At 35.6% G+C, this 72,089-nt stretch overlaps 1 protein-coding gene and 2 pseudogenes across 2 annotated transcripts; all 3 read left to right on the top strand.

The window, feature by feature from the left end:
- Window positions 1-15,946: 15,946 nt before the first annotated feature.
- On the top strand, window positions 15,947-21,669 carry LOC145635004 (protein SRG1-like; annotated as a pseudogene). Its single transcript, XR_014113732.1, has 4 exons — window positions 15,947-16,327; window positions 17,088-17,336; window positions 20,026-20,350; window positions 21,287-21,669. The product of XR_014113732.1 is annotated as a protein SRG1-like (transcript).
- A 19,269-nt stretch (window positions 21,670-40,938) lies between these two features.
- LOC145635003 (protopine O-dealkylase-like) lies at window positions 40,939-50,727 on the top strand (annotated as a pseudogene).
- A 1,354-nt stretch (window positions 50,728-52,081) lies between these two features.
- On the top strand, window positions 52,082-53,554 carry LOC145637039 (uncharacterized). The gene has a single exon (XM_081688554.1). The coding sequence runs from the start codon at window positions 52,082-52,084 to the stop codon at window positions 53,552-53,554; it is 1,473 nt and encodes a 490-aa protein (XP_081544680.1).
- Window positions 53,555-72,089: the final 18,535 nt, after the last annotated feature.

Raw genomic sequence — 72,089 nt, 5'->3', positions numbered from 1 at the left:
TATTCGAGAAATCTACACTCAATGGACGCATATCAAGATGGATAGTTAATCTAGCCGAATTTAATGTAAGGTTTATGCCACAAAAGGCCATCAAAGGATCCGTGGTGTCAGACTTCCTAGCGGATTTTCCAATAGAAGACTCGACGCCAATACAAGACAATGAATTTCCAGATGAAGACTTAATGGTCACTGAACATGATACTTGGACCTTATACTTCGACGGAGCCTCAAACCAAAAGGGATGTGTCGTTGGAGTACTGCTAGTATCACCTAAAGAAGAGCATGTTCCAATCTCCATAAAGCACGATTTCGACGTTACCAACAATGCTGCTGAATATGAAGCATGCGTGGTAGGCCTGGAAACTGCTTTGGCATTGGGAGTGAAAAAGTTAAGGATATTCGGAGACTCTTCTTTGATTATCAATCAGACATCTAAAAGGTGGAAAGTAAGTCTATCCCCTTACCAAACCTATCTGGAAACTCTTACCGATCAATTAGACAAGGTAGAATATACATATCTACCTAAAGAGGAAAATCAATTTGCTGATGCCTTGGCAAGAGTAGCCTCAATGGTTAGGAATTCGAGCAAATGCCTCTAACTATAGAAAAAAGGCACAAACCAGCATACGTCCAGGCTATAGAAGACGACGAAGTAGTCCAAGGCGAAGAAGAAGAAGAAGAAGAAGAAGAAGAAGAAGAAGAAGAAGAACTGCGGTACACGGACATACTCAATTATGTCACCAATGGAGAACACCCTCCTCATGTTGAAAAAAGAGCAAAACGAGCATTGAGGCTTTTGGCTTCCCAATATGTACTCATAGACAACGAGCTACATAAAGTGTACCCAAAGGTCGAGCTCTCCTATGTGTAGGAAAGAAGGATGCATAAAGAGCAATGAGAATAGTCCACGAAGGAATCCGTGGCACTCATATAAATGGCAAAATGTTAGTCCAAAAGGTAATGCGAGAAGGATATTATTGGACTACAATGAATAGGGATTGCCATCAATACGTAAAAAGATGCCCTAAGTGCCAAATTTATGCCAATTTACAACATGTCCCTCCATCCTTGCTTTACACCTACACATCGCCGTGGCCATTCTCTACATGGGGAATTGACATCATTGGCAAAATCACCCCCCAGGAACAGGAGGCCACGAATATATCTTAGTAGCAATCGATTACTTCACAAAGTGGGTCGAAGCGCAATCATACGCTAAACTCACTGCAAAACATGTAGCACTCTTTATCGAGAGAAATATTATTTGTCAATACGGAGTCCCACATGAAATGATAAGTGACAATGGAACTCACTTTCAAGCCGAATGTGAAGAATTGCTACAAAAATACGGCATTCAACATCATCATTCTTCCCCTTATAGACCTCAAGCAAATGGAGCAGTCGAGGCAACTAATAAAAATTTTAAAAACTATCATCGAGAAAATGACGGAAAATTATAAGGATTGGCCTGACAAACTTCACTTCGCATTGTGGGGTTACCGCACGTCAATCCGTACATCAACAGGAAATACGCCATTTTCCTTGGTATATGGAATGGATGCCGTACAACCTGTCGAACTAGAAATACCATCTCTACGCATTGCGTTAGAGAGTAAACTCAATGAATTTAATGGACTAGGGCAAGATATGAAGAATTGATTCTACTTGACGAGAAACGACTAGAAGCTCTACATCACACTCAGTGTTACCAGACTCGTATGGCTAAGCATTTTAATAAGAAGGTCAAGACAAGAAATATCAAAGTAGGAGACTTGGTGTTAAAAGCACTAAGGAAAAATGTTTTAGATCCAAGGGGTAAATTTAGACCTAATTGGTCTGGACCCTACATTGTCAAAACAATCCTGCCAGGAGGTGCAGCAAAACTAACTTATATGGATGGCAATGAATTCTCAAACATGACAAATCTTGACCAACTTAAGAAATACTACCCATAATTACTTGAGTAGGATACTCAAGAGAGCTACGTTCGGCCTGATTCCTTAAGAAAGGATACGTAGGCAACCCTTTACGGGTGCGGCCACTTTACTCTTCGACATCTCTGCGTTCCAGAAATAATTAAAAATTCAACAGAAGATTGGTGAATTATCGGCGTCACAGAGAATAACCTGGCGCCAGCCAGCAATCATCAGTGCCAGCCGATGAAATTGGCGCCTGGCGCCAGACTTCAATGATAGGCGCCAATTGCAAATACGTGGCGCCAATTTGAAAATATATTCTGGGCGAATTTCGGTGTTTTTTTGGGAAAATTTTCGACTTCCGTACTCGAAGAATTTCTGGTAAATTAATTTTTTTCGGTTTTCATTGCTTTAATAAAATAAATTTAAAGTAAATAATTTAATTAAAAGCTGAAACTTCATTAATAAAATAAAATTACATTATTGATGGAATTTAAATAAAGATGAAATAAATTAACTTTAAATGAATAATAAACTAAGTCTGATAATTTGAAGCTAAGCAATGCTCCTAATCTTTCTTCTCTTTCCTAGCCCTTTTCCAATTCTTGTCTGCTTCCTCCTCTTAATTTATAACTTTAGCTAGTAGGCATCCTTTAGAGGACCTACATTCAATTTTAGAGTAGATAGTTTCCCCTTCAGCTAACACTCCATGCTTCTTTTCCTCCCAAGCCTTTTTATTTGTGGTGTCAACTTTCCTTTTCTCTTTATCTTTGGTAGCATTTTTCTTCCTAGGCATTTCAGGTGTTTTGAATTCAATTCTTGCACCTAGACGTTCCTTGGCAGGAATCACCCTGTCACCCAGACGACTCTTCACATCAGTTTTACCCTGATCTTTCTTCGAATCCTTCGACGGCTTCTTCAGCAACCACTTCTTCACATCATTGGGCAAAGAAGGAGGAACCTTTTGGGTAATCACTTCCCATAAAGGTCTAGCACTCCAGTAAGCATCAAATCTGTCTACTTCTTGGGAAACAGGGTACTCATAGGGAGGACGAAGATACCCGGAAGGAATATTCTGAAGCAAGCCGTATTGTCTTTTTACCCTGCACGGATAATAATAAGTCACACGAGACAAGCTTGGAAGACGGCAGAAAGGTTGCTTGTTGACACCAACCATCCTTTCTATTTTCCACCATGGGACGACCCACTTGATAGCAAAATCACGTGATTCGAAGACTTTTCTCCACCCATGGCACCAAATCTTAGGGAAACGTTTCTTCCTTCTCACGAAGCAATTGGGAGTATACTTCTCAATATCGTCCGAAGGGCTAATTAATCCTAGCCTTTCCATTAGCCACATCTTTAAAAAATATTGCAATGCAAATAAATTATTATTACAATACAAAAATATATTTTTGATTTCTGTAATTAAAATTTTTATTTTTCTACCTGTAATAAAATTGGAGAGCCGCGAAAAGGTGCTTTTGGGTCCCTTTTCAGTTCATCAAGACTAATCATAGTCTCTCCAACTATCAATGGCATTGGATTTCTCCCTTATTCCATTTGTTCTAAAACAGTGGTTATAATTGATTGGCCCTCATTATTTTTACCACTACTAAGAAAAATGTGGTTTAGCATGCAAAATAAGAACGCCCTTCTTCTATATATATGAAAAGATTCAGAAAGGGGCTTATCAAAATAATGGCGTGCAAATTCTTTCAAATTAACTATGTTGCCATCTACTATTTTTGATAAATCCCTTTCTTTTAAATTAAAGAAGCGCTCAAAATCCTTATAATAGTATGCATCTACTCTAGGGATTACTATAAGGTCTATTGCAGGGAAGCCTAAAATAGCACCAAATTCCTCTGGCAAAGGGCTAATCTCATCATACCCTATTCTAAAGCAATGAGTATCAACATTCCAAAATTCTAGAGCAGTATGTATGAAATCTAAGTCAAGATCTACCCCTTTGATGCCATAAATTCCCCCCAAGTGAAATAAATCTAATTCTTTTCTCTCCCTAGCATTAAGAGATCGACACCATTCATGAGTATATTGGGTGAAGGTTTTGGTGACTAAAGACATGGTTATTATTTTTTCTAAAACAAGAATTATTTTATTCACTGGAATTATGAGAAGAATCGGCTGGGCAGGGGGCTATTTATACACAAATTGCGAGAAGTTTTAATCAGAATGAAATACGGCATCAGCGTCAATTGGAGTCAAATCCCGTAATTAGCGCCAGTCGCCAGCACTTGGCGCCACACGCTAAGTGTAGCGTCTGGCGCCAAGCGCCATATTGTGGCGCCAGCTGGCGCCAAGTTGTCACATCGGACGCGCTCCCTTAACTTGCGTTTTTAATATTAAACTCGAGTCGGCTAATGACTTTATGGCTCCGTTTATTTTTCCTAAACATCTTTTTTATCCTTTTTCTTAATTAATTAAAATAGTTATTATTTTTAATTATATTATTCTTTTTTGGACTTTATTTAAATTAAATTCCAAACACCCGACATTTGTTTGACTTTCCCTTTTTATTTTTTCTTTTTTGGGGGAGAGAGTCGGATACCCTCCATCAATAATAAAAATGACGGAATTTTTGCGCAAAATTGTTTGTCACACTTCTCTGTCACACACTAACATACACATAATAATAACAAACAATATAAACTCAAAATAGCATAAATATACAAAATGTGTCTATAAATAATTATTCTAAGGCAAAGTTCTATGAAAAGTCAAAATAAAATATACACAGGAACAAACTACGGCGCTGGAGGACGTAGGCCCATCATATCGTAAATTGTGTCGTACGGGGAGTCACCTCTCCACCAGCTCCAGCTCCAGCTCCAGTCTCCGCAGGAGGAGGAAGACTCAATGTAGGACCACTCCACCCAGGATCAACCTCAGGCTGAGGCTGCGGAGGCTGCTGCGATAACCTCGTACATCCCACCACCTCTGAAAGCCGAGATAACCTCTCCTACCGGTGCGGCATGAGCACCCTCAGAAGAAGATCCCAAGCCTTCTGCAACGTCAGCACGAGCAGCCTCAGAGCGACCACCTCTACCCCCTGACGCTGTACAACGACGTCTCGAGCTAGACCTCGCCGGATCCCTCCGCCCCTCAGGTCTAATGCGGGTGTGAGAAGCAATAGGCTGGTCCTGCAAAAAGACTTAAATCAGAAACAAGGTAAAACTGAAGCAGCAATGCATAAAAATATAAAGAAAGGCTACCTCTCGGATGACGTCATCCCGACGGCAAGTGGCCGCATTCCTCATCCGGACGAGCTGGCTCTGGAAGGCATCTATACATCGTGCCATCGCCGAAACCACCTCGCGCGAAAACTGTCAGAGAAATAAGTCAGTAAATATGCATGATATATGAACACAAAATTCTGAAAAACTAGGTTTACTCGGGTTTGGTGGCGAGGAATCGACCGCTCTACTAACCGCTCGCCCTCGGGAGCCGGAGGAATCATCTCCTCGATCAACCCATACATCCCCTAGTAGTGGATGGACATACGAGGTGGCACGAACTCGGCAGCATCGTCCTGATAAAGCAAAAAAGGTCAGTAAAACATTACTTGGGGGCAACTTAATGGAAAGTTAAAGCTGAAAAATCTTACCCTCACATCCTCAGCCGGTACGGGGGCTGGAGCTAACAAAGGAAGTAGCTCCTCAGCATAGCACCGCCCGAGGATCACATAGGACCGCCAAGGGGTACCATCTCCCTCAGACATGCTCGACAACCGTGCATCATCGAACATATGACGTGGTGGAGGAGTAGGAACGACGAAGACATCAGAGGAATGCTGTCTGGCAACCCTCTCTCCTAAATACGCGATCGCCTCGTAAGTCCCCAGGAAATAACAACGCTCAGCAGAATACTGCGCGGCTAACCCAGGGACTGTCCAACCGCCCCACGGCCGGTACACCGCCTCAGGCCCCTACAAAGAACATCAATCAGGCGAGAGTATACCTAAAGCATCGTAAAAAAGCAAATAAACAATAAAAGTCGTACCGCGATGATCCAGTTTCGGACATGTGTAGTAGACATATCCACATGGTGGCCGCCCCAAGAGGCGCTCACTGGAAATCCCCGCGGCGATGGTCTCGCCGGCGCAGCAGAAGGGAAGTGCTCGTAGAACCAGATCTACAAAGAGTTAAAATTGTGAGTAAATGCTAGCTAAAGTGTAGAGCTAAACTTTACAGGAAATAATGTTTACCTCTACGACCTTCCAAAAGGCAGACAAAGCGACGTTCGTCCCAAAGGACCGGTGTCGACACGAGTCCCTCAGCGCACGAACAAAGTCAGCATAGGCCAAGCTAGCCCAGTCATAAGTCCCGATCCGGTGAAGATCAAGGACAGCAGGAACATAGTAGAGCAACGCCCTACTACCTTTGTCAGGGGAGAATGTCCCTGACAACAACATCAGCGCAAAGATGCGCACCCGCTGCTCTCGGGTGGTCGCATCGTCATCAAAAGCCGCTGCCAGCGTCGAGCGGCGAATTCCCCTAGCACTAAACTGAGTCGTCTCGACCTCAGCGCGGGCCCGAATAGCGACCGACCCCAATAGCTCCTCGACCTCCGAAGAAAAGACGTCGATCCCACTGTCGAACGGCAGTGGCACAGAGTTGAACTCTAGTCCTGTAATGAGACTGAAGTCCGTAGGGGTGACCATCATCTCGCCCCAAAGGAAATGGAAAGTGTTGGTGGTGTCCCAGAAGAACTCCACCAAAGCGCGCACTACATGGTGACCCCCGCTGGAGGCAACCATAGCCTCGGAGGTCTCGAACAGAGTAGTCAGGCCACAAAACTCCTATAGGAGTCTCGTCTCAAGTTCCCTGGCGATGTACATCTTGTACAAATCGCCCAAACCATCACAGCCGAAACCGTGATACCGCGTCCTCCCGATCGTGATGCCCCATCTCACCCTCTCAGAAATGTGGTGGACGGGGGCGAAGAACAGGGTCCGCTCATCCCACTCAAAGAGCCGACCAAGCGAAGTGGAAGGTGTGACGTCATCCTCTACGGGCTCATGCTCCCGTCTGGTGTTTCGGGACCTTGAACCCGAACCTTGCTGTCTAGCCATGCTACATTGTGCAAAATAATCATAAATTAAGGTTCTATAGTATCTAAGGTTCGCCTAGCCGCATGATACTATGTTCGCAAAAAACAGAGTACGTAGTACTAAAACAGATCACAAACTCAAATTGAGTATATACGACATTTTTCAAGCAATCAAACAATTTCTTACAACTCTAGAGTAATTATTGTGACAAATTGGACAAGAATTGCTAGCAAAAACATTAAGAACAAGTCACATTGTTCTTCACGACCTTAGGAGGTCCAACATTGGCAAATTGCTCATTTCTTCACCAAATTGAGTCAAACAAGTCTCAAATTACTCCCAAGGCAATAGACAAACATAATCAAGCAATTTCATGACATAAAACTTGACAAACAAAGCAAATTGAGTATTATAAGTTTTGAATTTTCATGAAATTCGTAAATAAACATGCCAAAAATTCATAAAAACCGATGTGAGTTTGAAGGAAACTTACATAGATCGGGAAAATGGATAGAAAGAGCTTTGATTTGCAACAAATTTGAGTGAATTCGGTTGAGAAACGAGCAAGAACCGAGCAATTGAAGTTTTCGGATTTTTTCGAGCAATTTCGCGACGAGCAGCCAGCAAAATGAAGAGGAAAGGGGTATTTAAGGAAATCCCCGTGCTGGCGCCAAACCCTATGCATTGGCGTCAAAAATTAGGCTTGGCGCCTGTCGCCAATATCAGCGCCTGGCACTAACGCTAGCTGTGTGGCGCTGATGGCTTTTCAGTGGCGCCAGAGCACCCAGCCACTTGGTGAGGTTGTTCTACCTTTCTGCAACATATTTTTGGGTTCCTTGGTACGCCAGTTAGCCCCTCTGAGCAATTTGACATGATTTAGTAATTGGCCTAATTACCTAAAGTGATCGGTTTGATGAAAGATCGTCTCACTTAGCTTAAAGCGCCTAAGCATTGGCTCACTAACAAAAAGCACCGACATATAGGTTCAAAATCAAAAGAGCACCGACGTACAGTTTCAAAGCAACAGAAGCGCCGACATACAGGCATAGCGGGAGCAAAGTTCAGGCGAACTTTTAAAGATCGACAGGCGTGGGTCTTCGGTAATTTCCTTTGGAAAATTATCGCATCAAATGAGGATGACTTCAAGTGAGGATATCTTCGACGGCATTCCCTAGCTTGCGGAGAGTTGTGACAAACAACTGGAGGTAATTTCGGGCGAAGTTGTCTTCGATCATATTCCCTTAGGCATGGAAGATGGTCATAATGTGAATGGAGATTGTTTCGAGAGAAATAATCTTCGATAGTATTCCCTTGGATGTGGAATATTATCAATGCGGATGGAGATTGTTTCGAGAGAAATAATCTTCGATATTATTCCCTTGGACGTGGAATATTATCAATGCGGATGAGGATTGTTTTAAGAGAAATAATCTTCGATGATATTCCCTTGGACGTGGAATATTGTCAATGCGGAGTAGGATCGTTTCAGGCGAAGCAATCTTCTAATTTGGAAGCAGTTATAGGCGTAGCAGTTTTCAAGCGGGATGGCATTCTCTAGCTTGCAGGAGGTCATCAAAACAACAAAGCGGCAGCAAATCGGTTACTTTCAGAGACGTGTGCTCGACGGTGCAAGATACGCGTTTCTTAACTCTTTTACCTGTTTAACTAACGTTAGTTTGCACGTATCGGCATTACAAGATTGGTTTAGGATCGCAGAACGTTTTGAATCATTCTCCGTCCCTATCGCTACTTTGACTTTTGTTTTCGAAACTTGCGTTTCTCCAAACTCAGTCAAAGTGGGGGCTTCTGTAGACACCCATTTGTGTCTCCCCATAACCAAACCCAGTGATGAGTACCTTTCACATCGAATCATAATCGAATGAAGTGAAAGTGTGGAAAGTCTAGTGTTGCGGAAAGTTTTAATTTCTTTTCTCTTCTCTTTGTTTTTGAAAACTTATTTTAAGAAAACAGCCAATCCAGTTTGGTTGGTCCATGATATGGGTCCAATAATAGTGTAGTTGGATGGGGCTTGACAAGAGTTTTCCAACAATATATTATAAGCCCAATTCCGATGAATATTGAGGAAGTTATGGCCAATTTACTAAAATGGGCCCGGTTTGAGCCTTATATGCGGCCCAATGATCTAGGGGAGGGCCTAATGTGATTTATCATTCCTTATGCAATTAGGAATGGTTTTAGTCTTTTAGAATCTTCTAGAAGGTTCTTTTCATTCCTAATTCAATTGGCATTGATAAATTGACTTTTTGACTTTTCAGAGTTTTAATTAAAATCAAATAGCATTTTCGAGGAAATTATATGATTTTATCCACCAGTACGGAAAACTTATCTGATTTTCGAAAACGCGTTAAAACCAGGCTTGGCGCCTGGTGCCAGTGTTGGTGCCTAGCGCAAGTTAGCCAGGGTTTGCGTTCTCTAATTCTCTTAATCATTCAATTCTTTCTTTATTTTTCTAAACTATTTTTGTTTTCATATACAAAATTCCGCATTCACAAGATCTAGAAATACCTAGCCATATTCGAAGTTGCCTTCGCCATAGACGTGAAAGGTTTGATTTCTGAGGGTTGATTTAATTGTTTTGATTATTATTTTCCTTGAAGTTACTAACGTGTGTATTTTGTTATTAGAAAGAGATACGAGGCATCAAAGTAAGTACTTTATTGGTTTTGATTGATATTATGATGTAGAAATCATGTTTACAATGTTATTATGATATTCTTAGTATCATGTCTAGGGTAATTTTAATATTAAATATGATTGTTACGATGCCTTTTATGTTCTTCCTAATATTTATGATTGTTAGTATCATGTTAGGGTTAAAGATTTGATTTTTAATGCTTAGTGACATGCTAGGGTTTGTTATTAATCTTGTTAGTATCATGCCTAGGATCTTGCTATTATTATTATGCTTTAATATTAACATGAACATGATTATAATTATAATTTTTATAATTTATGATGATTATGAATATTATTATTATTATTATTATTATTATTATTATTATTATTATTATTATTATTTTGATGATGATTATTTTATTTATGATTATTATTATTATTATGATTATTATTGTTGCTTGATATTTATTTTTATTGCTTAGTCACACCTTTATTGCATGTTTAAAGGGAATTTTTACTTGTAATCATGCTTAATAAGATAATTAATAATCTTGTTAGGGTTAATTATGATTATAATTTCAAGTGATCGCCAATAATAGTTTATTTGTGCATTAAATTCAACCAACATAGATTAAACAGGTTTAGGGTTAACCTATTGATTGCATGTTAATTAAAAAACGCACATGAATACGATCAGAATAAAGTAGAGGCCTATTATTAGGGCAGGTTCAATCTCTTTTAGGTTGGATTTGTACCTTCATCCCCGAACCCTTATTTGGTTCTAGACCTTATGGAGTTGACGATCTCTTGGATCGTTAAGGGGTGTAACCTTCATCCTATGAACAGTTTACAAGTTCCTAAAACTTGTTGGCGACTCTTTTGCTCTATCTTCTTCCCTTTTGGACGCCACCGTACTTTAGTGTATGACCACAGTGGGGTTCAAGCTAGTGGGATTAAAGCTTGAAATTATTCCCTACAGTTGTAATGTTGCAGATCAGGAAACCAGTCAGCCGACAAAAGAGAGTACCCTATATCGTTAATTTCAAATATCCGAGATATAAGCATTACCATGACACCGACGTGCCTTTTTCCGACGACTACTACCCACAGCACTGCAAATTCAGCAAAATATTCAGAGAAGTTTGCAATGAAAATCACCATAAAATAATAGGTAGACAAACAACCACCTCTTAGGAGCACATTGGCGAACCCTACCAAAAGCACGGCGCCTTTTACTGGTTTGGCTCTACACAACTACTACACATCCACAAGTTAACACTAAAAAAAAGCTAAGTTGTACGTATACAACAAAAACTCACTCACATACTCCATTTCACACCTATTCAACTCTAATTAAACACAAACACCATTGCCAGTTTCAGACATTTACCTTCACATGCACGTTTCTTTCGCCGACAATTTCCCAAATCACTGCAAATAAATTCCCTTACTTAGTCACAGTCACAGACTACTACCCAAAAAATAATATACAAACACTTAAATACCTAACAACCGTAGCCTGAGGAGTGCCATTCATAATAACTCGCCTCTTTTTCGTCACTCTATTTTGAGGAGATCGCTTTTTTGAGCTCTGACCGTCTGGCCAAACACATTCCAATATTAGTAACCAGAACTTGCTACTTTTCACCGCCCAATTCCATTCATAGCAAATAGCTACACCAATTGCAACATCACCATAAACAAACTAATGACACACTAACAACAGAAAATTCTAAATAGCTTGCCCATTGAAGGATCAATTTCACTGTGCCAGATAACAAAGCAACTTCAGCAGATGCACACCAAATGATCCTCGGTAGTAAGCTCATATGTCTCTTACATATAATTCCATCTCACAGAGTATCTTTACATATATTACACCTGATATGGCCGCATGTTCCATGGTCTGTTGAAAAGAAAAGAAAAAAGAAAAAAAAAAGCACACACACACACTAAAAGTCACATCAGAAGTATTTTTCAAAATCGCTTTTCGCAATATCAGAGCTGCTTACCAACATAAATACACAAGATCATGCCTAATAACAACTCAGTCTCAGTAACTCCAAAGTCAAATGGAAAATAACCCCACCCCCCCTCCCTTCAAATCCCACCCCACTCATCAGAAAATGCCTGTCCATAACTATTAATCATTCACCAATCAGCAACTGCGACCACCCAGATAACAATGAAACAAGCTAATGTATTTCATACCAAAGAATATGCATTTGCAAAAAAGATAATACAACATTAGCTATAGCTCATATAAAAGATAATACCACTTATAATAATGTCAGCCAATAATATATATATATATATATATATATATATATATATATATATATATATATATATATATATATGGGTCACTGTTACACTAAATTGTTCACGTACAGCAAAGTACAAGATAATTAACATAAACCACACCATACAAAACAATTGCCACTGCAACCATGCACTCGAATGCTTCTAGAGTGGCAAAGCCTAACCTAATAAAAAAGATATTTAGACATAAAGTCAGGGACGCAAACATAAGCTCCTAGTGTGACAACAGCTAATCCACAGATCTCTTGACAAAAGTTCTTAGCAAAAAACAGCCAAGCCCATCAGCTATAAAATCCTTGCACGCTTGAAAAAGGTATCCAAATCATCATCCGAAGGCACACTGTTGGACGAAGAAATTCCAAATACTGAAAAAGGTCGCGGCTTATTTCCCCCTTGTTTCGCTGGAGGTTGAGGAGGAACTTCTGAAACAGGAATCTGTGAGTGCTCATCTGTTGGAGTAAAACATTCATGGCTGTCTGCTGTCGACACATCCGACACAATGTTTGCCCCATCCATAATTGACGCTCTTGCAAACAAACACCTCTCACTCCACATCAGGCTAGCAACATGAGCAGCCATTGTATTCCCATAATTTGCATCAATAACAACTAAATTGAACCGACATGCCAGAAAGCAAATAGCCTTCTTCGCAGCCTGTTGCTCAGCTACACTGACCTCAGAACATGGGTCACTAAAAACACATTCCAAATCTTCTCCAGTGGAAGAACAGCTTATCATTATCCGGCATTTAAGCATATAAATGCCTTGCTCTCAACCAACACTGTTTCAAAGGAAACAATTAAAGCAGCAGTCTTCTTAACAACATTAGTTAAGAAACTAACAAAATCCATTGTCACGTGAACAACCCCATTAGAAGATTTCCCATAAGCAACTTCCCGTCTAAAACACTTAGATATGCTCTTTTCATCATGGACAAGGACACCACGCTTACGAGCAAATAAACTCCCACAAAGCTCATACATCTTCACCTTTTCAAAAGTAAAATCATCAACAATAACACCATACCGCTTCATCAAACCATGAACAGCTTTCTGAGCCGCCTTTTCACGTGATGCCTCTATAGTAGACTCTCCCCCCCCCCCCCCCCCCCCAAAATAATAAATGCATCCAGGACCAGTTACCAACCGCACGCGCACATACACACTATTTTTCCCACCAGGCCTCAGACCATAAACAGGCTTTGGAAATTGTAGACAATCAGTTACACGCTCAAACAGCGGCCCAAACGGGATAGAGATTGATTTTGCAACACAATCCATAACTTGTACCTTTAATCAACTAAATCAAACACTAATACACACACACCAGCACCAATGAAGTCAGAAAAACAAACACACTCCAACAGAGCAAAGCTATGTAAATATCCCTATCAAAAAACAGTTTACATGCACTTCAATACACAGGTTAACAAAAAGCCTACAAAAAAGAAACAATAATACACACAAGACAAACTAAACATGTCAGAGAACCCAAAAATCATTTACAATAACAATAAATACCTATAGCAGGCAGTGCAGACGGCAACAATGGAAGTAGCCCAAACCCCAGCAGCAAAATGACCTGTGCAAGATTAGAGTACAGTTTAGTATAGCAATGAAAATCCGACTAACTACATTAAGGCCACACAACAGCAACATCATTAAACATAACCCAATTATAAATCCAATAGACCCCCCCCCCCCCCCCCACATTTTTTCCCAACAAAACAGCATACCATTTGCAGCAAACACCATCAAGATCCCACCCATTAAAAAACCAGGGACTCTCTCTCTTGGTAATAATCTAATTCCTTTGACCAGCATAATCTTTCAATAACACCCCCCCCCCCCTTTTTCTCCCAACAAAAGAGCATAACACTCACAGCAAACACTGTTAAGATCCTACCCATTAAAAAATCAAGGATTCTCTTTCTTAGTAATAATCTAAACAATAAAACCAACATAATCTATTTTAACTTAAACTAAGGATTCTCTTTCCTGGTAATAATCTAAGGAATTAAACCAACATAATCTGTTTCAACTCAACAGAAGGAAACCATTCAAGGATAATGCAAAAAAATAATACTAATTGATACTCTTAAACCCATCAGCCCAACAATAAATCCAATAAACCCCCCCTTATTTCTCCCAACAAAAGAGCATACCATTCACAGCGAACGTCATTAAGAGTCTACCAATTAAAAAACCAAGGATATACAGGAATTAAACAAACATAATCTATTTTAACTTAACAGAAGGACACCAGTCAAGGATAATCCAATTGCAACTCAACTTCAAAACACTACACATAACCATATTATCAAATAGACGTGTCATCCTACAATACACAAGGCAGCATCTAAAATACACCAGAGAAACACAGAACATAGATAGAGATGAACATGTTCCATAGTATTGCAACCATATTTTTTCAATGTTCAAACAAGTAAACATTGTATTAGGTAAAAGCGTTCTTAGATTTAGCAATATTAGGTTCAAGTCCAATAAGCACAACCATTTATGACGCAAAAATCATGCTCCAAAACCAAGCTCTCAAATCTGAATACCTTAACCAAACTTTTCTTATGAGAAAAAGAAACCGCAAAAAATGAAAATCCAAAGAACTTGTATATATATATATATATATATATATATATATATATATATATATATATATATATATATATATATATATATATATATATATATATATATATATATATATATATATATGTATGTATGTATATATACACACACACAAAGTATAATATACCTACAAAAGTTAGAGCCTTCCCCATAAAAAACAAATTATTAGACCTCCCCACTAAAGTTCCACGTTCTAATGCCCCATAATAAGGAATTCGAAAGGGATTTCTCAACAAAACAAGCAAAAGTACATACAAAGTACAGTTAAGAGAGTTCTTAGTCTTCTTACACTAACCACCCCCATCACCCAACCCCCCACCCAAAAAACCAATACAATATTAAAATAAACTACCCCTCCTAAGTGAACATTAACTGTGCCCACAAAACTAATTACAACCATAATCGAAAATATCACATCACCCTCACCAAAACGAAAGATAATCAAAAGTACCAATAATAACAATAACAAATATCAGCAATGTTTGTACCGTAGATACAATACTAACTTTTGTTAATTCCACAAACCGAGCAAAGTAATTTAATGTCTGCAATATCGAATCGTCTGCTAATTCACAAAAATCAAATATTTAACTTTAGGTTCAAAAAGATAATTTGATGGTAATATGATTTGAATTTCATTTGATTTGAATATCATATAATCAAAAATATTATCACACCAACAACGCCGAAAATCAAAGCAACAATAATAATAACATAAATGAACAATGTAACAATAACATATTATTAATAAACACTTACTAACGCAATAATGCCACCGTCGCCCACGCTAAACTCCAAGTCCACACCCACAGACGCCATTATCACTGCAACCCGGAACAACCGCCTGGATCTTATACAGAAGCTCACAAGAAGAAAACCCCAAAACACCATCCTCAACAAGATTAAACAAGTGGTAGTACCCAAGACACGAAATAATATCTAAATAATTTACCATATTCTGTAGGCCGCAACCTCAAATTAATCAGAACGAACGGCTGAGAGAATAAGGGAACCATTTCAGCCATCAACACCAAGAAAACGAACACTCTTAGGCAACAAGACGAAGGAAACAAGGTAATTACACGGGGCACAAACAAGCTGACGAAATAAGAACAGGTGGGAAAAAAAAAAAAAAAAAAAAAAAAAAAAAAAAACACATCAGCAAACGAGGGTAATATCGGTAAATAACTGTTACTAAGCTACAATACCGAGAAATGAACAGTAACTGTACTACTTATATTTTAGGGGTTAAGGATTGAAAGTTGGTTATGCACGCAACCATCCAACTAGTAATTCAAAAAAGGACAAAGAACAATATTAACTCGGCTAAAAACTAATATTGTGGTGTAGAATCGTTTGCATATATTCATTGAAGACGAAATATATCATACAAGTATATATACATCTTATTTAACTTGATTCTAAGGTTTAGGTGGATTAGAACATAATAAAAAATGATGGAGAACAACAAAACAGTAGAAGTGGTTAACTTTGGAAAATCTGTTATAGTGCCAAGCGTACAAGAGCTAGCTAAGGAGTCCATCACCCATGTTCCTTCTAGGTACGTGAGAGTTCAAGAGAACGACAACGACTCAACGATCGACTGTCCGATTGATCAAACATCCCCGGTATCAGTTCCGGTGATTGATCTTCAAAGGCTTCTTCATGCTGATTCTAAGGACTCTGAATTAGACAAACTTCATCTTGCTTGCAAAGAGTGGGGATTTTTCCAGGTACTTATTTTTCCTTAAACTTACACAACTCTTAAGGCTATTTCGCTGTAGCTTTAACCCATTAATCCAAGTGTAACTTTTAATTTGTAATAAATCTGATCGTAGTTTAATGTGTATATTCTATTAGATACATGTAATATGTTATAAAAGATAATATGATTAATCAATTAGATTCATTATTATGGAGTGTGAATATTTTTAAAGGGTAATAAATGTTAAAAATGGTAACTTTTATACTGTATACGGTAATACTGGCAACTTTAAATCATTTTAGGATAATTGTAACCCGTCTTACAATGAACGAAAGATAAGGCTGCCATATTCAAGAATTTGTGAATTTAGATAAGAAACACATAAGTACTTCCTTTGTTTACTTTTAAATGCAACATACCTTTTTGACACGCTTTTCGGGAGATGATTAGACCAGATAAATAAACTATTTTATCAAAATAATGTTAACACCAAGATTTTAGAAAGGTTAAGTTCTAGGGGCCTGTTCTGATTTAGTGAATTGAGTTGAACTCAATTGAACTAAATTGTTTAGGAGAGAAAAAAATTAGGAACTGAACTAAAATGAACTGAAATTAAGCCGAAGAGAACATACTCTATATGTATAAATTATTTTGTTTAATTTGTCCTCTTACATTACTTAATCTCTTCCTTAGTGGTTAGTGCGTGCCGAAATAGTGATGTGTTGTTTAAAAGAAAACAGAGGAGGTATATAGCTAAACCAATCTATTGTGTTCAACAATTTTAACAGGTGATAAACCATTGGGGTTAGCATTTCATTGCTAGAAACATTCAAGGAAGAGGTAACTAATTTTTTGAAGCTTCCAATGGAGGAAAAGAAGAAATTATGGCAACAACAAGACAATCAAGAAGGATTTGGGCAGTTGTTTGTGGTTTCGGAAGACCAAAAACTTGACTGGTGTGATATGTTCTACGTCACCACTCTTCCTCTTAAATTAAGAAAGCCTCATCTTTTTGATAATTTGCCTCAAAATATCAGGTTTTTCTCTAACTCTTTCTTTAATCAGATGCAAAAATCAGACAAATTCTTTTTCTAAAATATTACCTCTCGTTTAATTTGCAATAAAGACATATTTTTTTTCCCTTATTGCAAATAAATTAAACTAAATGAAGGTAGTTATTTCAATTATATCAAATAAGTCGGCCCACATACATTACTAATAATTTTCATGTTGTGGTGACTATTTTTCTACAGCAATTTTAAAGATAAAATAAGTCGGAAAATAATACTTCTTATTTTAATAAGAGTTACACTTTTATGGGCATATAGTTTTAGGCAATTTAATAATGAAGTCCACATTCAAATTTATTGAAAATTAATGAATGTGAGCGGAAAGAAATAATCATTATTAATCAATCAATAACTTAATCTATATCTATATCTATACTTAGTATTTAAAAACTATAACCAAGAAACTAAGAAAGATACATGTCCTGATCTATTCTATTACACTTCTCTAACCATAGTGTCACATGTCATTTTTCATTAAACTTATACTTCATCTTTCATACACACTTTATCTCTTCATCTTCATCTCTCCCCTTTATTTAAACCTTTTCCCATTCTCTCTTTAATTTAAGCTCTTCCACCTTCTATTTAAGCCACTTTTTCGATTAAAGTTCCAAAATTTTAATTTCTTTAATCATGTTTCCGATAACATATTATACCCTATAATAACTTATTGATATTTTTCTTCAAAAAAAAAAAAGCTTATTGATATTTTTCCTCACTTATCTCTCAATACAATTTTATAAGAATAACCCGTGCATTGCACGGGCCAGAAGGCTAGTTAATTAATTAATAATAAAACAAACACCGGAGGTGACACGTGTCATATCATGGTTCTGTTTTTTCCATTCAAAATTCCCATTGCTTTTTAGCAAAAAATGTTTTTAGAATATTTGTATAATGCAAGTATAATAATATTCTTTCAAATCTTTTATATTTTCTTTGTAATAAATATTTTTCTTTTTATTAGATGTTTTTAATTCTTCCATACATATTTACCTAAAATCTTTTTATTTTTTATTTTTTTATTTTTTATTTTTTTTAAAGAATTACCTAAATCTTAGCGTAACCCTTTTTTAATTGATTCATACAATTGATATTAATGAAATTACTTTAACCGGATTATTGTTAGATTTTTCCAAAAAAATAATACTACCTCTATTTTTTTATTAGTTAACACGTTTTGACTTTATCATTATCCACACACCTCCCTTTGACCGTATTTTCTGGTTTATATGTGAAGAAAAATATAGTCAAATGAGATTTTGTTAGATTCGTCACAATGTATATTTTTAAATATAAACTTTTTATAATTTATGCTTATTGCTATTTAAAGATATAAATGATTGAATTTGTGCATTGACAAACGTGACTGAAGACACGTGTCAACTAAAAATAAATGGAGGAAGTATAATTCATAATAAAATTGATTCATTTAATTGATATTAATGAACTTACTTTATATTAAACATGACTTAAATTTTTAAGTGTGTTTTGTGTGCAGCATAACCTTAATAACACTGACCATATTTTAATCTAATTATGATAATATATATTAATATTTTGCTTTGTCTTTTAATATAGATTATGACTATATAATTTCTTCATATTTGATGTTTATGTTTATCAAATTTTATTTGTTAAATTTAGTTACTTTTTTAAAAAAAAAAAAAAAAAAAAATTGAATGAACTTATCGTGCATGGTAGGGGGCCTAAGTTGGTAACAAAAAAATAGCAGTGGGTTAAGTGGGCACCATAAAGAAAAAAAATATATATAATACAGAGTATCAAAGTATAGTTTTTTCTTAAAAAAAATGGAATATTTATTAAAATATGACTATATTTAGTAAGTGTAACACTTATTAAAATACGTACCGGTCATTTTCTTATGTTGCCGTGACTGCTTTTTCTACAACAATAGACAACAATGGATAAGAACCATGCAAGCCGGCATAGACAACAATAGGGATGACATTAAATTTGATGTGTCGTTTACACAAGTCTAAGCAAATATTCGTGTATTCAACACAGGACATTCGAAGTTCCAACAACGAAACATTATATGGTGTGTATCTTACTCATCTCTTCACCTCATACTCCGTATAAAACAAATCTTTAATTGGAAGTATTATGGATAATATCGATGTCATTTTATCATACAAGAAAGGTTTGACAGGATTTAGCCTCGATCTTATATGACTATAAGGTCATGAGATTAAATCTAATCAAGGGCTCTTTGCGAGTGAGGATTTCCGGCCTTGTCATTATTTCTCACTTCTAATGAATTTGACTCACATAAAAAAGGACTCATAAATAATAAATCAACATCAATTAAACTTTCATTGCAATATAAATCAATGATGACAAATATACTTGTATTATCTATTACCATAATACCATTTGTATATACTTGATTTCAGCTTATGACATATTTTGCCAAACATTCAATGTTAGAAATCTCTTTTTGGCTACCTACTACTAATAAATGAGATTGTTAATGCAATACTAGATTGTACATGTGATAATGCATTATATATATGTTTGTAGAAATTGTTTCCATTACATTATATATGTTATTATTATTGAACGATTAAACAGTTGCTCACCTCGGTCCTAGGTCACCAGTTCACCACAAGTTGATTATATTAATGTGTGATAGGGTTACCATGGAAGCTTATACAGTAGCAATGAAGGGCTTGGCTCAGACTATCTTGAACCATATGGCTAAAGCACTAGGGATCAACGAGGGCGAGATGGTAGAGTTATTCGGTGAAGGATGGCAATCCATAAGAATGAATTACTATCCACCATGCCCCGAGCCTCACAAAGCCATAGGGATCACGCCTCACTCGGATGCAGATTCTCTCACAATCCTTTATCAATTGAATGACATCCAAGGCCTCCAAGTTAAGAAAGATGGGAACTGGGTGCCCGTTATACCCCTTGAGAATGCTTTTGTGGCAAATCTTGGGGATTGTATGGAGGTATTCTTGCTAATAACAATACTTAATGAGAAATTAGTGAAAAATGATTTTTTAAGAAAGCGACTTTCTGAAGAAGGACCTAGACAAAAGTTATGAGAAAGGACCTTAATTATAAGTTGTGTGAGGTTGTGAAGAGGAACATTGCCTGATTTTCCTGCTAGTTAACGTCTAATTCTAGCGTTGACTTTCACGTACCTAGCATCTGACACTGAAGAAAGAAGGAAATTCCCTGTTTCTCATGGTGAGAAACGAAATTTGGTTCTCATGAGGGCATTTTCGTAAATAAATCAATAACTTTTTCATTATAGCGGGCTCAACAGTTGAATAAAGTTGTTGATTTATTTACGAAAATGCCATGTGAGAAACAAGATTTGTTTCTCACCATGAGAAATTGGGGCACCCTCAAAGAAAGACTCCCAATTACTTTATTCCCCCTCGTTTCCCCTCATGTGCCTAGCACGGGATTGTTTGAAATGGAGGAAAATATGGGGAAAAAGTATGAAAAGGTATTTTTTAAGTGTCATGTGCTAGGAATTGAACATGATAGTCAATGTCGGAGTCATGCTTGACTAGTCGGAAAACCAACCAAAATTCTTTTCCACAACTTCACACAACTAATAAGGTCCTTTCTCACAACTTTTGTCTTAAAAGGTCTTTATTCACAAAGTCGATCAACCTCTTAAAAGGTCCTTCCTCACACATTCTCCATACTTAAAAAACATACTTCATGTAAGGTTTACACTTTTGAATCTATTCCCACTATTCTATTCTAGTATTGCTACCTAAGCTAGCTAGCTTGTGTGTTTTAAACTAAAGGTGAGATTGGGATAAAATCAACTAGAGAGAATGTGATCCTTTTATAAACATGTAATTAATGTAAATAAATGGTATTCCCCTAATAGAAGCATGTAAATTGGCTTCATTGTTGGTTGACAGGTTTTGAGCAATGGAATATATCGGAGTATTGAGCACAGGGCAACAGTGAACTCCGCGAAAGAGAGGATATCAGTTGCCACATTTCATAGCTCCAACATTGATTATGATATAGGACCAGCTAAGAGCATTGTTGGTCCCCTTAACCCTCCACTTTTCCGAACGGAACCATTGAAACAATACAAGGGGTTCTTTGCAAGAAAGCTCAATGGAAAATCATATCTAGATGTTATGAGATTACAAGGAGATCTCAACACCAATTAAAATTACGGAAAGCCAAGTAGTAAGATCTATATATGATTGTATTGTGTGTGGGACGAGTAATACTCGGAGTGTTTGAAATAAAGCTCGAGGGAAACTAAGTTCGTCTCTTATGAAAACAATAATGTACAAATTTGTTTCCAAAAACTAGTTTATGTTGATAGACAACAAACTACAAAAAACACTTCATCTTATATATTAACTCCTCCATCTTTAATTTATTTGTGGTAGTTGTTTCCAAAAGGTACTGATGAGGGGTTTGACCATTAACATTGATGCAACAGCGGTACGGATATTGGGCGGTTTCGCTTGTTTCTAGAGCAAAATCTCGCGCCCAATCAGAATTCAGGTGCGTTGGTCCGTTGGATGACGAGTTAGTATATTTATTTGTTGAGAAAATTGTGAAAAAAAGAATTTTTGAAAAAGGAGTTTTTAAGTGAAAACTTGTGAAAAAAAAGGTTTATTAAGTTGTATTTTGTTTGTATATGGTACTTGGGTGAGCTTACGTGGTGGTCAACGTCGGAGCTCTGATGTTGACTATCCCGTACTAGTCACGTGACTTATTTAACCAATGAAAGGGTTAGGTCGAGAAATGAGGTAAATTTGGTGATTTTTTTAAAAATAAGTCACGTGACTAATTAACATGGGATAGTCAACGCCGGAGCTCCGGCGTTGACCACCACACAAGCTCACCCAAGTACGCCATACAAACAAAATACAAATTAAAAGGTCTTTTTTCACAAGTTTTCACTTAAAAGGTCCTTTTCAAAAAGTCAACCGCTTAAAAGGTCATTTTTCACAATTTTCTCTTATTTGTTTTCTTTTTCGCTTGTTCGTTAAATATAAAAAAGCATTTGCCTCATTATTGAAATGCTTCTTGTAGGATTGTAGCAACTTCATCTTTTGAGTTCGATCAGGTGCACGGATTACAACGAAAGTTGTGTTAATATTAGGGGAAATTTCACTAAGAAACCTATACTGGTGGTAGTGATTTTGCTTTTAAAATGGTGAATTTTGTTCCACGGTGCAAATATCATGAGATCTTTCATTAAATATCGTATTCTTACAACAAAAATTTCTAACATAATAAATAAATTTAATTTAAGGAAAAAGATCAAATTAGCTAGCTAAGTTCCTGAGTAATTTTAGCTATTGAAAACCTAAGTTTGAAAGTAGGGAGTTTTTTAATTGGAGGGGGGGGGGGGGGGGGGTTAGCTAATTTTATTTAATAGGTAAATAGGCCCTACTCCCCAGGGAAACATCTAAGGAAGTAAGAATCTAGAGAAAATATGGGTTATTATTAGGCCACTTATTATATGTTTTATGGCGCTTTCCAAATATTATTAAGGATATTTTGTGAGAAACTATCTAATCCAGCCTAAATTTTGTGAGAAACTACCTAATAAAAAAATATTGTAAGAAAATACCTAATAAAAAATAAATGTTGTAATATACTAACTTTGATCGAAATTCCACCGTTGTCTTAATTTTAGGATATGTTGGTCTACCTTAGAACACCCCCAAAACCACCGTGAGGGTTGGTTTTCAAGGTGGTAAGGGTATTTTCAGGGTGGTTGGAGGATATTTCGAGTCAGTGAAGGTAGAATAGTATTTCGGGTTGATGATTTTAAGGGTTAGAGGTGGTGGTTTTGGGGTTGAAAGGTGGTTTAGATGTGGTGATGGCGGAGACGATTTCATGTAAGTTGTGTTAGTGTTGGGAATGAAAGCGGTGGTTTTGGGAGTGTTTTGAGGCAAATCAACGGTGAAAATTCGATATAGGTAGTATTTTACAACATTTTACCTTTTCTAAGCTAGTTTTTTACAACATTTTACCTTTATAAGGTAGTTTATTACAACATTTTTTTTATTAGGTAGTTTCTCACAAAATATGAGATTTATTAGGTAGTTTTTGACAAAAAGCCCTATTATTAATTGTGTTGACAAATACGAGTTTATCAATTCAACCTTAATATGAATGCCCCTTCTCCCTAAGCATTTGCCCTATTTTCCTTTTTAGTATGTCATTTTAAGTTTGCTCCATACTACATTTGGTTATGGGATCACTCATAACTAACTACTAATATGTAACCCCACTATTTTTCTCTCTCATGAACTCTTTACAACCAAAAATCAAAACACAACTCCACCCCTTTGGAGTAAATTACAAAGGGATAAAGGAAGTACTTCTTATTATTCCTTAGTGAACTCAATAAGGAGACACTTTTTAAGAGTTGAGGCCTTTGTAATAGAAGCTGGAACAAATCTTAGGTTTAAGGTTGCAAGTAGAGATGACTGTAAACACAAATTTTAAATTTGCACAATATAGATTAAATAAATGAAATAAAGTGTTAGTTTTACTTTGGCTTGAACCCTTGATTGAGGGCAGAGGAGGCTTGATTGTTTATCGAAGATATATTTGATGTAGAGACATGAACTTATGATGTGCCTGATGATTTGATGTATGTTATTCTTACTTTCCTCCATGTTGAAGATCGTCGAGGCTTGATCTCTTCCAGAGGTGATCTTCTAGAGTAGAACGACATATCGAATGCTTGTTGGTGTTATTCTTCTAAGCTTCAAGAGGTTTTCTCTTGAGAGGTTTAGAGTTTTTGTGAGGTTTTCAATATTTTATGGTACAGTCTTGTTTCCTCTTTCCCTAGATGAAGTAGAGAGAGCTATATATACACAGTGACAACACCCTTAAGGTTATAAGGGTTTGATCATGTACATTAGAAATTGGACTTGACAATATAAGTAAATAACTCATTTATAATGGCGTAACTGTTAAAAAAAATATTTGTGGATATTCATTATGCCCTTATATTCTCTAGACAATCTAGGTCTATGGTTTTATTTTTCTCCATAAAAACCCTGGTTATTGTGTATGTATATATATCCCTTAATATATGAAATAATAGAATGATCAATTCTCTCCCTAATTTCCCTCATATTACCTTTATTTCACAACATGTTATCAGCACCACTCTATATCCAATTGAGCATAAAATAGGATTATTCACTGTAAAACCAACAAGAGTCCTGCACGTTTGATTATAGTCATAGCTCAAACATAAAGAAAGGTACACATATACAGATATACTCCAATGCTTAGTTCGTTATTAATTAATTTTCGGTAGATATAAGTTGGAATGAACGTAAATTGGAATGAATGTAAATTGGAATGTATGTGCTATATTTTTCAAGAGAACTGGTGATTTGTATGAGATTTTTGATGCACTATGATTTAATATGCCAAACTTATATTGATTACTTGATTGCTATAACTTAATAAAGTCACTATTATTTAACTTGTATTCTTTCATATGCGTATTATTTTTGGTTAATTGAACGGATTATTATCCACTAAACTCTTACGTCATAAAATAGCTTTTTTTTTTTAAATAAAATCATTCATGGCTATATTGTATTATTTATTATTTACTTCTACAATTCCATAAATTTGATTATATATATTCACGATCATATACCCCGTATCATCATGCATGTATTTGTTTTTCACTGTATACTTGCATGTGATTACTATATACTTTGTTTATTTGATGATATATATATATATATCTTTTATCAATAACCCTTAATTATCTTTTGTGGTTGGATTATATTCATATTAAATCTTTAATTTACACTTCACTCACTGCCTTATTGTTTGATCAGAGATTTATATAGTTGTATCAATTACACATTAGTTTTGGGCTTAGTTTATTAACGAATTAACAAAGTAGTAGTAGTAGTCAGGCTATGCATGAAATAAATTACTTTTTTGGCTATAAGTTTTAGAATCCGTAATTGTATTATTAAGGAGTATGCTGTTTCTCAGTTTCAATTAATAAACTATTATATATGTCTTGAATTATCACTATAATACTTTAGCGGTAGCTAACATTACACTACTAGAATTAGGCCATTTCCCGACTGAAAATACCCGTCGGTAGAGGTTTAAAATCCATCGAAAATAATCATCTTTTCGACGGAATTCCATCGTTACGGTCCGTCGGAAAACAATTCCTAGGAAAAAGTGGAATTTTCGAGGAAAATTCCGCCGAAAATCACTTTTCCGACGGATTTAATTATGTTGATGTGGATTTTGACTTTTATTCTAAATCCGCCGCTATTTTCCGACAGATATATTCCATCGTTGATTTGCTTTGCCGACGAAAAATTCGGTCGTAAACCAGTTATTTGCAAAAATCAAACATTTTGAGGGAAAGAATTCCGTCGCAAATTTACGACGGAAATATGCGTTGCAGATTTGCGACGGAATATAAACCCCTCGCAATGTTTGATTTTTGCGACAGATTTTTATCAAGTAATTCCGTCGCAAATGCGTATTTCCGAAGGATTTAAGATGTAGTATTTGCGTCGAAAATAAGATTTCAATTCAACAAATTCAGATTTATTTTCTTAAAAAAAATACGCATCACTCAAATCCTATACTCCTGCACCTAATTCCTGTTATAATTAAAATAATAATCGAATTATGAAAATATTTATATATATATCCATAAAAGCTAAGTTAGAGTTGATTATAATCAAAAGCTACATAATATAGTCATTTCTACAAAAGTGGGAACATAATCGAAAGCTACATAATTCAAATTAAGTACATGTCCATACTTCATAAACAAAAGCTAGGCTAAACAATCATCGGGGTAACCTGACCTACTTCTCCACTACCTGGTTCGTCCTTGGGGTCTCGATGCTGAGGTTGAATGGTGGAACATGTGTCGTTGCTGGCGAATCGACTCATGAACACATCCCACCTCTCCTGGGATCTCCTCTCTATTTAGGCCACTTCAGCTTGAATTCGAGTTCGCATCTAAGCTTCCATTTCACTCCAGATTTCACCGCGAAAGAGCCTGCACCCTATGCTCCATTTGAGCCTGCATCTGATAAACAACGGATAGTGTGTACTGTTGTGAAGACATGGAAACTCGACTCATTCGGTTGCCATAGTTCAACTCTGCACTTTAGCCAACTCCCCTTACACGACCCTTCTTGTTGCGACCACCCACAATCTCCCAATACAACTCGTTTAAACTCTTTTTAATCCCTTGAGTGGTGGCTTCTTCAACCTTCTTCTGGTAGTTCCCTTATAAGATATACATTATACAAACATATATTGTTTTAAAAAATTACCAACAACATAAGTTACAAGTAAAGAAAATAAGCCTTCTAGTTTGCCTATTTTCTTCATTACTTAACTAAAGAACTCATTCTCTCTCAAATCATTCATATTTTAATTATTTGAAGGTGGCTATGACTTGAAAACACACACAAAAAAAAAGACCAATTACTTAATTGTAGGAACCATTTTTCTCCAAACACATCAAAAAATGACTTAATTGACTTCTAGTTTGCCTATTTTCTTCATATTTTTAACTAATAAACTCATTCTTTTGCAAATCATCTCACTCTTACATAGTTATAAGTGGTTATGACTTGTAATCACACAAAAGAAGATATTTTCTAAGTTTAAGGGATCATTTTCATTAAAATAGGGCCAAGTAAAGCCAAAATGATTCTAATTTGCCTATTTTCTTCATTACTTAACTAACGAACTCATTCTCTCTCAAATTATCTCATTATTACATAGTTATGAGTAGTTATGACTTGTAATCACATAAAAGAAGCTATTTTCTAAGTATTAGGGATCATTTTCATCAAAATAGAGCCAAGTAAAGCCAAAATGGCTTTTAGTTTGCCTATTTTCTTCATTACTTAACTAATGAACTCATTCTCTCTCAAATCATCTCACCATTACAAAGTTATAAGTGGTTACGACTTGTAATCACATAAAAGATGTTATTTTCTAAGTTTTAGGGATCATTTTCATCAAAATAGAGCCATATAAGCAAAAGGAAAAATACACTTTAATAATCCCAACTATTGACGATTTACTTTTAATAATCCCAACACTAAGGTTTATTATCTAATAATCCCAACTATAGGGTATGTTTGCCAAGAGTAGTCCCAGCTGGTCAACACCAAGTCAATGACTTTTTGTAACAGGTAACCAATCCACATGTCAGCACGTGATTGGTATAAAATTTTTAAAAAAAATTAAAAAAAAAGGAAAATTAGAAAAAAAAAAAACAAAAAAACCTCCCAGCCACCACTGTCCCTTTCCGCCACCGCGAAGCCCAAACCTAGCCCAGCCCCCGGACCGCCGACCGTCTCCTTTCACCCCTGAAAGTGACCGGCACCAGACCCCTCATCCCGACCATTCTCCCTCTTGCCTCCTCCATCGTTTGACAAGCCAAAAAAACCTATAATAACCACCCCAAAATCGCAGCCTACACCCCGAAAATCGCTACCTACGCCGGAAAACTACCTAACTACACTGAAAACCCAACCCTGACCCTAAAATAGCCACCTCCCTTCTCACGCTCAACCCCAAATAGCCACCAATACCAACTACGCACAAACCCGACCACCATAACCACGCAACTCACAACTCCCAATTCCAAGAAATTCAAGCAACACTACACAAATGGCTGATCATTTTGGGGGTTGAAAAGGCCGGTCGGCCATTTTGAGGAGGTTAGGGGAGGTCGTCGACCAGTTTTAAGTGGCCTGGGGTTGGACCATAGGGTTTCACGGTGGGGGGAAAGAGGAGGAGGTAGCTGGGGATGGGTTTTGGGTTTTGTTTTTTAATTTTTTATTTATTTTGGAGCAATTAAATGCTGTCATGTAAATTTTTTTTTTAAAAAATTTTCTTTTTAATAGGTTACTGGTCATTGGGACTACTCTTGGCAAACATACCCAATAGTTGGGATTATTAGTTATTAAACCTTAGTTGGGATTATTAAAAGTAAATCGCCAATAGTTGGGATTATTAAAGTGTATTTTCCTAAACAAAAATTGCTTCTAGTTTGCTTATTTTCTTCATTTCTTAACTAATCAACTCATTCTCTCTCAAATCATCTCACTATTACATAATTATAAGTGGTTATGACTTGTAATCACATAAAAAAAAAAGTTATTTATTAAGTATAGGGATCATTTTCATCAAAATAGAGGCAAGTAAGTAAAAAATGTCTTCTAGTTTGCCCATTTTCTTTATTTCTTAACTAATGAAGTCATTCTTTCTCAAATCATTTATATTATAAGTAATTGAAAGTGAAAATGACTTGAAAAAACATAAAAAGACCAATTACTTAAGTTAAGGAACCATTTCCTCCAAACACATCCATAAGTGGCTTAAGTGACTTCTAGTTTGCCTATTTTCCACATTTCTTGAGTAATAAACTCATTATTTCTCAAATCATCTCACTATTACATAGTTATAGGTGGTTATGACTTGTAATCATATTAAAGTAGCTATTTACTAAGTATAGGGATCACTTTCATCAAAATATATAAATTACATAACACATCCATTATATAAAACAAATATATCATAATCATAATTAAATTGATATACACAAATAAGTAAACAATAAACAACATATTATTTTTATCAAAATAAACTAAACTAACAAATACATTTAACTAGATAAACTAACATACATAATTAAACTAAAATAAACTAAACTGTAGACATCGCTCGAAGTGCGCCTACGTTAAAAGCATGTGTGAATATGCTTGGCACTCATAGGAAGTGGGAATTGACATATACGATTAGGGACAAGGAAAGTAGGGAGCCGCCAACAAGTTTTTAAGGAACTTGTAAACCGTTCACGGATCATAAAAAGGCAACCACGATAAGGGACAACGATAGGCAACAACGATTGACCCGTGAAGGTTACACCCCATTCATAATCCATGAGATTACTAACTCCATATGGTTCGGAACCACGAAAGGAGGATCGGGGATGATGGTACGAAGTGAGTCATGGAGTCACATTCGCCCGTATTGGCCTCTACTCGATTCTTATATTGAAAAGTATTCATGTGATCTCAAAGGCATACAAACAATAATTCAATTCGCTCCAAACTATTATTTAACTAAATTGGTTGAATATTAATGCACGCATAATTCTAAAATATGGTGATCACTTGAATTAACAACAAGATTAAAAAGGAACCTAAACCGGTTGTCCAAATTATCTTATTAGGCGTGATTTTCAATTACATATTCCCTTTAACATGCAATATGGTGATCAAAATAAATATAATAGAATAAACATTAATATTAAAACCAATTTAATCACAACTCCAACAACATAAAATCGTTAGAAAAATAATAATAATAAAAGGAGCATGATCCTTACTTTGAATCTGTTTGTTTGCAACTACAAAATAATAAACGAGTTAGTAACTTCAAGAAAATAATAAAATAACTAAATTAAATTAAATGAAATAAAGTTGATTTTGGGGCCAAACCCTCAAACAGTTCTACCTTTCACGCCTTGGCTTAAGGACAGAACCTCGAGTAAAATATGGACTCCTTTGAGTGCTTGAAGAAGGAATTTTGAAGTGAAAAGGGTAGGCTAGTGTTTAGGTTAATAGCATAGAAGAGAGAAAATAATAATAATAAAATTCTCGGTGCCCCGTTCATCAGAAATAAGGGGGTATTTATAGGGAAAATGTGCTGAGGGAGCACACAGAACCCTAAAATGATAAAAACCCTAAAAAAGTATCCCGTGACACGGTCAGACTGTACCGTGACTACACGGTCAGACTGTACCGTCAGACGGTACACTTTCCCGTGACACGGTACAGTTTTGGAGTGACGCGGGAAATTTTCAGAAAACGGGATGAAAAACGCGTTAAGGGTTTACGCGGAAAGGACACGGAACGTCCCGTGTCACAGCAGACCTCCCGTGTTACGAGAAGTCCCACCGTCAGACGGGAAGCATTCCCGTGACACGGTGGCAATCTGCCGTGGCGCGGGAATTTTTCAGTCCATTTTCCGTCTAAATTCATTTTTAACCCTAATTTCTTTCGGCTTTTTAAGTGCCGATTGATAATTTCGGGCTTTTTCTGACTTTTATTATTCGGGCTAAAATAAGAAAATAATTAAATAAAAAGAAATAAAAGGTTTGGGCCAAAAATAAATAATAAAACAATAAAATAAAAAGGTTTGGACTTAAAATAAGTTGGGCTGAAACTAAAACTATGCTTTTACCAAACAACAAGACTAATCCATGGACCATTCAAAAATATGAATTTAATAAAATACGATTTTTTAAGCACTCTCGGGATTAAATACTAAACCCGACCAATAGTGGCGGTGAAAGGTTATTTATCATCAGGTTTGGTTTTGGGGAGACATTTTTAGGTGTCTACATAAACTAACATATTATTTTTATCAAAATAAACTAAACAAACAAATATTTTTAACAAAATAAACCAACATACATAATTAAACTTAAATAAACTAAAATAACATATTATTTTTATCAAAATAAACTAAACTAATGCCTATTTTTAACTTAATAAACTAACATACATAGTTAAACTAAAATAAACTAAACTAACATATTATTTTTATTAAAATAAACTAAACTAACAAATACATTTAACTAGATAAACTAACATACATAATTAAAGTAAAATAAACTAAACTAACATATTATTTTTATCAAAATAAACTAAACTAACAAATTTTTTTAACTAAATAAACTAACATACATAATTAAACTTAAATAAACTAAAATAACATATTATTTTTTTTTATCAAAATAAGCTAAACTAATGCCTATTTTTAACTAAATAAACTAACATACTAAAATAAACTAAACTAACATATTATTTTTATCAAAATAAACTAAACTAACAATTATTTTTAACTAAGTAAACTAACATACATAATTACCCTACACTAAAAACAGAAATAAACTAACATATTTCTATATACAAATACTCACTAAGATATCATGTATTAACTAAACTAAGAATTTTAGGATTTATAATGTCACTAACCTCTAGATCTGCACTTTTTATTTACAATTAGACCAAGAAAATCCACAATTCCTACAAATAAATAAAATTGAAAACTAATTTAGAGTTTATGATGTGAGATTTAATTTTAGTGTTTAAAAAAAATTAAGATGGGCAACACTTACCACCAGCTACATAGCGGCCGGAGATTGGAGATGGTGGTGGTTGTTGTTGCTGATGCGAAGGTGGTGGTGGCCCCTATCCAACCAAAACAGGCTAGGGTTTACCAAAAAAACAATACTTATAATCGGCCGGCGAACAGCGGTGGATGGATGGGAGAACGACAACGGGAGAGACAAGGGGACAGTGGTGGCTTGTCACATGTTTATTGGGGATAGGGTTTATCGAAAAAAAAGAAAAACCAAAATTCACATACCGTCGGCGCGCAAGCGGTGGGGGATGGACAAGAGAAAGGTAGGGGAATGGCGGGGAATCGGCAGTGAGTGCGCCGTATTTTCCTCTTACTCTTTCTCCCTTTCTTTCTTTCTCTCTCTTCCCTTTGGTTGTGGTTGGTGTTTCGTGAAGTCAGAAGAGAGGGCTGTTGTTTTGTTATTAATTGGTTTCCGATCGAATTAAACTCGAAAATAATAATTTTCAACGGAATATTCCGTCAGAAACAATTATCTTGATATATTGAACATTTATGATTTGATTTGTATTCAGTTATTACTTATGTTGCATAGCGTTGAAGATACATTTTGGTCATATTAATTATGTGTATACATTGAGATAAATTCTTGCCAATTATACTTGAATCATTACACTTGAAGTGTAGGTTGTATGATCAGTTCAAAATAAAGATATGCCTAATAGATATGATATTTGACAAGATAGTGTAGTTAACACTAATAGTGTAATAGTATACAAAAACCATAGTGTATGAAATACCCTAAGAGTGGTATAAATATATGATTTATTATTACAATAGATGGCCTATGATGTAATAAAGTTATGATGGTACCAATAAGAAATGTATTCATATATCATAGTAAAATAGCATGCGCAATGTACGTGTAAAGGAATTTTATGATACCGATGCACAATGGAACCGATGAATAATATGCATATGCATAATAGAGTGAACTAGTGAATAAGTGATCTGAAATATATGATGTCGACATGATGATAATGATCATAATTTTATCATGGACCAGAAGTCTAATGAACTATGGATTTTATATCCACATTGTACAGTGTCTTGCATTATTTATAGGCATATGTATGTTCATATACATGTGTGAGTCATAGGTTAATGGATAATTTTTTGCATATGTCAAAAGTTGTTAGATGCATTAGTCATTGTAATTTAATATGTTATCATGTTTACTATATCTCAAATTGCATGCATTAGTTTCTATATAATATTTGTGGTATATGTAAATGTTCATTATATATATAGAAGGCATATTTACAACTTTGATGAAAATTAGAAAGATATATTTATATTCCAATGGGCTTATAATAATGATGAAATTATATATGACATTGATCTTATATTATTTATAAATAATGTAAGAAAAGTTCCCAAAGAACTGATATGCAACGTATTTATAGCCCTACAAATTTTATATTTTGAATATTGTAATTAATCATCGAACTTTTATTCTATGTCACTACATCCTTGACATCTCAGCCTGAAGATCGAGAATATGAAAGTTAGTGAGAATTACTATTTGTATTTGCAAGAGAACTATCATGTCAATTATGAATATTCTACAGAATATCAACAAGATACTTATGCGTGAGACTGTTTTATTATGGTTTATTAGAAGAACCATGATAAATGTATATAATTACATGCGTTTTATTAATTCATACGAGATTGAAGAGCAACATTAATAATATCATGTGTTGCCATTAAGGAATGTTTGATCAAATAATGATCATCAATTTCTATTATTCACGACCTCTAGAAGAAGGCGTAGCTGCATAAGTTTAAATTTTAATGTAACTTTATTCAAATAAAAGTTTGGAATGATATGGAGATAAATCCATACATAGTGAAATGAAGACACTTTAATTTAATTTATATGTTCATGTGAAGACTAGAAGATGCAAGTTCAAATTAGGAGGATCGAAGATCAAGAAGTGATATAATTTCGCACCATGTGAGAAGATACTCAAATATATTGGATTCATTGCATTAGAAGATCTCAAGCTATACATTCATCCAGGGGAGAAAATACGAGCTGCACTCTTTTTCTGATACCTTAAACATGATATTGTCCCACGTTGGTTTTCCTGGTAAGGTTTTTGATGAGGAAGCATCCTGAGCGTATTACGAAGAATAATATACTCTTTTTCCTGAATTAGGTTTTTATCCCACATGATATTTTCCTAGTATGGTTTTAATGAGGCATGGTTTCCGATAATGGACATCCAAGGGTGGGTGTTATGAAATATTTGTGGATGTTCTTTATACCGTACCCCTGTATTTTCTGGAATAATCTAGGTCTATATTTTTATTGCTCTCCATAAAAACCCTAGTTATTGTGTATGTATATATATATCTCATAATATATGGAATAATAGTATGATCAATTCTCTCCCTAATTTTCCTCATATTTCCTTTATTTCACAACACTAACATGTTTGTTACATTTTATCCATCAAAATGAACCAAAAATAAATAAATTAAATAAAATAGGTTAATTTATATATTTTTCACGTATAGTAGTATAAATAAATAGAAAATTTTGACATTTACCACCTACTATTGTTTTCATTTTAGCAATTACCACCTACTATTATTTTTTTTTGAAAATTTCCACCAACTTTTTTCTTAAACACCAAATGTTTCCACCTAGTTGGCTCTCAACCACCTTATGACATCATGTGGGCCTCACATAATACCTTCCCTCCCTTTTTTCCCATTTCTTATTTGTCACTCAATACTTTACTCCCAAATTTAATTTTTCGCTGAATGAAGTCAAAAAAGCAAACAATATCCAATCAATTATTTGGTTTGGAGAAGTGAATTGCAATGCTTTCGATTTCTTTTAGAGAAAAATGAACCTGTGAGTGAAGTATCGAGTGAGAAATAAGAAATGAGAGGGAAAAGGGAGGGAAGGTATTATGTGGGGCCCATATGACGTCATAAGATGGTTGAGAGCGAAGTAGGTAGGATATTTATTTAGTGTTTAAGATAAAAGTTGGTAGTAATTTTCAAAAAAATAATATAAAATAATGGGTAATAATTACTAAAATGGAAATAATAGTAGGTGGTAATTGTCAAAATTTCCTAAATAAATACTCACTCCGTGTTTTAATAAGTGTTACACTTACCAAATCCGGCCGTGTTTTTAATAAGTGTTACACTTCCTTTTTTGGCAAAAAACTACATTAAAATTTTATATCGATCTCTCTCCTTTCATGGTCTCCACCCAAACTCACTACTACTTTTTTATTATATATTTCCTCACACATTCATTATTTTTCAATAAACTATTAACCCACTATCTTTCTTTTATAATTTTTTAATACTTCAACTACCCCACTTATAAATTATTTTATTTAAGTCAATTAAATTTCCTAAAACTATGTGCCGGTAAAACTGTAACACTAAAAAAACACCGAAATAGTATTAAAACTCTAGCCTTTGGACAGAGAAATCAAGAAGTCTACGAGAATAGAAACTCACAAATTAGGTGACTGAAAGTGGCATAGAATGATGTCGGTAGCTGTAGAGGTTTTTTTAGACGAAGCAATCGAAGTTGAGCTTTATGGCAAATTAAGAAGAGGGACCCATAGTAGTTAAATGAAGTCATACTTCGATGTACATCCCTTAATAATAATTATGAAATAATTGAAATATAAAAAAACAGACAAATGATTTGATAGTTGGTTTGTTGGATGTCCGTGATATAATTGCGATATACGTAGTAATAACATTGTGGTGTTGAATCTTTGGATAAGGTGTTAATCGTAGCAATTGAGAGGAAGAATCTAGAGAGAGAAATTGAGGAAAAAGAATTTCTGTGTTTTTATTTCTGAATAATGAATTTACAGAAGAGGAAGTGTATTTATATCTTACAACTAATGTCCAGCTAACATAATTAATGCTGACTCAGCTAACTAATTCTGTTACAAGAATAAATTGGCAGCTATATTGTGTGAGTGAGTGTAGGAATAGAATCGTACTCCTGGTCTGGACTATTATAACCAACACCCCCCCTCAAGCTAGGAAGGGGTGAAACCATTCCAAGCTTGGACAACAAATGGTTGAACTTGGATGAAGGCAGAATTTTGGTAAATACATCTGCAAGCTGCTCTAAAGTAGGAAGATAAGAAAGCTGGAGCAAACCTTCAAGAACTTTGTCACGTGTAAAATGACAATCGATTTCTATGTGTTTGGTTCGATGATGAAACACAGGGTTCTTTGCAATATGCAAAGCACTCTGGTTGTCACAATGCAAAGTAACTGGCTTTAACCCAGTAGCACCCAACTCCTCAAGTAATCGAACCATCCAGGCTACCTCTGAAGAAGCATTAGCCATTGCACGATATTCAGCCTCAGAGCTTGAAGTAGAGACAATTCCTTGTTTCTTGCTTTTCCAGCTGATAGGAGATTTTCCTAACAAAAGTATGTAACCAGTAACTGATCTTCGAGAATCTGGACAGGAGCCCCAATCACTATCATAGAAGGCTTGTAAAGTAATCTGATTATCTGCTCTCATCAGAATACCTTGTCCTGAGGTACCTGCTATATACCTGAGTGTGTGTAAAAGGGCTTGAAAATGTGGCTCTCTAGGAGTCTGCATGAATTGACTCAGCATCTGAACAGTATATGAAATGTCTGGCCTGGTGTTAGACAAGAAATTCAGCTTGCCCACCAAACATCTATATAACTCAGGATCACTGTAAAGAGCTCCATCGACAGCAGTGAGTTTTAGATGCATAGGCAATGGTGTAACAACAGGTTTACAATCAGAGATCCCTGGAGTCTGAAGCAATTCTTGTGTCAACTTATGCTGAGATAAAGTGATACCCTGAGGATTATATCCCACTTCTAATCCAAGAAAGTAGCTTAATTTTCCAAGATCTTTGATCCCAAACAAGGAGTCAAGATGCTGCTTCAGGGCAGAAATACTTAAAGGATCAGTCCCAGTTAGAATCATATCATCTACATAGACTGCTGCCAAAGTCATATGACCATGACCTTGCTTGATGAAAAGAGAGTAGTCATTTTTTCTTTGCTTGAAACCTTGAGACAGAAGTTCATTATGCAATTTGGCAAACCACTGCCTTGAAGCTTGCTTCAAACCATAGAGAGATTTATTAAGTCTGCAAACCAAATTGTCAGGATTGGAAAGACCCTCAGGAGCTGTCATGTAAACCTCTTCATCAAGCTCTCCATGTAGGAAAGCATTATTCACATCCAACTGTGATATTTCCCACCCTTTAGAGGCTGCAATTGCAATAATGCTTCTGATGGTTTCCATTTTTACAACAGGGGAGAAAGTCTCAGTGTAATCAATTCCATACTTTTGTGAGTACCCTTTGGCAACTAGCCTTGCCTTATATCTCTCAATGGACCCAACAGTTTTTCTCTTTATCTTGTAGACCCATTTAAAGCCTATAGGCTTCTTACCAGAAGGCAAAGAAACCAGATCCCAAGTTTTATTCACTCTTAAGGCCTGTAATTCTTTATCCATAGCTGCAACCCAATTAGGATCTTGTGAAGCTTCCTTGTATGAGGTAGGTTCTCTTTCTGTAGAGGATTGAGCAATAAAATCTCTCTGTAAACCAGGAAGATCCTTAAAACACACCAAATTACACCAGTGTTTATTGATGTTAGCTATTCTAGAATATGTGGGGTTGGTGTGAGAAATGGATTTTGTGGATGGAAGAGTGAGATAAAAATCAGAAAAATGTTTAGGAATTCTTGTAGGTCTATCTGATGTTCTGACAGAAGATATAGGAGGTTGAGTAGGAACTGAGGTGGGAACAGGAAGAGAAGAAATCGGTGAAGGAGATGGAGAATGTGGTGTTGGAGAATGATGTGGTGATTGTGTAGGATCAGGAATAGAAAAAATTTGTGGTGATGGAAATGGTTGAGAATAAGAAGAAAGAGATTGATCAGGAGAAAAAATATCAGGGAAATCATGAAAATTCATTTCATCAAAGGATGTTGAAGAAGGAACAAAAATTTGAACATAAGGTGTAGAATAGGTTGCAGGATCAGATGGAATAGTATGATGAAATGGGAAATTTTTTTCATGAAACACAACATCCCTAGTGACTGATATCTTTCTGGATTTCAGATTGAGAACTTTGTTACCTTTTTGACAAGGTGAATAACCAATAAAAATGCAAGGTTCAGCCCTTGGTTCAAATTTACCCCAGTTTTGTTTCATGGTTGAGACAAAACAAAGACACCCAAATACCCTCAAGTCATCAATATTAGGTGGTTTCCCAAACAACTTCTCATATGGAGACATGAAACCTAAAACCTTAAGAGGTGTTCTATTGATGATATGGACAGCACACAAGACACAGTCTCCCCAATAATGAATAGGTATTTTGGACTGAAAATATAGGCTCCTAGCAACCTCAAGTATGTGTTTGTGTTTTCTCTCCACAACTCCATTTTGTTGTGGAGTTTCAACACAACTTTTCTGTATAACAATACCCTTGGAATTATAAAATTGTAGCATATCTCCCTCAGTCAATTCCCTAGCATTATCACTTCTCACAGACAAAATAGAAGAATTGAATTGAGTTTCAACATAAGAGACAAAATTTTGGATAACTGAAACAACATCAGATTTGTATTTCAGTAAATGAATCCATGTGTTTCTTGTGAAATCATCAACAATGGTTAAGAACATCTTACAAACATTATGATTAGAAAAAGACAAGGGACCCCAAACATCTATGTGAATGAGTTGATAAGGAAACTTAGACACACTACTATCAGGGAAAGGCAATCTAGACTGTCTAGCAGCAGGGCAAACTTGACAAATACAGCTGTCAAGAGCCTTTACATCAACATTATTCTTTACTAGACTCAATTTATTCAAAGGAATATGTCCTAGCCTTAGATGCCATAACATGGCTTCATCAACTCTAGACAAGGCAGCAAGAGCATTACATGACACTGAAGCTATATGTACATTATTATTAGCAACAGCTGAACTTGAATCTTCCTTGTGTTGTTTAACCTCTAAGAAATATAAACCATGCCTCAAATCACCAAGATGCAAAGGTTGAATGAGACAGGAGTTGTGAGTAAAGGAAACAGAACAGGCTAAGTCTGCACACAACTTATGAACTGATATCAGATTAAACTGAAAATCAGGTGCATATAACACATTTTTAAGTGTGATATGGTCATTCAACTTAACTTCACCAATGTGTGTGATTGTCACTGTGCTACCATCAGGAATAGTGATAGTATTATCAAGGTCTGACAAAGATTTATAAGTATGAAAAACATCTAAGCTGTGACAAATATGGTCAGTGGCACCACTGTCAATTATCCATAGAGTAGGAACAAAAGACATGAAGCAGAATTTACCTGCAAACAGTGCACTGCCATTATGAACATTCTCTCTGGAATTGTCTATTTTCTCAGATTCCTGAAGCTGCTGTTGTTTCACAAGCATGTTCATCATTTTGTTACATTGTTCCACTGCCATTTGAGGTGTTATGAGTTCATCAACACTTTTATCATTCTGAGAATTATCAAGATCAGAATCAGCCTGAGCAAAATTAGCAGTTCTTTTGTTGTTCTGAGTGAAATTAGTTTGACCAGATTCTTTAGAATTGTTCCAAACATTCCATCCAGGTGGATAACCACGCAACTTGAAGCACCTTTCTATGCCATGACCAGGCATCTTACAATGATCACAAAACCACTCTCTCTTAGTCCCAACAGCATTGTTCTGATTCTTATTCCCAGAAAAACCTCCTGTAGGATTCTGTTGCTTGAGATTTCTATCAAATGGTCTATCATTAAACCTTCTACCAGCAGCAAAAGCCATTGGCTCATTTGTTATCAAAGCTCCAGCACTCATTTCCTTGTGCTTCTCTTCTTGCATGCACAAACGATAGGCAATAGAAATAGTAGGCAAGGGTTGCATCATAAGTATGTTTGTCCTTACCATAGCATACTTATCATTGAGTTTCATCAAGAACATCATTAATCTTTGGTCCTGCTGAATCTTAAGCATCTTTTTAGTTATAAGACAAGTACAAGCAGCACATGAACAAATAGGCAAAGGCTCATTACTATCCATTTCATCCCAAATTGACTTAATCTTTGTGAAGAAAACTGAAACAGGTTCAGTGAGACCATGCTGTAACTCAGCTAGTTGCTGATACAAAGCATATTGTTGTGCGGCTGAAGTATGACCAAATCTCTCCTCAAGATCATCCTAAAGATCCTTGGCTGTCTTACAATACCACTCTTTGCAATGCTCTTTTCCAAAGCAAACAGAAGCCAACCTAGAACCAAATCATTGCATCTACACCATGCCTTATGATTTGCATCAGTAGGACTAGGTTGAACTAAACTTCCATCAATGAAACCTAATTTGTTCCTAGAAGACAAACTCAGCAATATAGACCTCTTCCATTCACCAAAACCATTTCCATCAAAAACATCAGAAACTAAGGTTTTATTCGTAGCATCAGAAGGATGAATGTAATACACACTACCAGGAACAGCAGTAGGATCCAAATTAGCCATCTCAAAACAAGAAATCGATCAAGATAAAAAACAGAGAATAAACCTCAAACAATCGATATACACAAAATTCCAGCCGATCAATCTCACAATATCGCAAAAAATAACAAGTAATTGCAACTTCAAGAATGCAATTGCACAATCAATTAAGCAATTCACTAGAAAAATCACTCCAAAAACACCGCAAGAAGATCGCAACAACAATCACAGCAACAGAATCAAATCGAAAAACTCGAATCAACAAAGAATCGATTGAAGATTTAACAATCGAGCAGAAAACGTACCAAAAACGACTCAGAAAATTTCACCAGAATTTCAGAACCTCAAGAACATCAATGGCGAAGAACAATCCACAACATGAAGCAGCAGAAATCAATCAAAGAACATCAAGAATTTGCGGAAATCAACCAGAAACAGAGACCTATTGCTCTGATACCATGTTAATCGTAGCAATTGAGAGGAAGAATCTAGAGAGAGAAATTGAGGAAAAAGAATTTCTGTGTTTTTATTTTTGAATAATGAATTTATAGAAGAGGAAGTGTATTTATATCTTATAACTAATTTCCAGCTAACATAATTAATGCTGACTCAGCTAACTAATTCTGTTACAAGAATAAATTGGCAGCTATACTGTGTGAGTGAGTGTAGGAATAGAATCGTACTCCTGGTCTGGACTATTATAACCAACATAAGGTCATGTAAAGACGAAAAGTTATAGTCAATAATTATGATACTTAATAATTAATGTTTAGACTATTATATAGTTGGGATCATAATGCTTGATAAGAGCAAAAGAAACATGGAGAAAGAAGCACCAAAAGTGATTAACTTAGGAAAATCTATAATAGTGCCCAGTGTACAAGAGCTAGCCAAGGAGTCCATAACCAATATCCCTTCAAGATATGTGATAGAGAACGGCGACCGTCCGGATTGTCCGACCAACCCTTCATTGCCGTTATCGATTCCGGTGATTGATCTTCAAAGGCTGCTCCACGGTGATTGTAAGAACTATGAAGAACTAAACAAACTTCACTTGGCTTGCAAAGAGTGGGGGTTTTTCCAGGTATTAATTTGTTACCATTAAATATTTATCATGTTAACAAGTACTACTAAAAAACTATTTATAAATTATTATTTTTTTTGTCACAAAACGAAAAGATTATCTACATGGTAGAAAGTATATTAAGAGTATCATTGAACCTTGATTGGAAGATCATATTATTAGCTTGACAAATTCAATTTAATTTGCTAATTAGGTAGTAAATCACGGAGTTAGCACTTCATTGTTGGAAACTTTCAAGATAGAAGTAACCAATTTCTTGAAGCTTCCAATGGAGAAAAAGAAGAAACTATAGCAACAAGAAGACAATCAAGAAGGATTTGGGCAGTTGTTTGTGGTTTCGGAAGACCAAAAACTTGAATGGTGTGATATGTTCTTCTTAATTACACTTCCTCCTGAATTGAGAAAACCAGGACTTTACAATAAGTTGCCTCAAAATTTAAGGTTCCTCTCTAATTCTCCCTGTAACATCTTTTTAATAGAGTAACTAAAACTTACTACTTCCTCCGTTCTTTTTGTATTGCATCATGATGGATTTCATGCTTGCCAATGCACTTTTTGAAAAATATTTAAATTACCACCCAAAAATGTAACCATTTTCGAACTAACCACCCGTTTAATTTTTAATTTTAAATTACTACCCCTTAAATTAAATAAATGCTCATATTACCACCCATTTCAAAAATCCGGTGGATTTTCCGTCTGTGGACCCGACCTAACGTTTATTTGACCCTTTTGACTGATTTTTTCCCCCGATTTTTCTCTTTAAAAACGCTCTCTTAACTTCAATTCATATTTTTCTCTTTGGAATTTGTTAGAATTTGGTGAAGGAAATGTGAATTAAAGTTTAGAGAGCATTTTTAAAGTGAAAAATCGGGGAAAAATCAGGCAAAAGGGTCAAACTTAGTGTTAGGTGGGGCCTACAGACAGAAAATCCACCGGATTTTGTAAATGGGTGGTAATCTGAGCATTTATTTAATTTAAGGGGTGGTAATTTTAAATAAAAAATTAAACGGGTGGTTGGTTCGAAAATGGGTACATTTTTTGGTGGTAATTTAAAAATTAACCTATCTTTAATTATGCTTTTGTAAAAATTATAAAAAATTGATATTTGAAAAGAAGATTTCCAGACGAATCTAAATAGATCCCACATGACTATATTTTTCCGAATGGATAGATCACAAATGATGGTCAAAGAAGATTAAGTGAATAGTGTAATAGTCCTAATGGTGCAGTAAAATAAAAACGGAGGAAGTATTATTTTTAAACGAAAATATTTGAAAAAGATGGGACAAAATTTTGTTGCTATTAAATATTTGTTGATTAACAAATTTTGTTTATCAAGGTTATAAATTTGTATTATAATTAACTGGCGAGAAATTGTTAATAAAATGTGTGTGACAGTGTAACATTGGAAGCTTACATAGCGGCAATAAAAGATTTAGCCCAAACTCTCCTAAACAAGATGGCTAAAGCATTAGGGATCGACGAGGGTGAAATGACAGAGTTATTCAATGAAATGCATCAAACCATGAGGATGAATTACTACCCTCCATGTCCTGAGCCTAATAAGGCCATAGGCCTCAGACCTCACTCGGACGCAACTGCCCTTGCCATCCTTTATCAGCTGAATGGCACCATAGGTCTCGAAATCAAGAAAGATGGTAATTGGGTGCCCGTTATGCCCCTTGAAAATGCTTTTGTTGTTAACATTGGAGACGCTTTGGAGGTATGCATATCTATTAACTATTATTAAAACAAAACATTGCTGACATCATCATCCCTTAAATTATCTTACGTGTCATTCTCACATTGAATCCATTTATATTGATGATGTCATAAATTGTCTTTTGTTATAAAATTAAAGAGAAAGAGGAGAAATTAGGGAGAGAATAGATCGGTCTATTTTATTCCATAGAGTTGGATATATATATACATACATACAATATAACTAGGGTTTGCTTAGATAACAATAAACCTTATTTCTAGAACATTCCGAAATGATAAATGAGGATAATGGATATCCATAAAATATTTCATAACAATCCCCCTTGGATGTCCGTTATCAAAGAGTGTGCCTCGTTAAAACCTTATTAGGAAAAACCCTATGGGATAAAAACCTAATGAAGGAAAAATAGTACAACACTCTTCGTAATACGCTCAAGATGCTGCCTCGTTAAAAACCTTACTTGGAAAACCCAATGTGGGACAAAACCATGGTCAAGGGAAAAAGAGTGCAGCGCGTATTTTCTCCCCTGATGAATACATAGCTTGAGATCTTCTAGTGTCGCAGCAATGAATCCAATATGTTAGATATCTTCTCATATTTAGTATAATATCACTCATTGATCTCTTCACATGAACATGTGAAAAGTCTTCATTTCACCATACATGTGTTTATCTCTAATATCATTATTTCAAATATCTGTTTAATAATTGATTCAAAGGATAAACTTATACGGTTATGATTTCTTCTGGAAGTCGTTGATAATAAATATTGATGATCATTATTTGATCAAACATTCATTAATACGAGTAATAATTTGATTACAAAACTTAATATTATTAATATCATTCTTCTCATATGAATTATAATATAACACACGTAATTATATACGCTAATCATGGTTCTTCTAGACCATAAGAAAATATTGTCACGCATAAGTGATCCATTGATATTCTTAGACGTTTCATAATTGACACGATAACTCTCTTGCAAATACAAATAGTTAATCTCATTAACTCTCATATGCTCAAACTTCAGGTTGAGATGTCAATAATGTTGTTACGTACATAGATTTTCAAGAGTTTGATAATAATTGCAAATTCAAGATATAAACTTTGTAGGGCTGAATATTACAATAGGTCGTATATAAGTTCTTCAAGAACTCTTCTTAATTCATAATGTGCAATTAAATCGGTGTCATCAATAATTTCATCACAATTATAAGCCCATTGGAATATTAATAGCTCTTTCTAATTTTTCATCAAAGTTGTAAACATATTTTACTATACTTTGAATAAACATTTACATACACCACAGTTATTGTTAGAAATTAATGTGTGCAATATGAGATATAGAAAATATGATAACATATTAATGAATATACAGTGAGTAATGCATCTAACAACTTCCTATATATGCAATAAATATCCATTAACTTATGACTCACACATGCACATGAACATAAGACTCAAAATGATGCAAGACACTGTACAGTGTGGATTTAAAAATCCATATTTCATTGGACTTCTGGTCCATAATAAACTTTTGATCATTATCATTATGTCGACAATAAAATTGACATATATTTCAGATCCCTTATTCACTAGTCCATTCTATCATGCATATGCATATTATTCATTGGTTCCATTGTGTACTAGTATCATAAAATTCCTATAACGTATATTTCGCATGCTATTTTACTATGATATCTGAATGCATTTCTTATTGGTACCGTCATAACTTTTCTAACATAATAGGCCATCTTTTATAATAATTCAGATATCTATACCACGTATCAAGGGTATTTCTCACACTATGGTATTAATATACTATTATTATACTTTAAAAGTATCAACTGCACTATCTTGTCGTATATCGCATATTTATATTGGAATCGATCATACAAACTACACTTCAGGCGCAATGATTTAAAGTAAATTGGCAAGATCTATCTTAATGTATGCACATAATATCATTATCACCATAATCAAAATATATATCTCTATTCCTCTAGATGGGTCATAACGGTATACAAATCAAATCATAGATGTGCAACATATGTTGATACAAAAGTTGGCATGTAACTTTACAAAGTATCATAGAGGGATTAACTATTTATAGTATTATAATTTTTCCAACTTACTTCAATTCTTCCCCCTAAGTTGGTAAAATATCTTAAATGTTGGGGCAATTTTTCACCAACTTAGAATATAATTTCATGTGCATCAAATTTATCTCGTAGGATAATCATATATATTCAACAAAGTTCTAACTCTTCTGGAGAATAATGAAATTTTGCTCTCTTCTAGAATATTAACAGGGGGTAATAAATTGTGCAGTTGCTAATTTCTTATTCTATTCCTTATGTGCTGACATACAATAGACCCAATCAAGAGAATTGTTATACAAATATAAACTTTCTTGTAATTTCACTAGGTGGTGATTTTCGGGATAACTAGAAACATTGATAGTAATACTAGTTACTTAAAATTTTCACATATAACTTGTACGTGGTGAGTTTCTGGTCACCTAATATTTGTCAACATATAAATTATTCTAGTGAGCTTCTGGTCACCAATTATTCAGAAAAGCCAATATATTATCTCTTGAACTTTTCTTTTTACACAAACTATTAAAAATCACAATCTAAATATAGCTCAATCTCTATGTTATGTCTTGCCATTCAATTTATTTCATATATTTAACATAATATAGCGTCAACACATTATTTCTTTCATATAAGTTGAAACTTTAGGTTTTCATAACGGGAATTTATTAAACCCCGGATGGCCTAATTTTTTAATTATCACATCCAATAATCACTTTTTCTTTAGTAAGTATTTAAAATATTGTCAGTTTTATAATACTGGTGATCACCATATTAAAGATACTTTATGCATGGTTGTGATATAAATACATCAATGTGTTTCTTTCTACAACTGGCAAGACAATTAACTAATACTCATACTCCGCTAGAGCATTGATTGTAATCTTGATACATGCTATTTTTTTTTTGTTGGACAACTTTTTATACTCTTCTGGAGTACTTTATATAATCATAACACTCTTTACTGTAATAGAAATGATATCTTTAGGAGATCAATCAATTAAAAATGTGTCACTTACTCATATTTGTCATTGTCAATTATTGCTCATTCCCTCTTCCAAGGATTCTTATCGTTGTAACCCTTTGGATTACCACACTTTAGGTGTGCTAGTTTCAATAGCAACTGATCTTGTCCTTATAGGACATCAGCTTATATATACATTTATAGCTAGTATATAGGTAATGCCATTTATTCATATTTATCTTCAAGATGGTAACATTCTAAATAATTGATTATCATGTGTCCACCTCTATTAAGAAATAAGTCATAGATATTTAGGCTAGTGTATGTACCAAACTGACCATCAACATATTTAATTATTCATGTGCAAGGATTACATAAAAGCAATGGAATAAAGATTGTCTCCCCCTAATCCTTGCATATAGGGTATACAAATAGTCCAACAATCTTTATATCTCTTGGTCTTTTAAGCCATAAATTCTTTAACAATGCATGTATCAAGCAAAACAAAATTATTCTTTTTCTCTTGCCCAATTATATGAATCTTTATATTGAAAATTCTCAAAATTAAAGTATGGGCATAATGAATACATTTTTTCAACTACGAAACTCATAATGTCTTGCTTAATTTCTTTAACTCGTAATTTTTCTTACTCAAATGAATATTATGTAGTCATGTTTGCAATTCCTTGTGAACTTTTTACACAAACTATATATAATAGTCATGCAAACATGTTTAGTATTCTTTCAATCATGCAATTTCTCATTCACTTCTGGAAATGAGCTAGTGAGTCTAGTTAGTAATCATTCGCCAAGTTGATCTCACACAGAGTTTGCTATTAAAAATATCCAACCAAAAGAAAGATACATCAACAAACTCTTTTAAAACTTTATATGGTATTAGTTATTAGATCATGCAATTTAAACCAAAATATCCATATTAGTTAATAGTTAATACTGATTAATACGGAGAATATAATTATTAGACCAAACGTAATCTAGGTTATTTGCCTTACCCTGCTTCAATACTAACAATCTAATTAACATAGTATGACAATTTAAAATTGGTAAGAAGTAGCACGCTGAAATTTAACTAGATATTGCATCAAATCTTAAAAAGTCACCAAAGAAGTATTAGTAGGATCTTCATTCCGGTTCAAATTTTTGGTGGTAACGGAAACACAAATTATTGAATTACATCATCGACACAGGCTTTCAAATTAAACAAATAGGGTACTATTTAACTAGAAATAAAAATTATAATACTAGTATTAATCATTTAATGTGAAAATATAATCATGAACATGCTATCAAGCACACATAGTATGTTAGATAATCATTAAAATTGTTATACAATATCAAAATGTTAAATGCTAAAGATAAACATGTATGGTTTATCATGCAAAGATAATTATTGAAGTGGCTAAAACTGATATTTAGCTAATCGGCAAAACTCTTCATATGATAAATAATTACAGAACAAATCAAGGATTGTTTCATGATAAACAATATCAGATTACAGTATGAAACAATATTATATTCCGCAATAGTACTCATAGAATCTAATGCAAATTATTGGTAATAATTAACATCTAGAATATTCATACTACTTTATATCAGATCAAAATAACATAATATAGTATATGCAGTTCTTTAATAAGTATTGAGATCTAATTTAATTGGTTGCGATAAGGTACATAACCATAGTTCATAACATTTTTATCATGTATAAACAAGATCTAATAGAAATTTAGGCAGTGAGTATATAATCCTAAGCAAATTCATATTCATACATCAATTAAAATGATACTACAATAATCAAATGATGAATAATATAATTAGCACTCCACACAAGTCAACAAGCTATCGAATTGTATATTTTACAAGTCAATGTGGTCGCATACAATTCAAAATTTATTATAACATAAGTGTCAACAAACAAGATAAAAGTCAATTACTATTATTCAAACAATACAAAAAGACTTTACAATAACCTGTACATGACAATGCAAATATCATCTTAATAGCTTTCAATCCTGGTGCTAAATTAAATCTATAAGCATAATAGATATTATTAAATAAATTATAAAAGATAGCCGCACATACTTGTTTGGTGGTAACTAAGAAAAAAAAAAAAAATTATTGAACAGTTCAGTTGCAGAATCATATGAAGGATTGGATTATGTGCAAAGCAGAATACGAGATACAACATAATATTTCGGCCACAACTATTACAAAAAATTGTGGTAATTGTATATATAATAATTTTATTAGACGTACCTGATTTTAGCTATAATAACTTGATTCAATCGGGTAGAGCATTGGTGCTGATAACGTGTTATAAAATTAAAGAGAAAGAGGAGAAATTAGAGAGATAATAGATCAGTCTATTATAATAATAATTAGACTATAATAATTAGGGTTTGCTTAGATAACAATAAACCCTACTTCTAGAACATTCCGAAATGATAAAGGAGGATAATGGATATCCATATAATATTTCATAACATCTTTATTATTTTAATTTTTTTTTAACAATTATTATTTTAGTGTACACTATACATTTTTTATTAAAAAAGAGGAAAATTTGCAAATTACAGCCATTTAAAGTTCGTATTTTGCAAATTGCAGCCATTTAAAAAAAAATTGCAAATTGCAGCCCAAAAGTTCATATAAATTGTAAATTACAGCCCGATTCAACTTTTTCATCGGTTTACAAGTTGGAAAATCTTCGATTAAGCTTTTAGGGGCCAATTTAGCCCTTAGGGGTCCAAATTGAGCTCGGAATTTTAAAAACAAAATAACGCAAGTATCTCGTTTTGCGTAACTTAAGCGTATCGATTTGTGGGAAACTGTAAATAAGAGACACTTAAGTTATTTTTTTGCTAATTCCGAGCTCAATTCGGATCCTAAAGGAATAAAATGACCTCTAAAACCTTAATCGTAGATTTTTCAACATGTAAACCGATGAAAAAATTTAATCGGACTGCAATTTACAATTTATACGAACTTTTGGGCTGCAATTTGCAAAAAAAATTTAAAATGGCTGCAATTTGCAAATTTTCCTAAAAAATAACTGCCACTAATTTTTACAGAAATGATAAAATTAATTTTGTATGTATGATAACAAAATTATTTCATATGCATAATAATAAAATTATTTAAATCATGTAGTGCACGAGTTTAATCTAGTAATATACTGTAATTGTTTTTTTTTGTAAAAGTTTGTATTCATGTACTTTTGTATAGTTTACAAAACATATTGCTAAGCTTTAATTATAGGTTTAAATATTTTGGTTGATATGATTTTTTTTTACATAGTATCAGAACCTACGTGATAAAAAGGTCATGAAATCAAATATAGATTAATCACCCTTCATTTTCAGTGGAATTTATTTCTTGCTTAAACATTTCTATTCATATTTTTTATTGGCTTAATGCATCCTCAAGTTTATCTTGGTGATTGATAGATTTTTAGCAATGGAATATATCGAAGTATTGAGCACAAAGCAACATTGAACTCAACGAAGGAGAGGATATCAGTTGGCACATTTAATAGCCCTAACATTGATTCTGAAATAGGACCAGCTAAGAGTATTGTTGGTCCCCTTTAGGGGTGAAACAAATTTGGTTTAAAACCAAACCGAACCGAAAACCAAACCGAATTAGAAATATGGTTCGGTTTTTTTCCTTAAGTGGTTCGGTGCGGTTTGCAAAGTCAAGAAACCGAAATTAAGTGGTTCGGTTTCGGTTTCAAAAATTGAAAAACCGAAAAACCGAAACCGAACCGAAATTTCGGCCCAACCCCAAAAAGACCTAGCCAACTCTATATAGTACATAAAGTAAAAAAAAAAAAAAAACCTAATCTCAATCTCAGCCTCTCATCTCTCACTCTCTCTGACTCTCAATCTCAGCCTCTCAATATCTCATACTCCAATAACTCCACTCAGTTCACCATTCCACCGGCGAGCGTCCACCGACCATCAACTATCGTCCACTTTCCACCATCCAAATGTATGCTATTAATCTTTTAATTTACTGCTATCCAATTGCAATATCGTCTATTTGCTAAGCTCAATTGCAATTTCGCCTATTTGCTTTGCTCCTTACTGCTGCTGCTTCTTCTCCTTACTGCTGCTACTTCTTCTCCTAAATGCTGCTGCTGCTGCTGTGTTCATGCTCCGACGCTACTGTGTGCTGCTGGCGCTGACGTGCTATTCTGCCATTATGCTACTACTATGTTAAAATATGTTTTAGTTGTTAAATTATGTTATAACTTGTTTAATTATGTTTGTATGAATTGGTTTGGTTTGGTTTTGTAACTTTGATATTAAAACTTGTTTAATTATGTTTATATGGATTGGTTTGGTTACATTTGGTTCGGTTTTGATTGGTGTGGTTTGGTTCGGTATTTTTGCAAAATTTGATGTTTATGATGCTTGATAGGAAAATTCGGTGCAGTTTGGTTTTTTTAAGAAAACCGAAATTTAGGTTGTTTGGTTTGGTTCGGTTTCAAAATTAAAGTGGTGCGGTGTGGTTTGAAAATTTCAAAAACCGAAATAAAGTGGTTCGGTTTCGGTTTGGGCAATAAACCAAACCGAAAACCGAACTTTCACTCCTAGTCCCCTTAATCCTCCACTTTTCCGAACGCAACCATTGACACAATACTACAAGGAGTTCTTTGCTAATAAGCTCAATGGAAAATCACATCTAGAAGCTATAAGGTTACAATGATAAGTGGATTTAATAAATAGTTGAAGCTATACATTTATTGATGTGGTTCTAACGAATAAATATCGTTATTTTATTGTTTTTATTTACTTTTGTTGAGTCGTCTGTTAATCACAAGATTGATTGACCTCAATCAAAAATTTAAGTATGATTAGTCGAATTAGAGTTGTCGAAGAGTAAATAAAATAATTAAATTTCATTTTCTAATTTTATTATAAGAAGATATATATAGTTATTTAGTTTTATTTATTTGTTTATATTTTTTTTTATATATATCTTTTAATTTTATGTTTCAGATTCAGTAGGTATGGGATGTGTATGGGAGGATATGTAGGATGGGCCGACATCTTTTACAAATTCGGATCTAAACCCGGTAGAGCTGATAAATGGGCAGATATGTTTGGTAAAGCAGACATATCGGCCTGTCGATACTTGGCACGTGGCAAGAGCAGCTTGACACTTGGCAGAAAAGGCTTTGCATGCTTTGTAGACACCTGTCATGGTACTTATTATAAATAGTAGGTTGGGAGTCATTAATGAGGTATTAATTACACACACACACACACTCTCTCTCTCTCTCTCTCTCTCTCTCTCTTCTCTCTCTTTCTTATTTACCTTCTCTTAAACACATTCTAACTTTATCATCGGAGTGGTTATCCCCGGAGCACCCCGGGGTTAGCTAACTTCTGTTCAATTGTGTAGGTTCTCGGGCTGCCGATAGGAGTATTAGGATCTCGGATTTGGGTTCTCGGGTTATCGGATCCAGACAGAAACAATTTGGCGCTAGAAGGAGGGGACCAGTGATTACTTCTATCGCCTAAGAACCACACACATAAAAATAACAATAATTATGGCCGGAAACAATATGACACCGATAATAAGTAAAACAGTAAATCGACCAATCACAACGCAGCCAGAAATTGAGATAGAAGATGAAACACATACATTGGAGGAAAATCAGTTTCACATGCCGTTAACCCCAGAAAGGCAAAGTGGAACAACAGTAGATCCCATGGCGGAGTTTACGCCAGAAGAATTGCAGGTAGCAGCAAGGGTAATGACTGCAATGAGCAAAAAGAGAAAAGATGCCGAAATGGCTCAGGCAGAAGGGGGGTGTCGCTAGCTAATCAAGGTGAACAGTCCAATCGAGTAACAAGATCACCAAGGCACCACCGAGAAGAAACACCGGTAAGGACGCATACCACACCACGTCACGCAGCTAGAGGGGGAGTCATCAAGCCGAACTGTTATCACAAGAACCTATCAGCAGAGAAGTTCCCAGGTTGAAGGGCAGGTACCGCGAACTGTGGTACAATTAAGAGCGTCACCGTTTGCGCAAAGCATCTTGGATCAGCCGATGGAGAAGATCAAGATGCCGACATGTAGGTATGATGGAAGAGGAGATCCGGGAAGGTTTATAACGTCATACGAGGGGCATATGATGCTTTACACAAACTCAGATGTTGTATGGTGTAAGGTCTTTCCGACTACATTGATTGGGGCTGCAGCTGATTGGTTTAATAATCTGGAGAATGGGGTGGTAGATAGTTTTGAAAGGTTGACTGAGATGTTCATCGGGCAGTATGTTAGCAATAGTGTGCGGCAGAGAACATCAGGAGAGTTGATGGCAGTCGAACAGAGGGCAGATGAGTCTTTGAGGGACTATATCAGGCGGTTCAATAACGAGGCAAACACGATCCCAAAGTTGCAACAAGAGATAGCAGTAATGGCCCTTATGAATGGCCTGAATGATTCTGAGTTCAAGCGGTATCTGACGCGAAAGAACTTCTCAATGCTGGCAGCAACCTTCAACAAAGCTCATGATTACATCAAGAGCGAGGAGCTAATGAAGACAAGCAACAAGAGTGTTTCCGCTGGTAAGGGTCAGTTCCAATTTGAAAGTGCAGCTTCAGGAAGTGGAAGGCCGAGAACCTTGACCCAAAACAGAGGAGGGGGAAGTCGGCAGGAGGTTAGGGCTGCAAAACCGCTGATGCGGTACAGTTCATATACACCGCTGAATAGGCCTAGAGCGGCGATCTTCTCGGTGAATCAGAACAGAGAAGAATGGACAAGATCGATTCCTATGAAAGCCAGGCTAAGGGATGCTAAAAAGTATTGCATGTTCCATAGAGATGTGGGTCACTATACAGAGGAATGTACACAGCTAAAGGATAACATAGAAGAGCTGATAAGAAAGGGTCATTTATCTCAGTACCGGCTAAATCAGAGTGGAAGCCAGCCCTCATCCCGGCAATTTGAAAGGCAACAGCTTGATGTAAGGCCAGAAAGGCCGCAGGGTAGTGTGATCCGGCAGGGGGCTGGAGGAATGCCGCCGTTATCAACAGGGAGAGGGGTTGATGTGATAACCGGAGGGCCGGTGCATGGAGGGACAATCAGTGGAGCAAAGAAGCATTTATCGGAGCATCGCCATATAATTAATGCCCTGGATACAGATAGTCGCCCAAGACCAACTTCAATTCCAGATGTTGTGTTCACTGAAGAGGATACAAGGGGGATAGTCTTTCCGCATGATGACCCGTTGGTTCTGATAACAAAGATTAATGGGGCTGACATAAAAAGAGTTCTGGTAGATGGAGGAAGTTCAGCTAATGTCCTTTTTATGAAAGCCTTTAATGAGATGATGATAGGGAGGCAATACCTGACGCCGGTATCCTACCCAGTTATTGGGTTTAATGGATCTTCAGTACGGCCAGAAGGGAGCATAGTCTTGCCGGTAAGGCTGGGTGATGGACCTACAACAAGAGATGTGATGGCAAAGTTTTTGGTGGTCAACGTTCCATCGGCCTATAATGCTATTATGGAAGGCTGATAATTCATGATGTACAAGCTGTTGTATCAACATACCATTTGACAATAGCGTATGTGTCAAATTTGGGAGCTGTGGAAAAGGTTCATGGAGGGCAGGTTATGGCAAAGTCTTGTTATATAACGGCTTTGAAGAATCCAGTCGGAGATGGGTCAGTATCGAGTAATCCTAAAAAAGAACTAGAGCCTACAGTACGTGATTTATCCATGGGTAACTTTGACACAAGGCCGGAAACAGTTCTGAGACCGTTACCGGGAGGGGAAACAGTGTAGATTGAGTTGCAGCCGGGTGATTCCAGCAGAACGGTTAGGGTTGGAGCCGACATGGATGTTGACATGAGGTGTAATCTGATAAGCCTGCTGCGTGAAAATGCGGATGTCTTTGCTTTCTCAGCAAGTGAAATGCCAGGAATACACCCGGGGGTGATGGAACATAAATTGAATGTCAACAGGGGATTCAGGCCGATTAGACAGAAAAAGCGGAACTTCTCTACTGAGAAGATAGAAGCTATTCACGCTGAGGTTAACAAACTCTTAGCGGCGGGTTTTATCGAGCCGTGCACATATCCTGAGTGGTTGGAAAATGTTTTTATGGTAAGAAAGCCGACAGGAAAATGGCGAATATGTGTCGACTTTACCGATTTGAATAGGGCATGTCCTAAGGATTGTTACCCGTTACCCCGGATAGACAGACCGGTGGATTCTACTGCTGGTCATGAAATGCTTAGCTTCTTAGATGCGTTTTCAGGGTATCATCAGGTCAGCCTTCATAAGGCCGATAGACCGAAAACGACCTTCATAACGGATGCTGGTGTATTTTGCTATAAAGCCATGCCGTTTGGGTTAAAGAATGCTGGGGCAACATACCAGAAGTTGGTTGACAAAGTTTTTGAGAGACAAAAGGGCCGGAACGTAGAGGTGTATGTAGATGACACAATTGTTAAAAGCAAGAAAAAACAGGATCACATAGCGGACTTGAGGGAGACATTTGAAACTTTACGAAAGTACCAGATAAAATTGAACCCCGAAAAGTGTGTATTCGGAGTCCGATCAGGGAAGTTTTTAGGCTTCATGGTTAGTGAACGGGGAATAGATGCAAATCCAGATAAGGTGAATGCGGTGCTTGAGATGAAGCAGCCCAAGACAATCCGAGATATACAGAGATTGACTGGCCGGATGGCAGGGTTAACTCGTTTTATTAGCAAATCAGCTGATAAGGCACTTCCCTTTTTAGTGGTTCTACGGAAGAACAAGGTTTTTGAATGGGGAAAAGAACAGCGGGACGCGCAGGAGGTGGTACGAAACCACTTGAAATCTCTACCGACGGTTACAAGGCAAGAAAGGGGAGAACAGTTGCAGTTGTACATCTCAACGTCTCCAAAAACAATATCTGCAGTGCTGGTGGTAGAAAGGAAAAAGAAGCAAATCCCGATATATTTTGTTAGTCATGTACTGAATGCGGCAGAGCGCCGGTATCCAATAATTGAGAAAATGGCTATGACAGTGGTGGTTGCGGCAAGGAAATCAAGGCCTTATTTTGATGCGCATCCGATAGATGTACTAACGAATTATCCATTGGAAAAATCATTACACAAGATGGACACATCAGGAAGATTGCTAAAATGGGCTGTGGAATTATCGGAGTATGAGATACATTACAAGCCGAGAGCTTCGATAAAAGCACAGGCCTTATCTGATTTCATAGTAGAAGCTTCATATACAGATGAAGAAGAAGATATAGGCACTTGGCAGGTTTCAATAGTTTGTAATTTAATGATCAAAGTTTAATAAAGTTTTTGGTGTTTTCACTTCCTTTTATGTAAAGAATAATCAAATGCATATCTATCTTATGACATATTTATTTTGGCCAACATATAATGACATAGGTATCTGTGGATGGATCTGCAACAACAATGGGATCAGGGGCTGGCATAGTCATAACCTCACCAGATGGGCAGGCATTTGAATATGCAATAAAATTCAAATTCAGAGCAACGAACAATGAAGCTGAATATGAGGCAGCGGTAGCAGGAATCCAGTTATCTCTTGCGGCTGATGCAAAGCGTCTAACGCTTATAACCGATTCCCAACATGTTTCGAGTCAATACAACAGAGAGTATGAAACACGGGATCCAACAATGATTAAATACCTGGAAAAGGTAAAGCAGTTATTGGCACAGCTGCAACATTTTGAAGTAAAGCTGGTGCCGAGAACTCAAAATGTGCAGGCAGATGCTTTGGCAAGGCTGGCAAGTTCGAGCTTGAATAGCTTAGAAAGAACTGTGATGGTGGAAATTTTAGAGGAGAAGAGCATAAATGAAGCACCAGAACAAATACTCTCTATTGAAAGGACAACCCAATGGTATGACGACATACTAGCGTATCTCATCCATGGGGTGTTACCGGCAGATAAAGGGGAATCATGAAAATTGCGGAAGGATAGTGTATGGTTCGTTATGCATCAAGGGCAGCTGTATAAAAGAAGCTTCTCATTGCCGCTGATGAGGTGCATAGGTGATCTTGAGTCAAAAAATTTGATATAAGAAATACATGAAGGTACATGTGGCAATCACCTCGGGCCGAGAGTTATATCAAGAGAAGCAATGAGGAGAGGCTACTACTGGCCGACCATGAATGAAGACGCGGTTCAATATGTAAAAGCATGTGAGAAGTGCCAAAAGTTTGCACCAGTTATCATCATTCCTCCAAATGATTTAACACCGATATTAAATCCAATTCCTTTTGCACAATGGGGAATGGATATAGTAGGGCCGTTTCCATCAGCAACAGGCAGCAGAAAATTTTTATTACTAGCTGTTGATTATTTCACAAAATGGATTGAAGCTGAGCCGGTTGCAAATATAACAGCAGCAGAGGTAAAAAAGTTTATCTGGAAAAGCATTTTCACAAGATTCGTATTGCCGATGGCTATGGTTTTTGACCATGGGTCTCAATTTGATTGTAAGCCGGTAAAAGAGCTCATTATCAATGTACAAAGTAAAGTTTGCTTATGCGGCGGTATGTCACCCACAATCAAATGGACAGGCGGAAGCAGCTAACAAACAGATAGTAACGACAATTAAGAAGAAGATAGGATATGCAAAGGGGTTATGGGCTGACTTAGTCCCAGAAATATTGTGGGCTAACAGGAAAACGGCCAAGGAAGCAACAGGTGAATCACCTTTTACATTAGTTTTTGGGACAGAGGCAGTAGTGCCGGCAGAGGTAGGGTTGCCGACATTTAGAATTCAACACTATTGTCAAGAGCAAAACGATCTTTTATTACGACAGCAACTAGATTTCCTACCGGAATTACGTGAAAAGGTAGCAATTAGGTCAGCTGCCTATAAGAACAGAATGACAAAGGCTTACAACAAGCGTGTCAATCATCGACCTCTTGCTGTAGGAGATCTAGTACTACGAAGAACAGCTGCAACTGGAAAAGTGAATGAAGATGGAAAGTTAACGACAAATTGGGAAGGTCCTTATCGTATTAGGGAAATGGTAATGCAAGGTTCATATTACTTAGAAGCAATGGATGGAAAGCCGTTAAAAAATGTTTGGAACACAGCTGTTTTAAAGAAATATTTTGAGTAGTACGTTGTACTTGGAAATGTAAGCAATGTTAAGTGTTCAAGAAAAATGTCAACAATAAATACAAGCGTTTCTGAGGAAATATTTTCTTGATATAGGCATCCTCTACTTAACGAAATATTGTTATGTAGGATGGACAGCTAAAAACCGCTTCCGTGAATCCAATGAGTTTATAACCTGATCAGTTATAAACATTGGTTCGCGAGGTTGCTGGTTCACTGTATTATACCGGTTAAATCGGTTCAAGTATATGCTGAATTGAAGCATAGCTTTGAATACGATCGCCGAGAGGATACTTAACTGGCTACAGTTATAGCGCAGTAAGTGATCAGGGCTATGCAATGAACCAGCAAAAAGTGTATATAGTTATTTCTTAACCATATACACTGTGGGGGTGAAACGGATATAGCATCTGTGTATAAGTTTGTGTTCGAATTGTTTTTAAATAAGTTTTCTTCAGCTATGGTGAAGTTGCTGATAACTAATAAAGTCAATAGTAAAGTCTGGCAGTCGTAAAGCGATAGAGCGGATATATATATATAAAAAAGCTGATAGTTGATAAAATTATTTTAAGACGATAAGGCAAATGTAAAAGTCCATGACATATTAAAAGTTTCAAAGCAAATATGACATGTTCAGAATGATATGAAATGATCAAAGTAGTTAGACGCAATAGTCGACAGGCATCACCACAAAAAAGGGCATATGCCGATGTAACAGCATTATGAATACAAAGTCCAACAAAAACAAATAAATACAGGGTTTAAATCAAAGCTGATAAGGCCCAAAAATGCAAGACCCGCAAGAAGATGCCGGTGATGACTGCCCGCCCCATTAAGCTTGTGTACCGTCGAAAGTTGGAGAGTCCAAGATGCTGGGATCTGAAATACCCTCATCTTCTGCTGGAGCAAGATTAAAAAGATCTTCGTCTGCAAACTCTTGCTCCTCAAAGCCGGATGGGATCTTGAAAACTTCCTTGTTAAAGGCCTTTTCAATGGCAGTCCAGTCCTCTTTCTTCCAGCCGACAGTATGGGCAATGCATCTTTGGGCAGCGGTCCATCCTCCGTCAAAGCGGTTCTGAAGCCGCGTACAAAACTCTTGAGATGTCAAGAAACGTCTAACAACCCTTTGACGGACTCCAGGCTTGTCTGCTTCCAATTTTTTGACTTTTTCTTGAAGATCATGAACAGAGCCCCTGGTGGCCTCGAGATCCTTCTCAAGAGTAGAAACGCGGCTGATAATTTTGTTTTTCTCAGTAATTTGAGTCTTTAGTTGCTGCACTTCTAGCTCGAGATCTTTAGCCTTAGAAGCTGTTTCCCTGAGGGATGACATCTCAAGATCATCTCTTTCTTTTGCTTCCTTTAAGTTTTGCAGAGCCTTATCAGCGTTGTCCAGGGCCGTTTGAAGTGCATTTTGGCTGGCAGAATCTTGATGGTGCTGTTCTTGGTAATAACGGTACATTTCAACAAGCTCAGTGCCAGACATAACGCCCTGTGAGGTAATAAAAACAAAAGTTAGTAGAAGGTATATACCTAACGGCAGAAAGATATATACATCAGGGCAAAACAAAAATTATAAGTTAGAGGGCGAGAACCTTCATCATGTTATGCATATGCATAGCAGCCAAAGGGCCGATGACACCAGCAGGCCTATCCATTGGGAGGGTCAAGTTGCTTAAAAGACGATAACCCAGAGTTCCACCTAGCATAGGGTCATCAGTGACCATTGACTCATTCCGACATGCATCAATGGCAGGTTGCCATTTATCCCCAGAATGGCCAGGAGGGACAGAAAATCCGCGGAGAACAAACTCAGGTATCCTCTCGTTGGGGCGCTCGATCCATTGACTAGATTGGTAGATAAGACCAGGGGCACTTGTATCGGAACCGCCAGCGGCAGTGGTAACGGTTTGACCAGCTGCTTGGTCCAGTATGTTAGGTTGAGGCAGGGTAGGAGATTCAACGTTGGTAAGATCCTCAACGTCAATTATGTCAATCACTTTTTTGACGACTGCATTAGAACTCTGAACAACCGTTATCACCTGAACCTTGGGGGAAGGAGGTTTATCCTTATTCTCGGCCTGATTCTTTTTGCTGCGATCTTTAGGTTGCCGAGTAATGCCTGATCTGGGAAAAGTAACCCGCCGATTGGCCAGGGAGGTTATTTTCCTTTTCTTGGCGTTTTCATCGGCCATACTCTCGGCTTTTCTTTTAGCGCTGATGGTCGGAGTACGGCTACAATGGGTAGTGAGAGTATCGTACAAAGGCTTTGTAGCCTTAGGGCAGCGTCTGATAACTCTCTTGTCGTAAGAAGAAAGCCCTAGCAATTTGTTATCTAACTTATCAACACATGGAAAGAATATTTACATAACGTCAGAATCATATTATGAATAGACATACAAAAAAAATAATATATATATATAAAACAAAAGTCTTGACAAACAGACAACACAATGGAAGGAGATATTTACTGATAAGTAAGTACCATATTGGTCAGTCCAGCAAAGACCAACGTGAGATAAAGGGGCGTTGCCGAGAATATATCCAGCATTCGGCACCCACACCTTAGGAGTAATACGAACCCGACTGTTGCCATTATCAGATTCGATAATGTCAAAATGGTTGACGGCCCTGCGCTCATGTTTGCCAAGGTTTCTCTCAAGAATAGATTCAAACCTTGGATGGGGCCGAAAGAATGTCCTTTTGAGTGGGAAATCATCAGGAACTGACATAAAAAAGAACTTGTCTTGCCACCCTTTGCAGCTTGATAATTTAGGGTGAACGGTATACTTGTGAGATTGGGTGTATAAAGACCACCACCCATCTGACTGCCCATCTCTCTTTAAAGTTAACAGCCGTCTAAATGCGTTAAGGGTTAACGGATATTTCCTATGAAGCAGAACCCAAATAAGGGCAATAAAGGCACGGATGGTGGGAGGGGTAAGCTGTACAAGACAAACGTTCCAGGCCTTCAAAATTTTGGCCACAAAAGGATGAAGGGGGAAACGGAGACCGAAATCAAAGTGCTTAAGGTAAATGGCAACATGGCCATCTGGGCAATCGAGCACTGAAGATCCAGAAGGTGGAACACAAAGGTCATACCCGTCTGGAAGCTTATAAAATTGCTTGGCACGCTGGCAATAATCCTTTTCCAAAGCTGTTTGCCTAAACTTTTCGCTTATCTTAGCTCCTGCAACTTTGCCTTTAGCAGCTAAGACAATAGGCTGTCGGAATTCATCCCCGTCGGTCTCGGAGTTATATCCTTCATCAAGATTCTCTTCTTGAATAATTTCATCCATTACATCGATTATGTCATTCCTATTATTAGTATTGACACTATCCTCTTGAGCGTCGTCATCACCCAAGACAGAATTAATAGCCGATTCATGGACTGGAGAAGGTTGATCTCTCCCAGCATTTGAAGGGGTATCCGTATCATCAGATTCGGACGAGCTAGCAACTTGATCTTCTTTAGCCTTTTTGCTCGACTCGGCCTCTTCAGCAGCATCACGAGCAGCAACCTCAGGCTGATAACTGGTACTCCTAACTCTTGGCATAGTACTTATACCTATATGCCCCACTTTTTGAGCCGTATTGGTCAAATTGAGTATTAGCAAAACTCCTCAAATGATAACGAACACTAACCGGTTCAACCTCAAGGATTTCAGTGTCTTCCGGTATGTTAGGGTTAATGGGACGGTTAGCTTTTTCACACTCGGCTAGAAATTTATGACAGTAAAAGGCCTTCTTTTGTTATTCTACAGATAACGGCTGAAAAGGGTCGTCAATGTTGTCAGAAAGTGAAGATGTGGTTTCTCCAGTTCGACCAAGGTCTTTTCCTAAAGATTGTCTAATAAGTCGGCGCATAGTAGTATTAAGGGTAGGTTGTTCTTATTCAATACTACTGTTGGACATCTAATTCTTGGTTTACAGACCTCAAAGTGAAAGGAAGCAAATTTTAAAACATTTTTTTTTAAAAAAAAAAAATGAAAGGAAGAAAATAACTATGAAATTAACCAAGAACTCGAAATCAAAATTAGTCAATTGGGATTAAAGTTTCGTGAGTACCTTAAACTATTCGCCAACAATGGAACGCTCCAACAATTATGTGTGGTGTCGATAGGACTAGCGCAGAAGACAGATGATGGCAAGAAGGTATCCTAAATCGTAAATCCTTTTCGTCTAAGAAATATCTCAAGAAATTATCTTGTTTATCAGGAAATGGCGAGAAAAGTAAGTAAAATGAATAGTAAAGGTTGCGAATTAATTGTTAAATACATAGTAAAAAAAAAAAAAGGTTGAAGTGACAACCATGTCAGAAATCTAACGGTTCAAAAATTTGAAAATTAAAATTGCAGATTCACAGATTAACGACACGTGTTTGTCTTCAATAGTTGTTTCCCGCTTATTTTACTAGTAGACGCTTCATATACTTAACTGACCCGATTTATTTTTTCTAAAGTAGACCTTGTCTACTTACAGCACACAAGGTCACTTGGGGGAGAAAACGGAGTTTTTTCTGCTCCCGATTTATTTTTCTAAAGTCGACCTTGTCTGCTTACGGCACACAAGGTCACTTGGGGGAGAAAACGGAGTTTTTTCTGCTCCCGATTTATTTTTCTAAAGTCGACCTTGTCTGCTTACGGCACACAAGGTCACTTGGGGGAGAAAACGGAGTTTTTTCTGCTCCCGATTTATTTTTTCTAAAGTCAACCTTGTCTGCTTACGGCACACAAGGTCACTTGGGGGAGAAAACGGAGTTTTTTCTGCTCCCGATTTATTTTTCTAAAGTAGACCTTGTCTGCTTATGGCACACAAGGTCACATGGGGGAGAAAACGCAGTTTTTTCTGCTCCCGATTTATTTTTTTAAAGTCGAGCTTGTCTGCTTACGGCACACAAGGTCACTTGGGGGAGAAAACGGAGTTTTTTCTGCTCCCGATTTATTTTTTCTAAAGTCGACCTTGTCTGCTTACGGCACACAAGGTCACTTGGGGGAGAAAACGGAGTTTTTTCTGCTCCCGATTTATTTTTTCTAAAGTAGACCTTGTCTGCTTACGGCACACAAGGTCACTTGGGGGAGAAAACGGAGTTTTTTCTGCTCCCGATTTATTTTTCTAAAGTCAACCTTGTCTGCTTACGGCACACAAGGTCACATGGGGGAGAAAACAGAGTTTTTTCTGCTCCCGATTTATTTTTCTAAAGTCGACCTTGTTTGCTTACGGCACACAAGGTCACTTGGGGGAGAAAACGGAGTTTTTTCTGCTCCCGATTTATTTTTCTAAAGTCGACCTTGTCTGCTTACGGCACACAAGGTCACTTGGGGGAGAAAACGGAGTTTTTTCTGCTCCCGATTTATTTTTTCTAAATTCGACCTTGTCTGCTTACGGCACACAAGGTCACTTGGGGGAGAAAACGGAGTTTTTTCTGCTCCCGATTTATTTTTTCTATAGTAGACCTTGTCTGCTTACGGCACACAAGGTCACTTGGGGGAGGAAACGGAGTTTTTTCTGCTCCCGATTTATTTGTCTAAAGTCGACCTTGTCTGCTTACGGCACACAAGGTCACTTGGGGGAGAAAACGGAGTTTTTTATGCTCCCGATTTATTTTTTCTAAAGTAGACCTTTTCTGCTTACGGCACACAAGGTCACTTGGGGGAGAAAACGGAGTTTTTCTGCTCACTGCACTCGATAGAGTAATACATAACGTAATCGATATACACACCAAAGAACAACAATAAATTATTACATAACACAATTCAAAATAATTTCTTCAAAACCCAAATACATGATCTTAATAAAATGCTCGACAGAGAGCAAGAAATAAAAGCCTGAACATGTCATAAACGGTTTTACAGTAAACACTTCTGGGACTGCTACAAGAGTGTGAACGTCGACGAATTGTCGGACGTCCACACTTGGGGGACTAGTTGTATGGGAGGATATGTAGGATGGGCCGACATCTTTTACAAATTCGGATCTAAACCCGGTAGAGCTGATAAATGGTCAGATATGTTTGGTAAAGCAGACATATCGGCCTGTCGATACTTGGCACGTGGCAAGAGCAGCTTGACACTTGGCAGAAAAGGCTTTGCATGCTTTGTAGACACCTGTCATGGTACTTATTATAAATAGTAGGTTGGGAGTCATTAATGAGGTATTAACTCTCTCTCTCTCTCTCTCTCTCTCTCTCTCTCTCTCTCTCTCTCTCTCTCTCTCTCTCTTCTTTCTCTTTCTTATTTACCTTCTCTTAAACAAATTCTAACTTTATCATCGGAGTGGTTATCCCCGAAGCACCCCGGGGTTAGCTAACTTCTGTTCAATTGTGTAGGTTGCCGGGCTGCCGATAGGAGTATCAGGATCTCGGATTCGGGTTCTCGGGTTATCGGATCCAGACAGAAACAGGATGCATGCCTATATATACGATTGAATTGAATTTTTAATAAATCAAATTGACATATTGATTAAAACCATGCATGAGTTTTGACTTGTTTCGGAAAAGAACTAGTATCTAACCCGAGCAAGGGTTAAATTTTATGCTAATTTTTTTTTCTTAAGGACTCGTTCTTTGCATGAATGGTCCTTGGATTGAATTTAAGCCAAAATATGTTTACGTAAAAATTGTATCTTAGTAGTAGAATGAAATTGTATCTTAGCCGAGGAGATCCAAATTTTTATAATGTACAAGAAATTGCTACAATATTAAATTCTCAAAACGCTAAAGGAAAAGATAATCTATAATCTTCAAGTGTTGACATTGTCAATCTTGGCTTTGATCTCTCTGTACTTCCTTGGATTATACTCAGAATCACTCCCATTATCACCATCATTGCCATCATCGCCATCATCATCACCATCTCCCTCAGGATCTTCCTCAAACTCATTGGTTTCTAAGTTAATAATCAATGGAGGACTTGGAGGATTTGGGTCGGGAACAACTTCACAAGAAGAATCTCCATACTCACTATCTTACTCCACAATTTCAACTTGACTCTCATAACTTTGCTCAGGTTCTGACTCGGATATGGGATCATCATTTTCTGAAAAGTAATACGACGCATTTTGATGTGGAATTGGATCACCATAATCATGGCAAGGAGGAAGTTCAGAAGCATATTGAGGGTTAAGATGGATAAAATCTTTACGAGCAATGTAACGGTATAAATATCTGCAATCTGCTCCCCACTGACCATTAGAATCCTTATACTTAGTATAGTTAGCTACACTATTAGCCAAGTGAAAATCAAAAAGCCACTCTTAATAGCCTCATAGGGTGGATAGTTAGGCAAACAGTAAACAATTATGGTTGAGACATAATCAGGTTGGTTTAGATGACGCTCCCCAAACACATCAGATCTATAGGTACAATAAAAGCAAATTCTGGGTATATAATCCCAAACATACTCATAGTCTTTCTTGACTAGAGTATCCATGGAAGAAAATCTACTAGGAAAATCAAACATTGTAGACACCCAAATGTGTCTCCCCAAAACAAACCCAGTAATGAATATCTTTCACGTCATTTGATTATCAAACAAGTGAAAGTGTGAAAAGTCTAGTGATGTGGTTGTATTTATTAAAATATCTCTCTTGCTGCTTTTGAAAAATATTTCTTCTTACGCTCTATTTATGAAAATAGCCAATCCAATTTAGTTGGTCCATGATAAGGGTCCAATAATAGTATAGTTGAATTGGGCTCGAAAAGAGTTTTCCAACAATATATTATATGCCCAATTCGGATGAATAATCAAGAAGTTATGGCCTAAATTACATATGGCCCAAAATGAATTTTATATGCGGCTCAATGATCTAAAGGAGGGCCTCTTAATTACTATTCCTAATGTTATTAGGATTGATTTTAATCTTCTAGAATAATCAAGAAGGTTCTTTTAAATTATAATGAGATTAGGATTGATAATTATATTTTAAAGAGTTTTATTTGGAATAAAATAAGTGTTTTTATCACAAAACCTGATTTTAATCTGATCAGCGCAAAATTAACTGCTTAATCATATTAAGAAGAGGATTCCGCGTACAAAGCGCGTCTTATCTTTTAATTAGCACCAAACGACAGAGTCTGTCGCCGGGCGCTAATCTTGTCACCTGGCGCTGATGTCTGTCGCTTGGTGACAGATGCCAGTTTTATTCGGTATAGAACTTAAAGTATTTTCTATTATTTTCGGACTATTTTTTATATAAATAGGGGTCGTATCTCCCCGTTTTCATTCATTCACAACCATCATCTCTTTCTACTATCTCTCTAAAAGCTAGAAGCTTTTTCTCTCTATTCTTTTTCTAAACCTTCCCTCTCACAAAATTCTAAATACATAGTTCTTGACACACCTAGCCAAGTTCGAAGTTGCCTTCACCATGGACGTGAAAAGTTTATAATTTTTGAGGGTTTAGTCCCAAATTTCTATTTCAATTATTTGATTTAATTGTTTAATATTTTCCTTGAAGTTACTAACATGTGTATTTTTTTTATTAGAAAAAGATACGAGACATCCAAGTAAGTAATTACTTTGTTATTCTTTTGATATAGAAATCATGTCTATATTATTTTAATTCCTAGTATCATGTTAGAATGTTTTTTATTAATTCCTAGTATCATGTTAGGATGCTTTTATCAATTCCTAATATCATGCATGTTTCTATGATGCTTCCTATTTCTTTCTTATATTATGTTAATATCACGTTAGGGCTACAGTTTTAATCTTTAATGTTTAGTGACATGCTAGGATTTGTTATTAATCTTGTTAGTATCATGCCTAGGATCTTGCTATTATTATTATGCCTTGAGATTGAGATTATTATGATGATGATTGGTTATTATTATGTTGCTTGACATACATGTTATTGTTATTGCTTGATTACACCTTTTATGCATGTTTAAAGGGAATTTGTACTTGTAATCACGCTTAGTAAGATAATAATCTTGTTTATGCTAATATGATTATAATTCAAGTGATCGCCAATAATAGTTTTGTTTGTGCATTAATATTCAACCAACATAGATTAAACAGGTTTAGGGTTAATCTAATGATTGCATGTTAGTCAGAAAGCGCATATGAATACAAGAAGAATAAAGTAGAGTCCTATTATTAGGGCAAGTTTAATCTCTTTTAGGTTGGATTTGTACCTCCAGTCATGGTTCCAGACCACTATGGAGTTAGCGATCTCATGGATCGTGAATGGGTGTAACCTTCATCCAATGTGTTGGACTTAATGATTTTGATGATGACACAACCTCACTTGCTTACAAACTAATATGCGCTTGATTGTTTAAGTGTGTGTTCAGTTGCAAAGACCAGGAGAATTAAGTGTCTTGTAAAGATACCATGAGGAACAAGAAGGCCAGAAGCAAAGCTGTCCAAAAGAAGAGTTCCTTTTGCAGGAACTAATGCTTCAGAAATGAAGACTTGAGAAGAGAAGGTTCCCCTCAGGGAACAGAAGCTTCAGTGAAGAAGCCTCACCAAAGAAGAGAAGTTCCTTCCAAGGAACAAGAAGCCTCGAAGTAAAAGCTTCATCAGAAAACATGAAGACTAAATATATTTTTATATTTTAGAATTTTTGTAAGTATAAGAAATTACTTACATTGGAAAAATCTGTGTGGAATTGGTCTTAGGAGAAAATATTGTGCATGCTAGTTTTTAGAAAAGTGGTTAAGTTGTTAAACGTTTATCTTTTTCTTAACTAAAAAGATTTTATTTATTTTCTGATTTTCGAAAATATCTTTTGCAAAAAGATTTTATTTATTTTTTGATTTTCAAAAATATCTTTTGAAAAATAAAATCTCCATGTTTTCCAAAACTTGCGGCCTACTCCCAATGTTCTTCTTCAAGACATGGTCTTGCACAATGAAGAGTTCATGGTTCCTTAATTTAAGAGACTTGATCTTCTTAGTGGGTTTGAGTAGTGGCGTAATGGTGTTGCAGCACAAAGATGATTTTCCAACACGTTTATTACTCTATAAATAGTTCTTGATTTCTGTTGGAAAAACTCACCCTTGCTCACATAAGTTTTCAAGATTTTATTCGAGTTAAGAGTCCAATTCCACATAAATTTAATAGAGTGTTCTTAATGTTCTTATACTAGAGTTTGTTTTTCTTTCGAGTTGTAGTTTGGGAATGGGGAAGTTTGAGTGAACTTCTGTGTATGAGAAAGAGAAGTAAGAAAGATAAGAGAAAGAGTAGAGAAAGAGAAGAGAAGAGAGAAGTGAGAAGAGAGAAAGAGAAGAGAAGAGTAACAAGTTGGGTGACTTGTTCCTCGGGGTTTCGAGTTCGTTGAGGAAATTGAAGTTTGAGTCTTTAGTTTGTAATAGGACCATTTTCCCTATTCTAGTGAAGATTATTTTCCCAAAATCCCAAGTGGTCGTGGTTTTTCTCCTTGTTAGGGCCAAGGAGTTTTCCACGTAAAAATCTCTCTTGCATCTTTTAGTTCTTTTAGTTAATCTTTCTGTTCCTTTAGCTTACTTAGTTTTAATTCCGCAAAAATTTTGCTAAACTCTCATACTACAATTTAACCCCCCTTCTTGTAGTATTCTTTGAAACAACACAATGAACGGTTTACAAGTTCCTAAAACTTGTTGGCGACTCTTTTACTCTAGCTTCCTTCCCTTTGGACGCCATTATGCTTAAGTGTATGATCATAATGGGGGTCAAGTGTTGGATGGTTGAAATATTCCCTACAAACATCATGCTAGGTATTTCTAGTTATTATGACTCAATAAAGAAAACTCTTTATGTAATCAAGTATACAGTTCTTTACAAAAATTTAAGTTTGGTGTTGTAAGGAGGGTGTTCCCATTGTAGGGGATCCTTCTCCTTTGTTGCCCATGACCCTTTAAAAGCCTAGGAATTTACACTTGTTAGGGTGTATTAGGATTTGAATTCGTGACTGTTTGGGAGACCTTGAATTAGAAATGATACTCTCATCACGCTTTCTTATAAGAAACAAGTAGCAGTCGCCAATGAGTTTTAGGAAAACTCATAAACCTCATTCATGCCTTTCTCCCAAGTAGAGTTCAAGTAATAATTATCACGAATCGTAAGTTTACCCATGCCCAAATTGATCTACATAAACCAGAAATGAGTTCAGGAGCGAGGGTACTAAAATAACGTTCCCTTTAGAGGGGAATCGCTATCTTAGCCCTAGTACGACCTCTACCAGCTCTTACTTTTTCACAATTTCATTACCAAACAATATATGCAACGCGATACCTAAAGAGTAATTAGTTGATTTTATTTAAAAGCATTAATCACGTAGGAATTACATTGCAAAAGTCGTTATTCTTTGTTTAATCAATATTCGTGAAAAGAACATAATAAACAATATTTGCCTTGTCTTAAGTGATAAAACAACAATTAATTATCAAATTCTAATCATGATTAACCAAAGAATACTATGTGAATTAATTAATTAAAAGTTTGTTTATAATGATCAAACAACACTATTTATTCAATTAAAGTTATTTAAACAATAAAAGAAAAGTGATTTATCTAAGTGCTCAGGAAACTAACAATTCTTCTTTTATGTAAAATCTACATTTAATGCGTTTATGGACTTTCTTTGTTCTTCGTACCTCCAAGGACTTCAATGGATTTAATTAGGGTTGGAAAGTAATTGGTAAGAGAGAAGAAAAATTTGTAGGATAGTAAGAGAACTTGAGATATTAGGGTTTAGAGAATACTAGGGTTTTTTAATTCTGATTTTTCGGTCCTCGTAATGTTGAACGAAGACCCCTATTTATAGGCGTAGGGATCTAGGTTAAGGGTTTTAGAGCCGCGCCATCTGATGGCGCGCACAACTCTCTGAGTCGCGCCATTTGAGTCGCGCTGGGTGCCGCGCGTGACTTAATGAGTCGCGCGCGCTACTTACTGAGTTGCGCCGGGATGCGGTTTTCCTTATACTAAAATGCGTTTTTAAAACTTCCATAACTTTTGATTGAAAATTCGAATTTAGGCATTTAAGATATCATTGGAAATCTCTTAATGTTTACTTTCAAATGCCGTTGGAATTAGGTTAAAATCTGTTATGTATCTAAAGATATGGCCATTGGAGTGCAAGGGTGTCGGTTTTAGGGTCCGGTTTAGTGTTTTGATCATAACTTCTTCATTTTAACTCGGAAAATATACCATTGTAAAGCTCTTTGAAAGTTCTATCCATATGTATAATCCATGAAAGGAAATATTATGGTTGTTTTTCTGTTTGGATCGGTTTTCAACAATGTAAGATCCATTGGATCGAATCATTGCATTTGCCGCATTAAGGTCTGTTATTAATCAAGTTTAAACATGTATGAGCACGTTTTAGGCCTATTTAGAAATCGAACAAGGCTATAAGATTACTTGGTCTCAATTATGATTTTTAACTTACTCATAATGCATTTTGTAGTCTAAAAACACTGCAACTTTGATCTAACATGAAGAACGGATTTTTGTAACATTATTGCACTTCCTTTCGGGACAAGAGGCCAAAAGTAGGTGTCTATAGGTGTTCAATCATACAATTTCTTGTCACCACACATAAAAATGATTTCATATAGATATATATTATCACTCATCATGCTTTGAACACCTCATGTAAATAAAATATGCACATAGAAAGACATACAATTCTAGCCTATATGCCCATTCTTTCCTACCAAATCTCACCACATTATTTAAAATCAATTAACACATAATTAAATACCGTAATTCCTTTGCATACCTTCACACATATTTTAATTTAAATTCAAAAAAATTCAAAAATATTATTTGAACAATAGAAAAAAATCGGACCTCTTAAAAAAAAAATTCAGACTTCTTAAAACAATTTCAAACTTGTTAAAATAAGCACTTGGCCAAGCTTTAAAAATATAGGTACCATTTAAAAAAAAAACGTTTTTGTCTTTAGTGGTAATGAAATCCAACTAAACGTCCCAGATACCACTTTGTAATACCCCGAAAATCAATACTATATACTAAAGTAATCACCAAAAATATCCCATAAGTACACGTGTCATGCTCACAATTAAATTTTCCCGCCAAAACCGTTTTTTTCCTTAAAATATATCAAGATAATTTATTTTATTTTTTTTTTTAAAAAAATCTACAGCCTAAAAAACACTAAAATACAGAACAATAACGTAGAACAACTTTAAATAGATGAACTATTTTTTCTTTACTTTATTTTTTTTGAGAAAAATAAGTGCATTTATTTTCCTTTTTTATCTTAATTTTTCTTTGATTTATAAGTAATTAGTTTAGATTAAAAATAACATAATAGTTAAATTAGTGATTTTTTACCCTTTAAATTTCATTATCAATTCAATTTAAATTTATTATTACAAATAGAATATCGTCAAACTTTAATTGTTTAAATTATATGAAGTATATTAATATTAGAAAATCTTTTATACCCCTTTGAATCTTCATTTGTTAATCTATAAAATGAAATGTTCATTTTCTACTAAAAATAGGGATTCTAACTCAATTTTAAATTCATTTTATGTTAGAAAACTACAAAGTCTGCGTAATCCCCTATATTTTAAAATATATTATAAATAAAATTTTATTTTATTTATAATATTTATTAGTATTTTTATGAATTTTATTTTAAAAAGTTTCAAATTATTTTGGGTGGAAAATTGTTTTTATTACATTATGATTTTTTATGAACCATCATTCTATAACTCATGTCCAAACAATCAAAGCCAATCTCACTTTACATACTTAATTGGCCCATTAATTTTATGAGGCCCAATTTTACAACTTGCCCTACACCACTCTTTCTCCTATAAATACCCTATACATCCCCAAAATTTTCCCCACACAAAAAGGTTAGTAAATTTTCTTCTCTTTATTTTATTTCTTTATTTTTCCTTCATATTTCTTTTTCCTTTATTTTCCTTTTCTTTTCCCTTTTTCTTTTTGTTCTTATCCCCCCCCTTTTACGTGAGTTTTCACTCACCACCACCGCTGCCTCCCTTATGCCGCCAGCCACCATTTACTCCGACGTTGCCCCCTAATCGCTGGCAAACCACCTGGCCGGCCACCATGGCCGCCTCCCTCACCTTCTTTCTCCATTTATTTTGTTTTATTCTCTTGTGTTTTTAAATTGTTTTGGATTTTGATTTTAGTATAAAGATTATATTTTTAGTATCAAACTATATTTTGATGGTATAAAAATTATAAATTTCAGACTATAATTGTTGTTTTAATTTTAAGATTTTATGAATTATAAACCTAGGGTTTTAATTTGTTTAAATTGGGATTTTAGGGTTCTAATAATCAATTAATTTGGGGCTTTTGTTCCTATTGTATTTATAATAATTAATTAAGCATAAAAACATGTTTTGAATTAAGTTTTATGGACTTTTAATCAAATTTATATGGCTGGAAATTTGTTTTAGTATTAATTTGTGATTATTGGTTGTTTTCTAGGAAGTGATTATTCCTTAGAAGACTTTTAAGTTATTAAAAGTGGCACAAATGATTGTTTACACGAGGTACAAACATGTCTACTTCGTTGTAAGTAGTATCATGTTTAGGTACCAAAAGAAGAACTTAGTTTCATGTTTAGAGAACACTTGGATGTAAATTGTTTGGTTATACATTTGATTTATGCATGTGCTTATATTTATGAGACATGTTTTGGTGAATTGATTATGTTTGTATGGAATTATGGATGCAAGCATGTTGAATTATATTGGATTAATTGTTTGTATGGAATGTTGAAACAAACATATTGGATTGGTTTGTTAACCACATTTGGATTATTAAAGGATTGGAATTGAATGATTTAAGTGGAATGAATTTATTAATTATTCCACAAGGTTATTATTTATTTATTTATTTATTACTCAATCATGACTTGTTAGTATGTTGAGTAAAGGTGGATTATTAAGCCGAAATGGCTAGCTGGGTTGACTATGTTCAACAATTTGGATAATTTGGAAGTTTATGGGAA

Source organism: Chenopodium album, chromosome 6 (genome assembly GCF_948465745.1).
Source record: "Chenopodium album chromosome 6, dcCheAlbu1.1, whole genome shotgun sequence".
Lineage (NCBI taxonomy): Eukaryota > Viridiplantae > Streptophyta > Magnoliopsida > Caryophyllales > Amaranthaceae > Chenopodium > Chenopodium album.
Note: the sequence above shows the minus strand (reverse complement) of the source record. Positions and strands in the feature narration are given on the sequence as shown.

Excerpts from the sequence above, each read along its gene's own strand:
- LOC145637039 (XM_081688554.1), top strand. The coding sequence starts at position 52,082 with ATGGAGAAGATCAAGATGCCGACATGTAGGTATGATGGAAGAGGAGAT.